This window comes from Rhyacophila brunnea, unplaced genomic scaffold (genome assembly GCF_057557595.1).
Source record: "Rhyacophila brunnea isolate RB1 unplaced genomic scaffold, BYU_Rbru_1.0 scaffold_20, whole genome shotgun sequence".
Classification (NCBI taxonomy): domain Eukaryota; kingdom Metazoa; phylum Arthropoda; class Insecta; order Trichoptera; family Rhyacophilidae; genus Rhyacophila; species Rhyacophila brunnea.
The window spans coordinates 166,450-217,349 of NW_028232860.1; the positions used below are offsets into that span (position 1 = coordinate 166,450).

Sequence of the window (50,900 nt, forward strand, 5' to 3'; positions counted from 1 at the left end):
AATATTGCTGTTGAAGTCGGGTGAATAATAGCCACACAAAGGTAAGAGTAAATAGTGCGTTTTCTGAGAGTTTCCGAACCGAGAAGGGAGTTCGTCAGGGATGTGTTTTATCTCCCCAGTTATTCAATATATATGGAGAGCATATAATGCGAAGAGCCCTAGATCATTGGCAAGGCGGAATAACAATTGGTGGCCAGAAAATAAACAACTTAAGATTCGCAGATGATACCACACTAATCGCTGCTGATGAAAGAGAACTCACAGAGCTGCTACACCTGGTAGAGGAAGAGAGTCGCAAATACGGCCTCCTTATTAATAGGAATAAGACCAAGTTAATGGTTGTTGATCGGGCCAACCTTCTACCAACACCAAGTACACTCCAAAACCTTGAAACAGTCGACGAGTTTGTATATCTGGGATCGACCATCAGTGAAAAGGGCGGATGCGAAGCGGAAATAAGAAGGCGCACACAGATTGAAAAAAATGCGATGACACGCCTTACCAATATAATATGAAAGAATCGGGGAATTTCGATTGCCACAAAAATGCTGTTCTCGATATTTCTATACGGAGACGAGTCGTGGACCCTGAAGGCAAGAGAACGGAAGGCAATTGATGCCTTTGAGATGTGGTGTTGGCGCAGAATGCTTCGCATTTCTTGGATGGAGCACAGGACGAACGAGTCAATCATCCAGAGACTGAAGATAAAGGAACGGCTCTCGACGATGTGTCTGAGAAGAATTCTACAGTTTTTTGGACATATTGTCAGGCGCGGACCGGACAACCTGGAGAGACTGGTAGTTTGGGTAGCCTCCAGGGAAGGCGAAGCAGAGGAAGAGCGTCTGCGCGATGGAGCGACCAAGTGAAATAGCTGACTGGGGGCACCATCCATTCTGCCCTGAGAGAAGCGGAAGATCGAGAAGGATGGAAAGTCTTGGTCGCTCAAAGGATGGCGAAATTTAAATGTGGTCACGATCCTCAGCCATGAGTGCACGACCAAGAAGAAGAAGTCGGGAATATATTTCAGTCCACTCACCGCCATCTTTAGATTAATGAAGCCCGAGCATAACTTTTTGCACAAGCAACGAGTGGTCCACTTTTCAGCTGTCAAAATCAGATAGGTACCAGATTGCTTGAAATATTGATTCGCCCTTTCTCATTTCAAATTGAATTATAAAAAATATCAAATATATTAATTACCTATCAGTGTTATTTATAAATAATATACATTCCTGTTATTCATCAGCTGTCAAAGTCAGAATAGTCCTTCACACAAAAATCGGTGGTAGTATCGATTTCCAAAAAATATGTAGCATTGATCTATTTATTTATCATGTAACTTATCTATTCAAATCAAACCATTTTCTGTGTGAACACGACAGACGCGTCAGTATGAGCACTCTATAGAACAATTATAGTTCATACATAGACAACAATGGGAGGGGCGGAAAAAGTAGTACCAGTCGTTGTGAATGTATCGGCTTTCTAGTTTAGTCGGCAATGATCCAATACAACCCCACCCCTCCCCCCCACCCCTCCCCCCCACCCAGATAAAGTGCAAGATAGGTATGTGCCGCCCCCTTTTCATTTGGTACCATTTGGACATAGGTACCCCTGTCAGCGCTGCAGGCGAAACGCTTCTTTTTCCTGAAATCTACCTTTTCCCAAGATTATTTTTCATGCGTCATTTTGTTATCATTCTATTCTATTATCTTTCCCGCCGCTAACCGATGCATGATCTAAGTACCTATGTCACTGATTAGTTACATTAAGTAAGTATACCTACCTATACTTTTTAAAAACAGCATAATCGGACATAATTTTGGCAAAGGTTAATCTTCTTGAAATGATTATCATAATTATACCTATCATGAATTTAAAGTTTGCTTGAGGTATTTGACCTCTCCTGATATTTATTTCAGCTACTGCAAATGGTGTGATGTGAAATATTGTGTAGTAAGAGATTGTGTATTTTCTATGGGTAGGTACGTATACGTACCTACCTTCAATAATCTGTCAACAAGGCCATGCATCGCTCTTTGAGCTTTGTACAACCACCTTTGAGAAACATAAAAAAACATATTTTTTTGGAACCATTTCCACACAAGCTGCAAACGTTAATATTATTACTCGTGTATTTTTACTAGGCTTGCGTTATTTTTTATCTCTTTCTTTTGACACTTCCAACAAAATCGAGAGTTCGGAATTGTCAAAAATATGCAAAACCGCAGAAGGTGAGGTGATTTAATATTGTTAATGAAAACAAGTTTTGTGTTTATTGAAAGAGATCTCATAGATTTTCCTCATATTCTGTTGCCTTTTGGAATGCATCGATAGTATTCAGTTTCTGCCTTATGTGCGCGCATCTTCTTATCGGGTGTGAGTACTAAATTGTTATATTTTTTAAATTGACTATTTTAAACCTTCTCAATTCACTATGTTAAAAATCGATTTTTTTCGAAATTTTTCAAAAAATCTACATACGTATCAGTACAAAATCCAGATGGTATACTCATCCCGATTACAGTCAACAAAACCGAATTGGATGACTCGTATATTATCTTGCTTTAAAATCAAAATTAAGTTGGTACGGAAACTATTCAGTGAACATACGAGGGTGGGTCAATAATTCCTTAGAAAAAAGCATTAAGACAGTTTTTATTTTTGTATTTTTTTTTTATTTCTCAACATAATCTCCTTGGAGCTCAATACACTTGGTTAGACGTTTCTCAATATTTTTTAAACCGTCAGAAAAATAAGTTTTCGGAAGGTCCTCAAAATAAGCATTTGTCCGATCGATGACTTCTTCATTTGAAAAAAAACGTTGTCCACTTAGCCATTTTTTTAAGTTTGGGAAAAGGAAAAAGTCACTGGGGGCTAAATCTAGCGAATACGGTGGGTGGTCGACCAATTCGAACTTCAATTCTTCAATTTTAGCCATTGATCGTAAACATGTGTGAACACGGGCATTGTCCTGATGAAAGAGGATTTTTTTCCTGTTTAAATGAGGCCGTTTTTCTTCAATTTTGTTTTTTAGCTGGTCCAATAAAGATGCATAATAATCCCCTGTTATTTTTTTTCCTTTTTCCAAATAGTCAACGAAAATAATTTCACGTTCATCCCAAAATACAGTAGCCATAACCTTACCAGCTGATTTTACGGTTTTCGCCTTCTTTGGACATGGTTTGCCTTCGCAATCCACTGCTTTGACTGTTCTTTCGTCTCGGGAGTATAGTGGTGTATCCATGTTTCATCTACAGTCACAAAGCGACGAAAAAATTCATCCGGATTGCGTTGCATGAGCGACAACAGGGCTTTAGAGGCCACCACCCTATTGCGTTTATTGTCGACTGTGAGCAAACGCGGCACCCATCTTGCAGAAATATTTTTCATGCCCAATTTGTCATGTAAAATAGAAATGACGCTACCTTTTGAGATCTCTGTAACCTCAATTATCTCACTCAACTTTAATCTTCGATCACTTAACACCATATCGTGGATTTTATTGATCATTTCTGGTGTAGTCACCTCTACAGGACGTCCTGAGCGTGGTTCATCCTTTGTTGATGTACGACCACGTTTAAATTCATTTAACCAGTTATAAATAGTTGCAAGTGAAGAAGCAGATATGCCGTGAACTAAATCCAACTCATTTTTTATTTCCTTTGCTGTTAACCCTTTTATATTAAAATGTTTAATAACAGTTCTAAACTCAATTTTCTCCATTTTCCATTTTTCCATTTTCCACAAGCAAATTTTTTTTTTAAATGTACGAGAAACACACAACAACCCGACCAATCTGATTGAAACTTCGCAGCATACTGAATCGGTAGTGCCGCTGCATGAAAACAAACCGCTTACAGTACTAGTCGCGCCACCTGTCGGCTTTTCTAAGGACTTATTGACCCACCCTCGTAATATTATTAATATTTCGGATTGTGGAGGTGATTGAATTTTACTTCACGAACTAAAACTGTTTACAAATAAATGAAAAATCGCGTAATTTTATAGTACCTACTCCATAATGTTGATGTTAATGTTGCTAAGATGTTGAGACCAAAATTCTTCTTATTTTTGGGTTACAGTAAGTAGGTTGTGTTAGGTTTTGGTTTGATTTTTGGTCTCAAAAGACGTCGATCACAAAAACGATATGGAGTACTATAAAATTACCAAAAATTAAAAAAAACGCTCACACTTATGTTGTCAATGCAGAAAAGAATTGGAACTCGATCCCATCTGTTATGTGGGGGAGGAAACATCGTTATATTATGACCAGTTGATTTGTAATTTCAATTATCCTATAATCTGAAATTGGTCCTGAAGAGGAGATTCCTCGGTACTGTTCAGTTATACGGAATACAGCGGAAAACGCATTTTGAAAATAGCCGATAAACTAGATTATTTGTTAGTTTGGGTTAGTTTAGGTTAGTGATACACCCCTGTTACAGGCGGGCTTCTCCCGGTGTAAAATAATCATTTAGTAGCTATAAGTCGAAACGTAACCCTGACCTCTAGAAACGGCTTCATAAAACATCTAATCTGATTCCTTGCTCAACCACGTAAGTATTTTTTATTCATAGGTAAAGGCCTTCGTCCGGTGTGTGAAAATCGCATATTGGGCGGAGGTGTAATTAAGATAAATTTAATTTAATTTAAAAAGTAAAAATGATGATGGATGAAAGAGATAATTTTAAGACTAAATATAAGGATTCAAAAATAATAAATTTTGCCGCACTTGCCGGCTACGTCGAAATATCTGCGCGCCTGCGCCGAGGTGGTCCTCGTGATTCGTCAAATCAAAATCATGCGATAAAATTTGACCAATCACGAGAGTCCTTTTTGTAGAATGGCGTGGGTACGCGAAGTTTGAAAAAGAAAAAAAAAAGGTTAGTAAGCCAACCGCTTAATTTTTTTTTTTTTGTGAATCCGGGGTTCGATGGACACTTGAGCTAGCCGCTGGAACCCCGGGTATCTCAAATGGCGCCCAACGTGGGGCGCCATTGAGATACCCGGGGTTCCTGCGGCTAGCTCTGATGTCCATCGAACCCCGGATTCACAAAATAAAGAAGATATAAACGGTTAGAGTGGAAATAAAACTCGGTCTTTCGTGTTCGTGACGTGGTCTTATATTTTCTTATGATTTTTAGTTTCACAAATTTATCTGGGTTTTTACGATTATAGTAAGCGTCCCTTTTCCAATAGGATAGGACCTGCGACTATAATCGTAAAAACCCAGATAAATTTGTGAAACTAAAAATCATAAGAAAATATAAGACCACGTCACGAACACGAAAGACCGAGTTTTATTTCCACTCTAACCGTTTATATCTTCTTTATTTTGTGAATCCAGGGTTCGATGGACATCAGAGCTAGCCGCAGGAACCCCGGGTATCTCATTAGGTTAGGTTGGGTTAGGTTTGGTTAGGTTAGGTTTGGTTAGGTTAACCTAACAAATAATCCACTTTATCGGCTATTTTCAAAATGCGTTTTCCGCTGTTTTCCGTATAACCGAACAGTACCGATTCCTCAAAACGAGTGGACTCAAGTGTTGGGACTGTCTGTGAAGAGACATCTTTCGAGAGCCATTGTTTTCAACTATCTTTTAGGGTGGATATCTCCACTAAAAAATAGGGTACTTATAAAATTTTAAAGGTAATGGTTTAAGACACAAAATATTTACCTGTGCAGTGTGGAGCCATCTTGTTTACAATTTTTATTAGGATCGGTTGTTAGCCTTTCGCTCAAAAAGTGGGTACATCCCCTAATTCAAACACGCTTCAGAAGAAAAATATTGTGGCCACAGTTCTTAGCTAATGCGCCACAACATAAAAGCAGAGTAAAAGTACATAATATAATATTATACAGTATTAAAATAAAAAAAATGTAACATGATTAACAAAATGGATTAAATATGAGTTTGCAAGCAAACAGACAATTAAAAATGTGAATTTGTAGTACCTTTACCTCAATGCTTCCATGCAAATTAAATATTCACAAAAAAATACATCAATCTCAAATCAGTTAACCTCACAATAGACAGCATCATGAAACAGCGCATTCGTGGTAGGATATCTTGATTGGAAAAAAATAGTGAGTCCAATAATTAATACTCTCATGGTTATGTGTATAAATCATATGTGCGTGTGTGTGTGTGTGTGTGTGTGTGTGTGTGTGTGTGTTGTGTTATGTACATAGTTAATTCACTGCAAAGTTATCCCCACAGAACAGATAATAAATAGAATTCTGATAGGCTATATACCAATACAGTAAATTTTGACGCAGGGTTTTGAATGTGTGTGTCCTACGAAAATGAACCATGCATTATAGACGTGCAATAGTGTGTGTAATACACCAATAGAAAATGAGCGTCAATGCATAAACCGAGAGCAGTTGTCAGTATTCGACGTGTGACGTATTCTTGACACGTGTTTAAATTTTTCCCATATTCTTCCTTACTCGAGAACGGCTGCCTGCTTTTCCTTACCCGTTTGGTATTTCAGTTCCCATTATTTCTGAGTTCCTTGGTTATCCCAGTCAATTAATAAATCCGGGATTATGACCACCTAAGTAAAAAAAAATATTTGGGATGCGCGATCCAAGATGTTTACACATTAAAATATGACATGTGAATTTGACCCCCCAATCGTGGGATTCGAACCCGTGACTCATGGATCGAGTAGAGAATATCTATTTAAATGCTCTCATAGCATGCATTTTACTGATAAGAGAGACATACCTACTAGGCGCTTAGTTTTGTTATTGTCGGGATTTGTGATTCATGCGTCAAAGTCATTATCATGAAGCGTGCCAGGCATAAAGTGTTTATCTCGGAATTGATAACAGAATAATGATATTTAATTTCCAAACAAACCAGAGTGGAATGACTCGTATTTATGTTATTTCCTTGTAGTGAGACGAGAAGTGTCTCGGTTGATGTGTTATTGCAGCTTATTCCTATAAATATTATATAAGATACATTGGTGTGAAATAGTTTTGCAATAAATTGGCTAGATCACTCATCTAGATACTGGTGAAGGAAATATTGTAATTTAAAAATGTGATTTTGTGGTGATCAAACAATAAATTTAATGATCGTTAATATACCCTCATTTTTTGTTTTCGAATTACACTTATGTGTCTTGTCTTATGTGAGCCAGATAGCTTGACAGATATTATGTAGATTGCGGTTAACATCCAAAAGTAACCATTTTCTATTTTTTTTTACGTAGAATGTTTGTTATCCATTTGCCCATCTGAACCAATTTCTATACATTCACAATTTATGATATTTATGACAGATTTTTCAATTTTGCGTAAGGCATTCGGGGCCGTCCATATGAATGATGTGGTGTGCAGGCTTTTTATAAAAAAAAATAGCAATACGGCACCTTCTACCCAGCACTACAACTTGGTCTTCTCTAACATCTGCCTCCATCCAGGTCCGTTCGAAGCCGCTTCCCTCAGGAGGTCTTTAAATCCAACTTGACGCTGTCCTTCCAGAATGTCAATTTCTTTGTCGCGTATGACTCATCCATCGTGTCTATGTGGCTCAGCCTCTAAGACGGCCCAATTTTAAGGACTGTATGATGTGCAGGCCCCCGTACAAAACATGTAATTGTATCTTCGTCTCCACCCCGTGTGTCATTTATGGGTCCAAAGATACTTAGCAGCATGCACCGCTCAAATGAGCCCAACACTCTTTCCATACTTTAAGTCATTCACCAGATCTCCGAGCCAGCATGTGTCGGCTCAATCTCTTGGAACGTAGCACCTTCATTAGACCGAAACAACGTTTGTTGCCTAGCGAAATAAAATTCTTCTTTTAATTTCAATTTATAGGCTCCACAGTGTGAAAGTTAGAATAAGTATCAGACTTTTTTTAACGAGGAATGGTTAGTTTGGATCAAACACACATTAAAAAAACAATTTTGTAAGACGAGGTATCAACCCTGCATCTGCAGCTTCATAAATTGGCTCATTAGCAACTATGCCACCACTGGAATTAATTTTGGTCTGTTATCCGTGAAGTTATATAATGCTCATTGATGATAGTGAATGTTTGTGTACACTAAGTTCATTATTATTCCTTTCGTTTATCTCCGCCTGACATGCTTCGTCACTGACTGTTAGAATTCATAAGACTGGAGTAATAGTTAAAATGTCCGCCACTCTGCTTTGTCGTAATATTATGACCTCATGGACTGTTGACTTTCTTGCAGCTTGCTGACAGTGTGATTGAGGCATCGTAAAAATGTCGAAGGACAGGTTACTGGCCCAGTTTAAAGATATCCTAGAGCCGCGGAAAAAAAACAACGATGCAGTGGGGTTTATGACACGGCACTGGGATCCGCAGCCCAGCTACAGACTCGGGAAAGTCCTCCCGCCAGCCCAACTGAAGACTATCACTGCCAACAGTGGCCGAATTGATGGATTCTTGGACGAGGTAAATTGTTATTGTTATTGGACTGTAGTTTACGTGGCATGGCGGTGACAAATATAACAAACCAATGATGCTGAAAAACTGTGTTCTACTTCCATTGTTAGAGCCGAGATCATATAAAAATGCAAGCTTAACTCGCATGATTTAAGATATATTTGATGGGGTGTTACTGATAATATATAAATACCTTGCATTTAGGTAATCCAATCCCGGGATCCCGGACAATTTTCGATACCTATGAATCCCGGGATTATGTTTACTAAACCTTTGGGATTGATTTTTTTATTAATCACAATCAATTAGTATGTGTATAAAATTATGTTAGTGAAGTGTATGTACCTGCACATGTCACAGGGTGAATCGCCGGATGCTCGCGGATAATAAATAACCATTTTTTGTTGTCATACGCAATCGTAACAACATCAGAAAAATAATAAATTCGTTCATTTAACCAGCTAGACGCACCGCCGTTCTGGCACACGAACGGCGTCTAACCGCTAGTGCCATGGACGTGCAGGCAGGCACTTGTTTCTACGCCGAAGTTTATGAATGTTATCTTCCCTTAAATAAATTTTAAAAAAACCGTTTTTGTTTCACATTATCTATATTACAATATTTACTTATTATTACAATATTATTAAACCCATGTATTTCCATGATTGAACGTACAGAATATTAACATTAAATGTCTTCCTAAATAGTATGAATTATACTAGACCTTTTTGACCGATTTTATCAATGCTATTTGTATAAATAAAAAAAAATAAGATTAACTATTGAAAAAACGCTAATCCCGGGATCGTCAAATTGTAATCCCGAAATCCTGGCATCAAAATTTTGGCTCGAGATTGGTTTCCCTACTTGCATTATTGCGAGCCTAAAACAAGATCTTTATTCAATTAACCATCTCTATTTAGATGAACAATGATGGTTCATTGATAAGTCATGTCATTCGGAGACCATCCATTTAAAAATGAAATATGCAATATGCTAACTTGCTTGTTATCAAAGTTATTAAAGAATAATTTTAAATAGTTTTCTTGTACGAAAGTTGAAAAAATATTTTGCATTTCATATTAATATGTAACAAGATTCCTATTTATATGTATTATTATGTATTGGCTGACATGAAATTAGTCTTATCAACTCGCTTTCATATATTTAACTTTTCAGCTATGTCTGGCTTTAAGAAAAACCAAACCGGAGCTGAAGAAAGAAGTGACAGCCATGCTGGAAGAGATCGGCCTTGACAAAAAGATGTACGTCGTGCGCTGGCTTGGAGTCTTTACAACCAAGGTCTTGTGCAGAATGTGCTCCAGTGTTTTTGTCAATGAAATGAACATATTCAATGTGAGTAGTCTTTGTTTTCCACTCATGCGAATTGTGTACATGTTTTGTTGCGGGTTTCAGATAGAACCTACATAAAAACCTTAAATAGTAATCGCTTGAAAAGGCATACAGGATAACTGTGAAAAGATTATGACTCCATTTAGTCGTAGTGCCATTGATGGAAACATGAACAAGAACACCAGTGGCTTTGCCTCCAAGCTCTGTCAGCTTGGCCTAAGAGAATCACCGACTAGCTTTTGTGGCTAATTGCAGGATGCCGATCACAACGTCTGAGAGTGTCCACATATGTCAGTTGAAAGGGTGAAGAGAGTCGGTCTGACCCTCAATCTGTTCGGTCGGCCATCGCAAAATGTACGAGGGAAATTTTCTCAGCTTTAAAAAGTTTATGGCATTTTACGGCGATCGAAGAAGGTTCTTCAAAGAACTTCTCTGACAGTTTTGTTTCATGGCAAAACTAAGTATGTGAATGTGTATTGCTTTACACGCACGTGTATTTAGTTTATTTATCCCTGGATCTCAATATCGGAATGATTTTCAAAAGATGTTTCAAAGATCTACCGAATTAAGAAAGGTGGGGAATCACTGGTCTAGATAAAGTTACCGGTATGCTTGGGTAATGAACTGGATAGTGGTCACTTGTGGATTAGAACAAACAAGCATGGCATTCATAAACTACAAAAGAAGTTCTTTATTATAATGAACGCTGGTAGGTACCTACGGACTTCACAAACCTTGGATTTTTCAACCATATGAGTGGATACTTTTTTATTATTGTCGGCGAAACACCAATTACCCCGGCGGCATCATGTCTGATTGGATTTTATTGCTTAGGGTCGAAGTGTTTTTAAACGATCGACACATTAACAGTATTTTAGCTCGGTATATCCGATAAGTTGCTCGTTATAACAGTGAATAAATGTATGAAGAAAATCATAAACCAAAATGTCAACGAATGTTTCCTCATTAAATCCGAGATCTCGCTATGTCCGAGATCGTAATAACCGAGCTCGACTGTATATTATAAAACAGTTTTTCCTCTTTTACATATATATACCCACTGCTGACCTAGATTTGATTATAAAATACTAAAAAAATAAAAAGTTATCATTTACATAATATTTTGAGAAAAGATTATGTTACCTACTTAACTGTATTTCCATAAAATAGTGTGTAGTAATAATTTATGCATATTGTTTGCTAAATTCTTATGCCATCAGCGTCTTATACTTGATATCAGTAACACTGGTTCAAATATGGACAATTTTATTAATAGTTTGACCTACATTTTTGTATCAAGAAAGTGAAATTCAGTTTCTTACAAAAATGCTAATTCCATTGTGGGACATTTTAAATAAACTCTTCTAATAATCAGTATGATGTTGACTATGAAAATTTACTCAATTATGTATGCAGTCATGATGAAGCAAGGTTTGTTAGTGCGGAAGGTTGTCTTAAGAGGTCAGTACTGAGGCACTCTCAGAACAACTTTGAAGGGTTCCTCACCACAATATGTAAACTTTTTTGTTTGGTGGAACCCTTAGAATGTTTTTTTAAATCTCGCAGAACCCCTAGTCAGATGACACACATTAATGTCAATGGTGACTAAGGATTGCAATACCGAATGAAAATACCAATACCGGTATTTCCAATTAAATACCATTATTAATACCGGTATTCTTGAAAAATATAAAAAAAACAGAAACCAATAAATTTATAGATATAAAAATCTCTTTAAAATAATAATATTTTCTCGCAAAAATATCCAAATACATAAGTACCTACATATTTGTATGTAATAATATAAAAATAGGTAAAGATTATGTAAAGGCAAGATATGGTAGAGATACTGATGTTTACAAATACCTTGAACTATTGGCATTTTCTTCTTCGAATGTTCTTTCAATAAATTTATTTAACGAAGTGTTCTTGGATGTACCCCACTAGTAATTCTACCTAATGTTTTATTACACTTTTTACACTTAACTACTCCTTTACTTTTATACCTATGAAGTAAAACCAAACACAATATTGCTCACTTTTTTGTAAAAAAAAAATATATTTCTCTATTATTGCTATTGACGAAGACGAAGGATGTCAGCTATTCTGTCGACTCAGATATGTCAATGATCAAGGGTTTAATTCGAATGAATTACTAACGTATCATATTGAACGTTGAAAGGTGGAACCGCACAATTGACTATTGCTAATTTTCAGTATAGCAAATACAATGACTTCACAATACAGTATGCATTAAAAATGATGTGTTCTTTTAAACATCGAAAGAACCATTTTTGATGTGCTGATTTTACAAAATTAAGACCAAAAAATCACCAGCGCCATTTTCTCTTTTAAGAGTTTTACGTTTTACGTTTGTGCGAGTGTTAAGAATTTATGTGATATTTTTTTATTTTTTAGTTGAAGTCTACGATGGGCAGCAATCCAGTTGTATTCGTTCCGACTCACCGCAGCTACGCCGACTTTATTTTGATGACTTACGTCAGCTTCTACTACGATATTGACTTACCCGCTGTTGCCGCTGGAATGGGTAAACACATCATAATAATTGATAATATATTCTAAAGAGACAATGTTATCACCGCAAAGTCATATTATTACACCTAAACACTTTTATTGATTATTTTATGTTTTCACTCAGATATATCGATTCTTTTTGATAGTTTAATCATATGTTTAAAGAAATAAATACAGCTGAAGATGTTGCATTTTAAAAATCGGCTTTTCTATGCAACTCGATTTTTTAATAATCAAAAAATTATAATATTGAAGACACGTTTTAAAACTTTAATTTTAAAATATGCACACAGCATTATAGCGCCTGTACACATGCATGGAATTACTGTCGGCAATTGTGCTTATTTTAAACTGTCATGACAATAACTGTTTACACGTAAAAATGCTGACTGTCTCTCCAATTTCATTCTTCAAGAGTAAGCGCGACGCGAGGTTGTCATTTTATACTACTATCTGACAGGTCGTATTGAAAATCGGAGCTCAAAATGGTATTTCGTTTTTTACCGGCATGTTCTCTATCGCTCTACTGCGCAGGCGCAGATCGAAAATAATCTTACTTGCGCGCAATAAATCATCACAATTTGGAATCTTCCAATCTTGTTTGATTTATGCACGCAATCTTGCTAACTGCAGGATAATACATATTTCCCCATATATTTTCTTACTGTGCATAGTACATCCATGCACGTGTAAACGGGGTATTAGTGTGCAATAACCAGTAAAATATGTCATACAATATTGTTTCCTTTGTTTCATTCACAACATTTAAATAAAACATCCAACTGTCAGAATTTCTATAGCAAATTTCAGATGAAATTGAAATACTAATAGCTAAATCCACATCTAATCACTTTCACTTTGACTTTTAAATTCTGGATTTCTACAGAGTAGTTTTGTGCATGTCTCAAACGGAGGCATTTGTCTCACTGTCTTAACATCGTTCATCAAAGTTTTCACTTCATGATACAGTCATAGATAATACATGTAAATGAATTGGTAATAGGTATGATGCGTTTTAACTTCCTTCATTGAAAATATTCGTATTCATCGCATTCGTGCCAGTTTTGATAATTTATTATATCTGTTATGTGTGTAATACAAAGTATCTTCATGTTTCTTTTATTAATTGTGGTAGATTTTCACGCTATGGTTGGCATGGGGCGTGTGATGAGGGACACGTGCGCGTTCTACATGCGGCGCACGTTTGTGTCAGACCGGCTGTACGGTGCAGTGTTTCGGCAGTACGTAAGGACGCTCATCACCTCCAATCATCAACCTGTGGAGTTCTTCATTGAGGGCATGCGCAGCAGAAGCGGGAAGAGCTTGCCACCCAAATACGGTAAATTCATGACAACACAATTCGCTGTCAAAATAATCTCATTTTCATCTGCTACTCTCGCCATGCCGTATATTGATTGTCTCTTGAATGCGCCTAGGGCCTAGTGGAATCCCCCTTTTCGCTTACATTCTCGTCATTCGTTACTTGTTTGACTTAACAAAACTACTCTTTAACTCAGGGGGGGGCAAACTTTTTGGATGGAGGGCCAAATTCAAGAATTCAAAATGAGCGGCGGGCCGCAAGTAAAATACCATTTTTAGATATACACTGTTTATTATCACGAAAAATAAACATTACAAAAAAATGAATGAGAAGAATGAAACTGTTGTACTTTTTTTAAACATTTTTTTAAAATTCAGGTGTTAATTTTGTAGTTGGTATTCTCAAAACTGCTTGTAAATGGGCATCGGAGATATTTGATCGTAAAGAATTTTTATTGAGGTTCATGATCGAAAATGTTTGTTCACATTTATATAGGTTGATCCAAAAATAACGAACATTTTTCTTGCATAATCTTTAAGTTGGTCGAATTTGTCTGAATTAAGGCCATTGTAAAATTTGGAGATTTCTTCACGACGAAGCAATTCTCTTAAATCAGTGTCACACTGCAGATCAATAATCTCAAGTTGTAGCTCTGTCGGTACACCATCAATATCTATTGAAAATGGATCGCGTACTATTGCTAAATAAATTTTAATCTATTGTCAATATTTTTAAAAAAATATATAAAAAAGTTATTCGTAATCAGAAGTACAATTAATGATGGCGGGCCGCAAAAAAATACCCGGCGGGCCACATGCGGCCCGCGTGCCACAGTTTGCCCCCCCCCCTGCTTTAACTAGTCATTAGAACTGCTTTCTACCCCCTCCCCTCCCTTCCCCTACTCTTTGATGTTACAATATGCATTCGCTGTACAATAATTTTGGTCGCAATGAAAGAAATACATTTTTGAGGTATTTGACTTTTGTTTGCAGGATTTATGTCAATGGTATTGGAACCTATGTTTGCGAGTGAAGTACCGGACGTCACATTTGTTCCTATCAACATTAGTTACGATCGAGTCATGGAGGAGAGGCTGTTCGCTTACGAATTACTCGGAGTCCCCAAGCCAAAGGAATCTACATCGGTAAGTCTCATGAGTTGTGTAACAGAATAGATATACAAAGTGAAACTTTTTTTAAACAGATGGTGCAATGAACAAAAGATTTTCTTGATCTTTATAAAATACAAACGATTTCTGAAATTTCCGTAGTCGGCTATTGAATTTTAGCATTTATGTCTGATGAATTTGTTGTATTTTTATTACTGTTGAATATGAAGATATGTATATTATACACTTTTATTATCTTACAAAATGTAAGTTTTCTTGCGATTTCTGTTAACTCAGTCTAAGCACACTCGAGTGTCTGGTGACCTCAACCATGAGTAACTGCTCCTGAGACATTACCGGGCGTAAATAACTGCACATTCACATCAAAACATAAGGCTTCATCGATCGCGGGGTCACCGTCGACCGGTATGGAAGACCTACCTTAGAGTTGTTACTCAGCACCGCATGTATAAAGTAGTTGTAATTGATTGTTCGCTAAAATAAATTATTACTTTTGTCATTGCCTCCGCGGTACAGTGGGCGGAGTCTATAGCCGTTGACATATTGCATACGAATATTTTATAAATACATATTGAAGATGTGTTAAATTTCTTTTTCCAGGCTCTTTTAAAAGCACTGAACATTTTGAATGATAACTATGGCAGTATTTACATAAACATCGGGACGCCGTTCTCCGCGAAAGAATTCTTGGGCGATTCCCTCAAGAGATCCAGGCATGCCATTAAACCGGTACAGTTGCAGACCATCACTCCCGAGGAAAATGAGCACGTCCAGACACTGGCGCACGAAATCATCCACAGGCAGCAGCGAATCGCTATCGTGACGACCTTTCAAATGATTGCCGTATCGCTGACTATGTCCATTCACAAGGCCACACCTCTGAATGAAGAACAACTGTACGAAGATATTATTTGGATGTCAGAATTATTCAAGAGTTTCGGTGGAAACTCGTTTGATTATGACACCATCACGGTCAGGGAAGAAGTAAAGATGGCCATTACCACGCATAATAATTTTGTACGTTTCGACAAAGATAGAAATCTGCGTCTTGTAAATTCGACTCCATTCCTGATGACAGACGAGATCAAAAACAAAATGAAAGGACATCAATTGAGCCAAGAAACAATGTTGATAGTAATACCGGTGGTTATGTTGCAATTATATGTTAATCCTGTCTTGCATTGGTTAGTGCCATCGGCTATCATTTGCCAAGTAGTCCAACAAGGATCGGTAAGCAAGGACGCACTGTGGGAGTCATTCAAAGTGATCCAAACGCTATTGAAGCATGAATTTCCGGTGAACGAGCCAAAAAAGTCAGAGGAGTTTGAAACGTGCCTGCAGCGATTGATTGATATGGAGGCGATACAAATCAACATCAACTACAATGAAGATAGGTTATTATTGGGGGAAAACGCACGCGTGCAGACGCTTCTCGTGAATCTGCTATGGCCGTTTACCAATTGCCTCGACAGAATCATGCAAGTGCTTACCAATGTGAGTTTTCTTTTTGACATTTTAACCCGTCTCTCGAAGTCATATTTACTTCAAATAATACGTAGTCACGAGTCATGGCAGAGTGTCCGACTCTGTACCATCAGGTAGCAGGCATTCTATATATCATCAAGTCGTCAAAGTTGTGATCTCTCTTGCACCCTGTCTTCTGGTCCACCAAAAAAGTACCTAGCACTTCATCAGTGCTGGCAAAATTCACATTTTATTAACCCAATGTCAGGTACACAAAGAGAAGACTTAATATAACCTCCACCCTGACGAGGCCCATATCTTCTGCCTTAAATATTAAACTGCCGAAAATGTTAATTTACCCTCTACCATATGGTTCCTATTTATTTTTATCGCGAAGAGTCTCAAAAACCATAAAAACCAAAGTCAAAAACCATAGTATATGGGCCCAATGGTGATTTATAAATATATTAATTAGTTGTTCAATCAAACTAATTATAATATCATATGTGTTTATGTTTTGTTTTCCAATGTCAAATTAATATTCATTGATTATTTTTAATAATTCATGATATCCCTAATTAAAAAATTTCATGAAGTACATAATAATCATGTCATCTATTCGTAATCAAAATTTATTCTAATCTAAGCCAATACTTGAAACTTATCTAAATATTGTTATGGTTATGTTATGATATCTGTCAGAGTTAATTACATATAAGTATGTAAGATCCTTATCAAAATTTGACTTATGGCTATATTAATATAATACTAGGCGCGTGCCTCAGATAACAAATTAATGGATATAAACAGATTACTAATAATTGTTGGCTTAATATATTTTGCAGACATATCAATAATATCAATCTATAGACTGATTTCCCGTGTTGTAAACAGGAATCTAGTGAATATATTATTGAAATTCGTTAACTCGATTGCGATAAGTAAAAATTGTATCAAATACCGATTATCTACGTAGTAAACAGTGCCCAAAAGAGACCATTGAAATGATTAATTTGCATGCGTTTTGTATGTATATCGGTACATATTTCGGATATATATGTGTGACTAATAAATAGGAAGATTGTCTTATCATTTATTTTCAATATTAAATAAAAAGAATGACCTGTACGCATTGTGTGTATTTATTCAAATAAACTACCGATAAAGCAATCATTAAATTATTTTAAGTTTATCTTAATTCATAAAGTATGTTTTTATTCGACGAATAATCTACAAGATTTAAGAATTTAACATTCTTTATTAAATATACGTACATGGTTAGAGCGCATGGGTGCGAATCCCGCTGGGTGTCATATTTTTTTCAAAAAGATTTTTTCTAGTCTAATAGGTAATTATTCTTTGAGGTATGATCAAATTATGTAGGCATGTTAATTATTCAATTTATATGGTGCAATTTTCATACTGAATTTTGGCTTATTTTTTAAGTTTACAGAAAATCGAAACTTAAAGATGGCCAAATTGTCGGCTACTTTGCATAGAGCTCATAATTAGTTAGTTTAGATTTTGATTTAAGTTCTGTATTATTCCATTTGTCTTTTTTTGCGACCCAGGTTTCACCTTTCGGTATCTTCAAGCACTAACTTTAACATATCGTCGATATCTTTGTATTTAGCCGTAAGCTTAGATCAATTTTACGTTTTTATTAGCTCATATTCTTGTTTGTCCGGTGGTTGTTTGTCCAGTACAAATCTTGCAATCGATTTCTAACTAACTTCCCGTCTAGCTAGACATTTGAAACTTTTAGAATATATCAGAACACGATGCCAATGCATTCTTTTAATACTTTTAGTCATCTTTTAGCAGAATTGAATTAATTTTCAGTTAATTCTGTTTTGTATGGAAAGTTATTTCAGAAAAATCCGTAAAAACTAAAAGACTATTACTGGTTGCTAAGGGGTGGTCCTAGCAACTAAATTAATAATATATACGTGCGTTACTATGGAAATCAAAATGAAATGTCAAAATGACATTTCAGTATTCTACATTTGTTTGTTTTTTATTTACTTCATACCAAGTACAAGTTTGAGCATATTGAGCATAATAATTCAACAGGAAATTTAAAAACGTATATAAAGAGTTCTTTTTATCTTGTAATTATTTGATATTTCATTTGATGGATCAATAATTTGTAAACCACAATAATTTGAAAGATTGAATAATGAGAATTCGACAATCGTTTAAATATATGTCACTACATACTACTAGCCTCGGTATGTGCAGTATTAATTTAAAAGTAAATGATTTAAACTGTATATTCAATCAAGTTTTTATCATCTCACTGAAGCAAGGCTAATCATATTTTTTTTATGTTAATTCCAATAGGAAGAAGGAAAATGGCTTTTTCAATATGTAAATGTCACAATAATTATTATTTAAAGCTGCAATAGATAAGGTCGCCCATAGCAAAGATAAATGTCAAAATAGAAAACAAATAAAGAATGGTAAGGTTATAATTCATAATTGGCTAACTGAAACCATCAACCGCGTCACCATACTGTTGGGTTTTAAGATGGTAGGTTTTTTCTTTTTTTGTGATCCAGGTTTTGTTCTTTCGTCATATTCAGGCATTATGCGCACTCACACATGGCAAATGCTTTAGTGTCTCAGAATACGTATGATTTAATTCATGTTTCTATAATACAGCGATTTCCAAACTGGGATGCGTGGAGTGTTGCAAAGGGAGGCGCGAAAAGTTTAACACAATCATTATTAATGTAGCCACAGGTTTGCATTTTGCAAATGCATAATTTATAAAACGGCCGCTAGTTATAAACTACAAAAAAAAACAGTCGTATAAAAGGTTGTTTGCAAACCTGTCTGAAAATATGAAGACTAATTTTATAATACCTCACTTCAATACTATTGTGAAGCGCCCTGGCTAATTCGTAAAAAATTAAATAAAAAGGTCAAATCATAATGTTGAAAATTGAGGCAAATTTGTTTAGGAACGATAATTTTGTTGTTAAACTATTTGGTTGAAATTTAAAAAAAAATGGGTGAATAAATACATGCAATGACCAGTAATGCATTCACTGATTTAAAAAGACAAAGTGAAGGCATTCATAAAAAAATTGGAGCTTTGGAAATCAAAATTACAAAAAAAATAAGTTCGCCATGTTTCCACTTTTAAATGATTTCTGCGCCAGATATATTGAAACAAACAAAAATCTATTTACTGAGTTCTTGGTTAGTTTGCTAATGCACTTTTCACATTATTTTATTAATAGTAAAAAAAGTCGCCTGCTTTCTTTCAGGGCTATTAAATATTTTAAATATGTGGTTGTGCGTTGCATTTTGATGTGATACCTATATCGTCGCTTAAGAAACAACACCGCGGAAGTCAATTAATTAAAATTTTCAGGGGAAACAAAAAATGTCTCAAAAAATTGAAAATTGATACCTTTTAACTTATTTTTTTTGTGTTTAGTTAAAAAAAAATCATTTTTTCATTCAAAAAGAATTTTTCCATAGAAGGAACACGGTGTAGGATTCAAAACTCAAAACCGCCAAATGGGTACTTACGCGGTGTTGTTTCTTAAAAGACGATATGATGATTGATATACTTAAAAATTTAGGAGACTCTACATTAGAGCACCACACTGCCTTTAACCTCAGCGATAGGTAGGTGGGCCCGCCAAAGATCCTAGCCTGGGGGCCCGCTTCAGGATGTGGGGCCCATGATAGAATCCATTTGTCAATGACCACATTCATCGCATGAAAAACAAATTAATTTAAAAATGAATATAATATACCTAAGTAGTAAAACCTTGTTTATTTTTATAATTTTTTTTTTCATTCTTATATTAGTACATGGGGGGGGGAGGTGCCAAGATTTGATGTTTTTTAAAGGGAGGCGTAGTATCATAAAGTTTGGAAACCATTGCTATACTATATTCATACAATACAAATACCTGAAAACCTTAAATTCAAATTCCATCAGGTACCCCCAATCGATAGTATTAATTTAAATTATAGATGAATAAATTGGGCTATCCGTCTTGTATACTAATGCAGGCGTAAACTCTGGCAAACATTTCTCTTTTATACAAGAAATCCGGACATACTTAACTATTTTGGGATGATGTTTTTCAGTCAGTTGGCCGCTTTTCGGTTGCGATTTCGACATAGCTCTTTTTCACATTGCATGCGACAACCGATGATTTCAATTTACTTAGAGCTCTGAATAACTATTTGATGACGACAATGAAATTCATTGAATAAAATTATGAATGTGCCTATATATAATGTTTATTTATATTGTAATATTTTTAGTTGCATTTACTTGGAATTGGATTTGGATCTTTTTCCCTCCCGTCTCTGAAGATATTGTGGGAAAGTGTTTGTTTAGGTATATGAGGGCGAAAGCGTACATTGCATAGACTGCGTAGAGTAATATATTCCAATTTTTCTTTCTTACAGGAACAATCAGTGGAAGAAAGATCCCTCATGAAGTCTGTCCAGAAATCCCTAGAGTGGCAATTGCTGAACGAAGACGACACCCATCCGTACAGTCTGTCGTTGGATTGCATATTGAACTGCATTCAAGGTCTCGTTTCCGAAGGATCTCTGACGAAGGAGAGGAAAGACAAGATAATTCTGTACCATATCAATTTTTCGCACATGGCTGAAACGTCAAATTGGATGAGCCGGTATTTGCTGAAGATTCGTGCCAAATTCGACCAATCTAATCCTGTGATGATGGAGCAATTGGGTCTTTTATCGAGGCTGTAAACCATTCATATAAAATGTAATGTGAACATTTTTATTTGGAATTTAGTATTCAGTTTTTATAGTCAAATGATTACTTTGAATTTTTATACCTACTTTCGAGTCGATCGAATCAGATTGACAACTCGGCGACTATCTCTTTCCGTATAATAGATTCTTAAGCAATTTCAAATAAATTGTTCAATCTTATAGTATTTGTTGACACCGGTGAAAAAGCCGAAGAGCTATCGACTTTACGTAGAATTATAATTCAAATTAACCATTTCACTAATGTAAAATGGAATTCTACCGAGTGAATGCTAACTCAATTATTTAATAAGAATTCTGTGTAATCTCATTTAAAGAATATCAGGGGTTTAATATATGTTTACAGAATGAAAAAAATGAGAAACTGCCGAATATATTTGAAATATAAAATTTTATTTACCAATATTTTATGATATTTCGAATTTTGTTCTTTACTTTGCATTCTTATGACATAAATACATTTGAAAGATGAGGCTTATTTTTTGGTAATTTCAACCTCAAAAGTATCGTTAGAACTACATAAAAATTATGTACATTACATGTAGTCATTAAATTGAATATGTATGTATGTCTCGGTTCTGAAATCAGCATTAATTATTTTGTTTACCTATTTACTTTTAGATATTCTGTGGCTTTCAAATAATATGCTGCTATCTTTCTTGAAATGTGTGGATCTATGCAAAACAGAACCTAGCAACACGTACATACATAGTATGTATGTATGATTAAATTTATGAGAGGTTTTCGTTTATAATTTGTATTTCTAAAATAATGTATTGTTATTTTCTGCGTGCGTATACCCATATATAGCAAACCGTCATTTTGAAAACTTAAATTTCGTAAAAAAATTATCTGCGATAACAATCTTATATTATTTTGTATTTTAAAATTTTATTTAATAAAGACATAGAATAGGCGGCCGTACAGTTAATTTTCACAACTTAATAATTGATTGATGAAATATAATTTTATGAAGTATTTATTATTTTGCACTATTGTAATAATATTTTTTGTCATTCCTAAATATTAGGTAGTCATCCAGGGAAGGGAGCATGTTTATCACCGTCCGATTATTTTTTCATTATGATTTGAAATTGTTTTGTTTAATAATTATTTGTGATTTTTGTGTTTATTTTAATTCATTAGAATTAGACAAAGTGGACATATTAGTAACATTTGTTTTATATAATAGCAATTAAAGACAACTGAAACATGTACATAATATTTATTACCTGCTTAATTTATATCAAAGACAATGTATAATTATTATCACGAGGCGTATATTTCCAAAACCGATGAGTGACACTCGTACATGGTGAAAATCTAACAAAGAATTCGTACATATTCTAAATATAATTTTATACTTCAGAAACCTGTCAAAAGCATGTATCAATTATGTACTTACAGAAACCAATTAATTAAAATAATATAACCCAGCCTGTATAAATTCAATTTTATTTTGCTTCATATTCTTATACAAATGAACATAGTCTTGTAATTTGAAAATGAAATATGATCCTTGATATTGATACATTCAAACATATGAAACTAAAAAACCATGTTAACCCTTTATAGGGCAAAGCATTTTTTTCTTCATTTTAAACCTATCTCTATCATTTTGCATCAGATATTTAATATCTTAAAACAATTTCAATATAAAAATAAAAAATATCTATCAGAAATTCGGAAAAACTATAATTTATGATGGTTTTTTTATCAACCAGTGCCCATTCAGGTGTTTTTTTTTTTTGATTTTTTGATATATTTTTTTCAAATAAAACAAAAAAATAATGGTTGTACATATTATTTATTTAATCATAAGAGAAGTTACAATTTATTTTTTATTTTTTTACACTTATTTACGTAATACTTTTCAAAACATAGTATGCAAAGCGGTACGTTACATTGCTTACAAAAATAAGATATGCGTTTTGGCTCTTTAGCCGTACTACAATAAGCACATCTACAGCTCTTTTTTTTAGATTTACTCATGAACTGAAACAAAAATAAAACATATTATCGTAACAGTACCTACCGACCTACAACATTACCATATTACGAAATGACCGAGAAAAATGGAGTATGATGGGGGAGGCCTTCATCCAGCAGCGGATAGACCCCAGCTGATGATGATGTTACTTCAACAGTCAAATATAATACAATACAAACCCATGAAAGTTGCGATATTGATAGTAATTTAGTACTGTAGCATTCAATTGATCTCACAACTAACAAAAAAACACCATTTCTTCGCGGATATTTTGAAAACTTTTCCGATCCCAAATATTTTGAGTAAAACTAAAATATATTTATGATAGTATATTATATTTACAATAAAATATAACTATACACAGCTGCCTAAGCTGCTTTTTTATTTTTAAAATAATTCTAGAAGTCAGCCGTACGAATCGCAAATTTGAGGTTATGTACTTCCCGCTTGGCAATAGAATGATGAAACAAGTACTCTATCACAATATATTTGTAAAAAATATAATGTAAATCGATAAATAAATGCATATTAAATACTTATGTACATACCCTTTTTCACAACACATAATATAAATGGCAACAAAATGACTTGCAAAGTCAAGTGTCACTCGCGAATTCGTCGAGTCACGACCGTAAACGCGCAATGGCTGATACATCGACCATTCGTTGAAATAGTGTTTTGCGAGCGATTGACGTACACTTCATATTAGATGGTTTATTTCATAACCAGAGAACGTTCTCGACAACGTCTTGACGCACTAAGGTTGATATTTCCATATTTAGTGTATGACTTATAGCTCTTAAATGAGGTGGTCGATAAATAAACCGTTTTCGACATTTGCCCTATAAAGGGTTAAATATTGAATTGTTGACACATCTGGTTTTAGAAATAGATGCCATGCCACATAGACGGAGTTGACGGAAAGAGAAAATTAAATTAAAAAATATTTTGAAACCTTGCCATCATTATACCATTATTAATTGTACACCACGTGACCATTTTATTATGTTATTATTAGATATACTTGTAGACTGACAAAACATTGTTTTCCTCCATTGGTTACCATTATATTAAAGATAACGCTCAGTCCTCTAGCATAGTACAATATTGCCTTTTACATACATTTATTATCATTTAATTACTTTTAAAAATATACATTTATCTTTATCTCATCAGTCTATTCTATTATATTAAAGTGAATAAATCATATTCTGCGAGTAGAAAGTTATCTGAATTGTTTTTGTCCAGTCGTACAAGGATTTTACTTGGAAATAATTCTTCTAAGGGGTTACTTTCATCTAATATGACTGGACTATTTATTATAATGTATATTGTTGAATCTTTACCACTCAATGTGTGTGTTTTTTTTAATAATTTTATTGTACGTACATATAATTCAGTATTGTTTTGTTTATTTTAATATTTAAACACAAATTCTATTAAATCTTTATTCAATTGAATGCATTTCAATTTCTAGTCTTTGTAACATTTTATTTATTTGCGACTTAATTACATTCTTTTGTATGGAATTGGTTATCTGAATTATCCAGTGTAATATTTTGGTTGTGATCGTATGCATTTTTACTTGTTTTTATAAAATGTCAACTGGATTTGTTGATAATAGAAATCATAAATTTTTGTCTGTTGAAATGGTCTCAACCGATTGGTAATAAAAATGCGGAAATCGTTTAATATATTTTATTTGCATTATTATCTTTGGCCTTCCATCAAGGATTACCGGTGAACATTGATTGAGGTGCTGAGGATTGTATGAATGCAACAACGTATATAATTATTTGATTGTTTTGGCCTGACGCGTCCTCCTTCAAACACCAAAAACCTTAATAAACATTTTTATGTTATCTTGAAAGAATAATAATAATAGATCAATTTACTGAGAACAATAATACCTCATTTACAGAATGTTGAAAACAATTATTTAGAATTAACAATCACATATTAACTTTGAAGACAATTTCAGGACAACTCAACTTTGTCACCTGTGCACTTGTATTCGTTCAATCATCAGTAGAATATTATTGATTTGGCCTGAACAAAAAATATTGAAGAAACCTTTCCTCTTCCAGATATAGACAATAATATAATTATAGTCTTCTATGGTTGCTTACTTACACCATCTCTATTAGATTTATTATTCAAAAATTTTTGGTCTAAATCACATTTTAGTAATCAATACTTCATAAAAAAAAACATACTGACTGACTTGCTGACTGACAAAAATTGTGGTTTTGTTTTAAGTACGATTTTTAATGAAGTTAGATGTAGAAAAACATTTTAAATTATGTAAATTAACACATGTTTTTGTATTTCGCCACAAATGGAAAACATGTGAAAATGCACTGACGAACAAGCAAGTTTGGAAAAGTCGGTGGGAAAATATTTACTCTTCTACTGTCTGATGGAGTGTTGTTTTAATTAAAGTACACAAATTTGTAGTGTGGACTGTCTAAATAAAATTTAATTCGATAATAGTGTTTGTAGTTATGGACATGCATGAGTTTCAAAGAAATAATTGTATAGGTGCAAAACTCTACAAACTTTTCTGTGATTTAGGTCAGGACTAGGCTTTGCATGTGTTTTCCTTGTGTCCAATCATCAAATATTATCATTTCAATGACGGCATTCACAATTTAATTTAATAATAATAATAAACTGATTGAAATCATTTGTTGGAAATCTTTACAAAATGGCATGGGCATTCATGTTTGATATTTGCTCAAATATCACAAATTATTCATTAGGTTTGTGAAACTCTTGGTTTGTAATAATTGCCAGCGTAAGAACAGCAATGCTAAATATATTTTGCCAATATAATAGCATGCAGTGAAGGGCTCAAAAAGCACAATATGAATAAGTCTTCAACCAAATATGCCACAATATAGTATTGCGTGTAGCAGTGGCGAGAGGCTCTTAAGATTCAACATAAATAGTGTATACTTTGTCAGCCAAATGCATTTCGTTTCATTGAATTAGACTACAATGTGTAGATAGTGTTTGTTAGTTTCTTAAATTCATTATGCCCTGCTTACCAAACCATAATCGATAAAAAATATTTTATAGATAAAAGATTATTTTTTGACTATCATCTACTGCTTATGGCTTGGATTAGGCAGGGTTTAATTGAATTTTAAAAACCAACAAACTCACATTGTAGTCTTGGTTCAATGAAAACAAATACATAATATGACTGAAAAAGTTTAATGCTTAACTTATTCCTTGTGTCCTGTTTGTCCCCGAGTATAATCCTTTATATATTTTGTAGTTAAATGCGGTATTAGTAGTGCTATATTAGAAATTATAAATATTTGAGTCTATCATGAGCTACTATTTTAATTTGGAATTGATTATAACTAAATTTCAAAAGCATTTATGTATGGAAATTATTATGGTATGGAAAATGAAATTATTGTTATAAGCTTATTTGTTAGATGGTGCTAAATCCGGAGCGGTTATTATTTTAGTCAATAGCAATAGCGTGTAGTTTGTTAGATTGGATATGGAAGTACAAAGTAGATAAATTTTCTTTATGTGGTGTTGTGTTTTTTATACATTTATATGACTTATCTGCTATTTATATGCAATAAATTATTTAATGAGACATAATGCTGTTTTAATTTATCGTAGGTATTTATCGAATATAGCATAATAGCGCCTGTACACATGCATGGATTTACCGACAGCAATAGTGAGTATTTTAAACTATCGTGCCAATAACTGCTTATACGTAAAAGTGCTGACTGTCTCTCCAATTCATTCTTTAACCTTTTTACTACCGGTAGGTGTATGTATGGCGGTACCTTGCACGCCGTGAATTTTATTTCAAAAATAAAAAATTAAATCAATTACATTTCAAGTGGTAAAAACGAATTCTGTTTCAATTCAATATGTGACGATATTCCCAATATACGTTGTTGTGTGTTCAACATATTTGTATGTTTAAAATAATTGATATACGTTAGTAAAATCCCGTTTGAAGTGGGACGTCCAAAGGTGTCACTTTTGTATGAGCGGCGTTCCGTTCACGGAAAAGTTCGCGTCTCAAGACGTCATTGGCAGCCATCCGGTTAAGAGTGAGCGAGACGCGATGTTGTCATTTTATGGTACTATTTCGTACTTTAAGGTACCTAGTGAAAATCGGTCAACCTGAAAATTCGTTTTTCATTTTTTTGCCGGCAGGTTCGCCACTATCGTTCTACTGCGCAGGAGCAGATCGAAAAAATCCTACTGTCGCATGAAAATTCAGAAGCTTCCAAATTTTTTATTTCATGCATGCAAGTTTGCAACTGCAGGATAATACATGTTTACCCATACATTTTCTTGAAAATTGTCAACAGTAAATCCATGCATGTGTAAACTGGGTATAATATTATGTACCAAAACTGCTTGTTTTTAATTAATTTTATTACGTTATATTAATATTAATGATTACTTCATTTCAACATAATATATTACACATTTATATGGACAATTTATATCTTTACAAAAAAACTTTTTCAGTCATTTTCATGTCTTTCAGTCAAGTCATTTTTTTAAATGTGTATCTATATTTTCGATCAGAAGTGCTTGATATGTTTTTTGTTCGTAAGCTTCGCCAAACTATAGTCATCGTCATCTTGAATACCTTTTTTACTGGCACATCATTCCACTAATGATATAGTTGGCGGGCCAAACTTTTCCTTGCGAAATGACGCTAGAAAGGACTTCAATTTCGATTTTTCTGGCTCTTCTAGATTGCGGACACGGAATGCACTCAACATTGCATTCGGTTTCCTAATACCGTCATCGAACAACTGCTGTATCTACAATATTTTTTGTTGACGCTGCAAGACCTCGAAGACCGTCCGCGTGGTTGTCATGCTCATTAATTGTTTGATACATTGACACCTTTTGACTTTCCGCATGAAATAATAGCTGGGTTCCAGCAGGGCATTCTACTTTTCGGTATGAACCAGCTGTGCAGCGATAACATTCCTTATCCCCTTCAGACGTTTTGTAGCACGCTCACTTGCCCCACGTGTTCAAAGAGACCACGTGGGCTCGAGCCAATGCTGTTGTGTCAAATTCTTGACATTTAATCCACTCACGTTTGATAGCTACTGGCTTTCTTCCATTGAAAACTTGCGGCACTTCAACATCGTCAGAATCACTCTCTGATTTATATTAGATTATACCTAATTCAACTGAACTCCTATGGTGTAAATGTCTAAAATATTAATATAAACATCTCACGATATATAAATGCCGAAGAATGCTTATCATCTAAATTTTTCTTAATCATAAAAATATTATAATGTTCATAGGTTACAGAATATGTGGAGAAAATGACAGATACGGAATAAAATAAAAATTATTTGAGGCGGTCAGAGCAGAAGTGGCGTAACCCACAAAAATGTCTAAACGGGGTTAACCATTGGAAGTCGTTCCTTATTACCATAGACTAATATATGGGTGTTTTTACTGGTTCTCCGCCGTCGCGAGCTGCCATCTGTCAGTGAGCGCAGTGTTGCCAACCGAACTATAATTATAGTACATTTTGGTCCGCGTACTATTTAAAAAGTAACATTTTCGTCCACGTACTATTAAAAAATATAGTACGTCAAAAATACCACAATTTTGAAAAATGGAATTGGTTAGGTTAGGTTCGCCGATTAGCATTTTTCAGTCGTAAGAGTTGTTTAAATAAAGCAGGGCATCGGAATTTCTCGAATTCTTTGTTGTGTATGTGACAAAGAAAAAACTTACATTTTCAACACGTTGATACACCCCTGTTACAGGCGGGCTTCTCCCGGTGTAAAATAATCATTTAGTAGCTATCAAGTCGAAACGTAACCCTGACCTCTAGAAACGGCTTCGTAAAACATCTAATCTGTTTCCTTGCTCAACCACGTAAGTATTTTTTTATTCATAAGTAAAGGCCTTCGTCCGGTGTGTGAAAATCATATACTGGGCGGAGGTGTAATTAAGATAAATTTAATTTGATTTAAAAAGTATAAATGATGATGGATCAAAGAGATAATTTTAAGACTAAATATAAGTATTCAAATATAATAAATTTTGCCGCGCATTGTGCGTGAAATCCTCGCGCGCCGGCGCCAGGGTCAGGCTCGTGATTCGCCGAATCAAAGATCATGCGATCAGATTTGGCCAATCACTAGTCCCTTTTACTAGTTGGCGTGGGTCTGAGGAATTTAAAAAGAGAAAAAAAGTGAGTAAGCGTCCCTTTTCCAATTGGATAGGACCTGCGACTATAATCGTAAAAACCCAGATATAAATTTGTGAAACTAAAAATCATAAGAAAATATAAGACCACGTCACGAACACGAAACACCGAGTTTTATTTATACTCCAACCGTTTTTTTTTTTTTGTGAATCCGGGGTTCGATGGACACCTGAGCTAGCCGCTGGAACCCCGGGTATCTCAACGTCCTATAATTTTTGCCGAAATACATACTATCATTTCTTGGACCGCGTACTATAATTCGATGACAAAAAGATAGCTGAATTCCAAAATGGCGACTGACAGCTAAAGATGGCGGAGGACCAGTCACAACTAGCGGCGGCTTCTCTAACACCATGCATGTGCGCTGCACTCCTTTTTCCTAAACATCTCTCAATGTGCAACAATGCTATTCATAAGTCAACACTCCTTTGTCGCAATTTAATCCATGTCAATTACCAAAAGCATGCACCCATTGAACAGTCATCGAAAACGAGCGCTGTGGTCAGCGCCCTAATACTGATCTTGGTTTGCCGTTCATATTACATTGTGTAATAACAGTTCAACCCGACACGTGAAAACCATAAATATACAAAATTTTATGACCTTTTGGGATGCAGCTCAAAATTCGACACAGAAAAAAAATAGTATAAGCGGAAAAATGTAGTAACTGAGATTTAGCAGGATTGATAAAAAAAAATAGATTTTTTATTTAAATCTCATATAAATTCATTGAAAATAGGCTGATTTTGAATACAAATTGATTATCAACATAAATATTATGGATACGATCCTTAAATCGTTAAATATTTGAATATAATTTATATATTAGTAGGTGAATTAATAACATGATGTCATATTTTTAACAATGCAGGCATTTTGCCGGAGTTTTATTACCTTTTGTAGACTAAGAAACTGACGCTTTGTCGAGAGTCGAAAAATATGTACCTACCTATTCAAAACAATCAATAGTTATACATTTTTTTTTTTATATTTTCTTCAAATATTATTTACTTACATACAATTCAGTATGGTTTCTATCGTTGCGGTCTATAGTCGGCTTTTTTAGGTGTTTTGTCACGTTATTTCGATAATTTTGTTCATAAAAATAAATTTTGAATAAAATATTCATAATAATACATATACTTATTGTTTAATCAGTGAAGTGTATGTGTTTTAAAATGATAAATTTTGAATAAAAGATTCATAATAATACATATAATTATAGTTTAATCAGTGAAGTGTATGTGTTTTAAAATGATCTCGGTAAACGTAGACTTTATCAATAATAATAAGAATTCCTTCGAAGAGTCAGAATTAAAAAAAGGATGGTCCGATGACATCTGTAGAAAGTGAAAAGTGTTTTTCAACCATTAAAAGAATTAAATCGTCTTTAAGAAATACTTACCATGAATCAGGACAGACTTAACTATCTACCTGTGTTAAGCATTGAGAAAAAACTTTTACAAACAGTTGCAGACTTTAATGAGAAGCGATTGAGGTGTTCGCTAAACAGAAACAACGCTGAATTGATATGCTTTTTAAATAAGGTAAGACAATTTTTAGTGCACCCCCAATGAAAGCAATTTTGGAAACCACCGGCCGCCACTGGTCACAACCACCTAATATATTCCTTTGGAACCTCCTCCAATGGTTAACTCCGTTTAGACATTTGTTGGTTACGCCACTTTTGCTCTGACCGCCTCATTTTTAGGTTAGGGCTTGTCTGGGCCGTTATCACTTTGCATATCGTCAGATGTGGTTTGACGTTTCATACCAAACCACTTCGGATAGTCAGAGAATGGTTTGATTTTTGCTGGACAGTGAACCAAGCGTCAAATCACAGTTTCCAGTTTACTCTCTAAGCATGCGCATTGCACCAATTTTTTAAATGTCAAACGATTGGAAACCACTGGAACTCAGTTTGCCAACACTATCATTATTATAGTGCCTATTTGTACTAAGGATTCAACAACAAAAAAAAAACGGAGAAAGTACTATAATTTCGTAATAGAAAAAAAAATGTCGAAATGAAAATAAACGTTCGAAAGAGATTTAAAAAAAAACCCTTGACTTGTAAAATGGAATTTGAATTCGCTGGTAAGCATTTTTTGGTCGGAAGAGCTACATAAATAAAAAAGGGTCTTGAAATTTCTCAAATTCTCTGTTATTTTTTGTGAGAAACATAGGTAGGTACCTTTTCAACAGATGATAACGCGTATATTATTATACCTACCTATAATTTTTTGCGGAAATTGGTGATCAAAAGACGGCAACACCAGTGCTGCTAACCGTACTATAATTTATTATTATGGTGATGACTCTATGTAAAGTTGTTTTCGAAAAATAGCTAGAAAAGTTTATTCATCGGTAAATATATATTCAAAAGTAATGAGAAAAATAAAATAAAAAATTTAAAGTCATCATGGAGTTCCATATTCCAAAAATACCTGTCAAATTCGGTACATTTGTATCGGGTGGCAAGAATGAATGACAGGTCCATTTACCTGGATCACCCAATGTTAAAACTCCAACTTTTTTTGTGTGCATTTGTTTGTGCATCGTTAGTGCACGTTTGTGCACGATTTTTTTTCGTTTGTGCACCTATAATAACCGAAAAATTCCAATTTCAAATTGGGTGTTCCAGCTAAACGTTGGGTCACCCAATGTTGAAATTTCAACTTTTTTTTAGTGCATTCGTTTGTGCATCGTTAGTGCACGTTTGTGCACGCGTTTATTTCGTTTGTGCACGCACATTAAGGGGGTTATTTGCATTTCAATTTGGGTGACCCAGCTAAATGCTGGATACTTGTGTCACTAAACTTATATTTTTTTCAAAATTTAAATTGTAAACACTAGTGCGTTGGTAGTTAACGTTAGTGCACGATTTTTTTTTGTCTTTTCATCTGTATTCAGCGCGCTATTTAATTTTTAAGTTTGTATGCAAAACCTGACTGCGTGGGTTTATAAAAATTTCTTTTAGTAAAATCTCTTGTCGCATAGCTAATGCGCAATCCTGCATACTTTTTTATTTTTTTTCTCATATAGTGCGTGAGTTATTTGATATGAAATATTTGATGAACGTTAAGTAGAACCATCCAACAAACTTTTTTAATTTTTTATTAGGTCATCAATTTGACTATTATTAGCTTACGTTTGTGCACGTGCTTTTTTTGTTTTAGAGATTATATCGTGAGAGATATTAGTTCTCTAAATTCAGTGATCTGATACTTGAACAAATAAATTTGCTTTAAAAAATTTTTGTTAAGTGCATACGATTATGTATATTTATGTAAAATTTTAACACGATTTTTCAAATTTTTATCTTTTATATTAACCTAGAAAATTAATTTTGAGTGGCCGTCAAGTTTTAACACCAAACATTTTTTTTCCACATTTTTTAAATGCATACCTTTGAGTAATTTAATTATATGATTTTTCATATATTTTTTATTGTTTTTCCGTGTAAATTACGCGAAAAATTCGCATTTTTCCATTTTCACTAAGTACCCTGTCAAAATATCCCGAACAAAAACAACCGCATCCGCATGGATGGTCTGGTCAAAAGAGTTTCGCAAAACAGCCAATACGGCTCCTATCTACCTGTTTTCCATTTATACTAATTGATGATAATCAACATCTTCGTGCTTCAATTTGGAAAGCACCTGTATATATTTTTATTGGTGCGTCGTCAAAATATACTTTGCAAAGCCATTCGCAACAGTTATAGCTGTCACCAAAAACTGTTTTCATCACTCCAATGTCACAATATAATAATATTATACTATTTATTGTTATTTATCTTACAAATTATTGATAGCTTTCACTGTATCTTTAGACCTCGTGCGTTCATAAATGTTTCGTTATGCATTAATTTATGACGAGCAAGCTTTATATCCAACGCTAGTTACTTTAAAAATCCCAATTTTATGTACGTTTAATAATAAGACAACCAATAAACAAAATTATAAGTAGTTATTATCCACCTTATCATTTCGATTGACAGCGTATGAATCATGTATAATTAATAGTTATTAAATATTTATATTTTGTCATATATTGTCTATGATTATATGTATACTAAGTTTGTTGTCGTTGCCTATCATACGTCAAAATCTTCTGTCACATGTGATGCGCCTTTCAGGTTTAGGGTACTGGAAATACTATTTAATACAAGTTTATCCGTCTATTTACCACATCCCTGCTCAAGCAGTTATAGTGGATAATTATTGTTCTCCCTAGAATTTTCCCAGCACCTAGTAACTACATTGAAGTATTCTATGGTAACAATGTCACGATAACGTCGATATTTTTTTCATTTCCTAATACCCATCATTTTCTACACACCCAGTGCCGTGGTCAATATTGATGGATGAGCCATAATGCACCAGCACCTATGCCACATACGCTCCTTGAAAATAACTAGGATGCCATCTGAACTGAGAGAATCATACTCTGTTTAACACTGTCATGAGACTTGTAGCTCTATAGCACACCGGTGCGCCGCTAGACGGTAGGTGTGTCGCGGTGCATTGCTTGCAAAAAAACAAATAATTTTGTATATTATACGATAATTACTTAATAACCAAATTTGCGTACATATAAAAATATATGTTCGGTAATATATTTTAGCACCTGCATGAACTTAATAAAACAATGCAAAGTCAGAATGAAAATAATATATTGACGTGCTCTGATAAACTAGGAGTTAAGACAAGGATCTCTACAAATGTATCAAAGGACCTACCAGACCACCATTAAAAACAAGCAATTAATTTTGGATCCGTCTCAAAAACAATTAACTTTGCAGCAAAAGAAATTTCATCATTACATTCATACAATCAATACGACTGGATTCGAAACCCTTTCGCAACCAATGCCGAAAATTCTATAGAAGCGCTTTCGTTGAAGTTGAATTGAGAAACGATGGGACTCTAAAAACTAAATTTTGCAGATGTTCCATTGGCTATTTTCTGGATTTCGGTTAAAAAAGAATATTCTTGGATTTCCGACAAGGAGTAAGATAAACACAAATTACAAATTTGCTCACATATTAAAAATAATTGACTGCAGCGCTATTTTACTACGCTGGTATTAATAATTTAAAACATTCGATTGTAGGTTACAATAATTATTTATTATTATTGTGTCAATATTCGACAAACAAATATTCTTAACCAGACAACTAACCATAATTCAAGTGGATGTATTAATAAATACAAACATTCAATACCATTAATTTTACCTCAAACACCATTTTAAAAACTCTATTTTAGGGTATCACACTGTCTTTAATCTTAGCGATAGGTAGGGGGGGCAAATATCCTAGTCTGGGGTCCCCCTTCAGGATGTGGGGTCCATGTTTTGGTGTATAAATTGTTTAACATGCGGCGTGTCACTGTCTTCTGTGAAGACCTGTGGTGTGTCGTGGAGAAAAGGTTGCGGGGCACTGATTTACATACCGGTGCAAGTCAGTTTACAGAAAGCCAGGCGGGAACCGCGCCAATTTTTATTGCTGATTTTGGCAAAATTCATGAATACAAAAATGAAAACCTAACCTAACAAATAATCCAGTAGGTATATCAGCTATTTTCAAAATTTGTTTGCCGCTGGCTTCCTATAAACCGACAAGAACAATATACCTACCTACTTGCACTGTTTGAAAACACCTCAGAAACATTGGTACTTAAAAAAATATGACACCTGACAGAATTCGAACCTGTATACATTGAATTCTGGCCGATGCGCTTTACCAATTTAGTCACCAGTATTATATCCAATTACGGCATAACTAGCCGTAATGTGACTGAAGCTTTTTACAAATTATGCTAGTATTATTGACCTTTGCGGCTTGGTAAGAATACAATGGGACTCAGCTTCCAGCGGTTCCATTAATCGAGCAGATATGTTTTAAAATTGTGTTTTATGTTCATAAAGAATGTCACCCTCACAAATATTGTGATATAGTATATTCTATAAGATCCCTTTAGAGCAGTGTGGACTCCTCCAAAAGTGCAATTAGTAATATTATCAAGGCCTGAACAAAAACGATGCATGAGTGCGAGTGGGAAAGTATTCGGCACCCTTATAATCTCTGCGACACGCGCTATAGTAAGATAAAAGGTCTACATATGTTTGAGTTAGTTTCCAAAAGTATCGCCGACAAATTGTGGTAAATCGCTTCACGTAGCGTCGTAGCTCGTGTTGCTAAATTGCTATTTTTTGTGTTAAACATAGTCATTGGTAAATATTTTTAGTTATTTAAGCAGGAAAGATGGTTTTATGTGTTGTATTAAAATATGGTAGCCGTACTGATAAGCAAAAAGATGGTATTACGCTTCATAGGTAAGTTGATACATGTTCGTGATAATTTATTTGTATATTATTATAGAAAATTATATTTTAATTCTGAGCGTCTAGTGCGAGCACTACCGAAATGGTCTATGGTCTCGAACATTTGTAGATGAATGCGTTCGCTCACCCACAAACCAAACGCATGGCACGCAGCTTCATTTAGCAATGCAACGGGTGGCGTCTAGATGTATCTATAGTCTATGAATATTATGCTCTCTGCGAATATAATAATATTTTATTACAGCTGAGCAAAGGAAAGGGTGAAAAAATGAAATTCAACATTTATCATAAAACATCAATTATTTATTAAAATACTTTAAACTACCTTTCTATTAACAATCATCAATCCAAGAGGTACTTAACTGGGTGGTCGACTTAAACTTAAAAATGTAAGGAGGTGTAACGTGTAATTTCTTTGCTTGGTCTAAATATATTACAATAAATCATCAATGTTATAAAGGAAAAATCATGAAATTTATGATACAAAAATTAATCAATTTTCTGTGGGTAGGTAGTTACATAGGTAAGTATTGAAAGTAATAAACTTCTGTGACCAATCAAAACGTGGGCGGACATTCTTCTCAGGATGAGCATCATGGTGTAGAGTAGAGAGCCGTTACAAGGCCCAACTCGTCTGGCTCGTAGCAAAGCTATATTGGCTTCCTGGAGTCGATTCGCATACGACACAGCTCGGGCCATGTAAATCAAATCATCCACATTATGGTGAGCGTGGAATTTGTTCAAACAATTCTCATACTGCAAACAAAAAAGCATTGATAAGATTAAGCAAACGTGTACAGAAATAAACAGAATATTACTTAAAGTATTTGCTGTATAAACGTATACTACGTAGTCAACAATTTATTGTTTTTACATTTCATTGCTTGTTTGACCATTAGATGGGTGAGCAGCACATTACATAGAAAGCCTTGGGGCATAGATAGCAGTGGTGAAGGGTGGAGGTAGGCTGTTAAGAACTGCCATAAATAGTGCACATTAAACTTTGTCAGTCATGCATATTTTTTTCATTGAAATAAGACAACTTACAGATGGTGTTGGGTTAGTTTTTAAAATTCAATTAAACCCTGCGAAAACAAGTCTTTTACAGATTAACATCCACATAGACTTTTTTGGAATACACTTTTTTTATCCCAAATTGCTCCATGAGATTTAGTCGATCACCCTTGTCATATAGATACACATATTTCGGACCATGAATTGGATCTACAATATGGCTGCTGCTCGCTATAAAGACGTGCTTGGTGAATTGTGTGAATCTCTAAACTGTTTTACAAGTTTCACAATGCAGATAATAAACACCTCTTCTCTGAACTGTATATTGATCTATCTAGTATCAACGATGAAACAAAGACAGATGACAAAATGACTAAGATGGTTATACATAATTATTATATCTTTAAAAATGAAAGTGTATGTCTTGTATATCGACCCTTAATCGGCAGAACTATAATACAAACCTACCCTAAGTTTGATAATATTTATCACTTTATCACTTTAGCGGTCGATAAATACAGAATAGACCCACTGGTAATAGAAAATGTAATTCTATCAATTCAATGAAAGTTGAATTTTTCATAAAATAAGATAGCATACCCAGTGTTGCCCGGTTCTTATTCTAACCAATCACAGTATAATAATTCCTTGATTTTTTCCCGCTTTGTCAGTCCTGTCCAAAGATTTGTGCATGATTGCTGAGATCTCATTACTGCCACGTTTACCATCAGTTTCACCTCATAAAAAGCAGTATCCATTATTTGTTCCACTTTCGTAGATACTTTCATTATAGTATGCGTATTTCGACTAGGGAGTGTTTAGCACCTTCTCGAGGTCAAAACTTGCGCACAAAACATCATTGTGATTTTTACTTTTGGCCAGATCATTAAAGAACATCTCTTTGCATTTATCCTTTACGGTAAGGGGACATTTGTAAGTATCCGTTTCAATTAGCCGAATTCTCTCGTCACCAGACATATTTGTTACTTTCTCGCAAAAAGAACACTATTATCTTTTTTGGTAGATGAAAACCCAAGTTGAACTTACTGTCTAGTAAATACGTTTCTGAAAACATTCCGAATCACGACATTAGTGGATTCATTCAAAGAATCCAAATTTTCAGTATAAATTTTATACTTATACATTTTTATCATTTCAAAAATCTATAGGAAGATACTATTCTTCGTAGATTATTCCGACAGTAGTGAGATGTAACGGCGGGTAATTATTGTTTAATAAACTCTATTACCAGGTTTATTTTATCTCAGCCAGTTTTACTGGACGGCGCGAGCTTTGCTCCCAAATCGGTTTTCGCACAACTCACTACCAGACGGACCACCGAATAAACCGTACCGTAGCTTACACTATCAAATAACGTCGGTTACGTTGTTTTGCTCTACTTTATAATGCGATACAAGTTAAAACGCTAAAAGGCACAGACCCTAAAAAAATGTCACGCGATTGAGATCGGGCTCTAATATTTTTGTCACTTATGCGCTAGGTTATATTGAACAGTTCTCCATTTAAAACGCAATTTACCAAAAAGTGTCGCTTACGTTGTTCTGCCGATTAAGGGTCGATATTAATAAAAAATGGGATGATATAACTGCAAATCAGACTGCTCTAATTAAATCCAAGCTTCGATGTCATCTGGGAATTGATCAGTGACTTTCTTGAGATGTGCATGAGCTACATCTCGTTAAGATTGAAAGGTAGATTTAGCGTATAGTGATCCAAGAATTTTTATTATCTCGTAGTTCTTTGGTTGAGCCTTTATGACATTTTTGAAACATTGGGAGGCCCAGTGAAGGAATAATTGTTGAATACAATAAAACAACTTAATATATTTATACATTGGCTTTGCATGAATTATTTAAATTCGCCCACCATACAGTATTAACAATAATAATTACAACATTATAATAATATAGACTAGAACATAAATTTCAGTCCTCATACTTGATAAAAAAATAAGAAAAAACTCGGCAATAAAGTTGGATGGCAAAATTAAAAAGTGGTCACGATCCTCAGCCATGAGTGAACGACCAAGAAGAAGGATGTATGTGGCAGTAAAGAATTATGGACCGAGAAAAATGGAGGAAGCTAAGGGAGGCCTTCATCCAACTGTAGATCGACCCCGGCTGATGATGATGACTTGATAAAAAGCTTAGTGCCCATACGCACTTGCGGCAGGCCGCATCGCGGCTAGCCGCATATTGTTTTTTGTATGCCGGCTAGCCGCAGCGGCCTGCCACAAGTGCGTATGGGTGAACAAAACAATTATTGTAAAGCAATTTTCTTAAGTGGTGAATACCAGGTCATATTCTATTATATACAAATTTTGATTCATAGATAGCATAAGGATCTCTTCGAATTTTCGTACTGACATACTAGTACTTTTTAATAGTTTAAATTAAATTATAGATTCTTCAAGATGTTACACAAGATTTAACAATGAAACATTCATCAATCTTCCATACATAACTCGAAACAGGTTCAGAAACAAACCTAATTGATAAAAATGTTAGAACATGACATGGGAATCAACCCTAGATTTATCGCATGCCAGCTGAGTCAGCTTGAGAAGATCCAAGATTTTTCGAATGGGTATTTTACTGAGGCTGTTCCAAGTTAAATATTTTCAATGAAGACTGTTACATTCTTAAATCACGTGTATTATTTAGGAATATCAACTGTTAAGCTGTGGACCCAATAGGTTGAGCAAACGATCAATTATATTTCTTGTAAAAAATATCTGTTTTGAGACCTCTTCATGAGGCAGCCGAGATCCACATCGGATTGTAGGGCCAGTAAAAATATATATTTTTAACTGTACGCCTATACAAATATGATATAAAATATACATACATTCTCTGAATCCCCTCGATAAAATGATATACATCTGCTCGAGGCCAAAGTGCGGCAGGACAAATGCAGAAAGTGCAAACTGCGTAGCCTGGTCGCGGTTTCTCGTGCAAGTTAGTAACAGTTCTCCGCACACAACCCCCGATTCTCTGTGTTGTTATTGGACTTGGATTGTAACCCTGAAAACAAATTACAAGACAACTGAATGAACTGAACTGAGAAAAATTTTCACCCTGCTGAATTAAGCGGATAGACAAGGTTCTTGAATTACTATTATGATTACTAGATAGATGGAGCAATGAGATCTTTTTAAAATTTATGTAGAAAGGATTTTATTCTTTTCGTCATAAATTTCATTTCATACTCATGTGATATATGAAATTTATATCATAATATTTACATTAAGTATGTAATTTTATTAATCAGACATAATTATAGGTTCATATAATTTCTTCATGTTTTCTTTACAGACTTAACGGCCCACATGCTCAGCATAGGTAAAAATGGAGCTTTTATGGTATTCTTTTTCTTTTTTCTTTCGACCATGTCCGATCCTAATAGGATCATATGGGCCTCCACAGAGTAGAGGTTTGTATTGACAGATTTTGTTTTTAGGAAAAATGGATGTCAGCCATTTGCTCAACCTATTAGGTATATTCAGAGCATAATCCTGGACATTCCTTAAACGTTTTAGATAATCTATTTATATAATTTTGAAGCCTTATTATCCTTTATATTTATTTTAAACATTTGATGACTGCATAAAGTATTTTTATTACATAAAATAGTATTTTTTTAAACTTTTCGCTCTAATGTTTTAGAATATAGTCATATTTCGGTACATCCATGTGCAGTGGTATTAATATTTTTTAGATTCATTATTTTTTAAACGCATTTACAAAACCATTAGTAAAATTAATGTTAACATTATATAGTGACATATTTACGATAAAAAATTATATTTAATAATCTTTGTGATCCCAAATTTAACAAAAATTAGGCATTTTATTATTAAAAAATTGGCACGATTAACACATTTGAAGATAATTCTAAAGATACTAATTATAAGCTATGTCTTTGACCATTCAAATGTGATAAACATTCTACGAATAATGTTTGCTTTATAATAATTATTGACCTAAGAATAAGGTACTATTTTTTGAAATACGCCATATTTATTGGCATTTCCCAGTGGTTAAGCTACAACATACGGCCGTAGCTATAAATTGACAAATGATAAATGAAGTAGGGAGTAAGATCATGGTAATGCCCGTGTTTGAACATGTACCGATTTAAAAAAATATTTTTTTTCAGTTAGGTTAGATTATGGTTATGGCTACGGTCGTATGTTGTGGCTTAGCCACTGGGAAATGCCAATAGAAATGGCGTATTTCAAAATAATACTACCTTATTCTTAGGTCAATAATTATTATAAAGCAAACATTATTCGTAGAATGTTTATCAGTTGTGTGATTCATGCGCACTAGAAATCGTATCTGTGGATGATCAGGGTTAAATTATTGTTACACTATAATGGTTTTTCATTGGAAAAAATATTTTAAATATAAAATATTTTTTTTATGAGAAATGGATGTTTAGCCACTTGCATTACCAATTGGATCCAGAGTCATGAGTCATGACTATTTAGAATTTGAATATAAGATAGATAATGCAAAATTGCACTTGGCACATGGCATTCATCCGTAAATCAACAAAACTTAAAAAAACATGAGAATTAATGGATCTTTGATGAAATATGCAAACTCAATTTTGAAAAATTCTAGATATTCATTTTAACTGAATATTTAAAATATTATATTGAACTATTTTAAATGAGAGATGAGTATATTCTCATTTCACAGATTGACGTTTGCTGTGAAAAATATTTAAAACAATGTAAGTATCCCAAACCTTGCTTTATCCTGATTATTTAGCTTCATAAAGCAATGGCCCATGCCGAAACGGAGACGGAGAACAGCCAGGCGGTTGGGGTTGGTTCTCAGAGTTTCCCTGTAGAAGCCGAGAGCGCTGCGGTAGTCTTTTTTATTGAAAGCGATGCACACTTTCCAGAACAGCGAGGGGATGTTGTTGGAAGATTGATTCACCACGAAATTGAATTGCGCATCCACCGTCCACCACTTAATCACCCTCCAACAAGCACAAGTATGCTCGGCCCAAAAGATTCTGCAAAAAAAATAAATACAGATGTACAGCATTTTCGCCGGTAAAGTAAATTCGGCTGTTGTATAATGAAAAATCAGTTGTTTTCATTTTGTTTTTCCAAGTCATGTTGTGAATGGATTGAACTTGTAAATTGTAAAGTTCACTTCATATTATTATATATAAAGAAATTTGAACAAAATTTGACTAGGTTGAATAAAATAGGTAATGAAAGTGGGTAGGTATCGTCTTACATGATCATACATGATGATTTTGTCGGCAGTGGTGTATAGGTTTGCGGCTTTGGTGAACAGATCCCGTTTCATGTTTATATTCTTTTCATGGTTAGCTTCCTGCACGCAGTATGTGGCGAGCATGTCCAGGCACCGCATCTGATCTTTCTCCGAGTTAGAATAATCGATGTTGGCCGCGATGCGGCCCGCATCCAAGATTTTAATGAAGTCATCAGTTCTTTTTGTTTACGTACGGCACCTGTATAGAATACAAACATTTATATGAGAATACGCAATTTGAAAAATTGAAAGGACCCTCGCAAACGATGCTAATAGAAATCAAGATCCGACAGGTCCCATCCATTCATTCAAATATCATTCTCTCTGGACATAAAAATGTGGATAAATGTGGTTGAAAAATTAACCCTGCCTACATCGCAATAAGGGTTATTGTTTTACATTTCTTTCCGAAACGCTAATATATATATTATATTATATTGTAGCAAGTAGTTAAATATTAACTTTACCCACATTGCAAAAAAAGGATTATTCGAGATTTTTGAAAGATGTCTTTGACCTATTCTGCAAAACTTGCCCACTTTAATATTGTGATTTTGTATGAAACGGTGTATTATCATGGTACTTATATCAATGTATACAAACGAGTAAGTTTTAATACCGGCTCGGTTATTGTAACTTGGTTTCTATGGGGCACTATTTCTTTCAAAAAGTTTGAAACGCCATATGATTAGCAAGGTCTTTTTTCATTGAGGCATGACCATAATAGATTAAATTGGATTAGAAATCATGCATTCTTGCACGCCAATCGAGATATCGGGAAGATTCTACAGGTGTCACTCTTAGCACAGCTATGAAAAACGCCCAATGTTCGGTACACCATGGTATACGCTCGACTATGTGTGTCGAGACGTGGTGGTTGGCGATGGAGAAAAGCAAACACCAGAGAGTAATCATTACCCATAAAAATTGATTAAAAAAGTATTCATTTAGTTATTTAGTAAAATATTAATATACCTACTCAAAAGGGTTCGCCATCCAGATTATAATTGATAGTTTTTTTTTCTACACTAGACTGTTTACCCTAGGAAATTGATGGTGACATTCTAACTTCATTACATTCCATGCGTAAAATCTTATAAGTACTTACTACTTACGCCAACATTGACATTGACCCAGATGATAAGTGGGATCTCTCTAGGCGAAGAATACTGAGTATTTTTTTTCATCTCATGCGGTAGGTAATAATTGTTCAGGATCCAACTTCGATCACCTAAAAACAATTTAGATTAGGCAAACGACATTGGTTACGTCACATGTCATAAAATGAAGTAAAATCACATCACAAAACTTTAGCTAGTTCAATGTAATAATTATAACGAAACTATACATTCAAAACACTACATTATTATAAAATAAGTGATGGTTTATCTTTACGATCTTTACACTATTATCAAAAATCAAAATGTTTCGAAGTCGCATGACCAGGCACCTGCAGTAGGTACGAGGAACTAACGAATGACGTCATTACATTTTAAGCTACTAGAGTAAAAAATAATTGCGCTGTACTTACCCGTGTTATGGGAATTCACCGTCTTCGAGCTGCATTAGAAAACTTGGGATGCCCCGTAAGGAATTATTGCTTTGCCGTAATCTATTTTCACATTGCTGCAAAATTCATAATATATTATATTTTCTTATAACGAATAATCGTCAACTTAACCCTTTGTCTATTGTACGGTATAACGATACGCTACGGCCTACGCCAATCGATGTATGAAGCTTCTCTAAGTAACATAGAAAAATAATGAATCATTTCAGCGTATAGGCATGTGGGGCTTATAAAATTTATATCAGAAATACGACTTGGAAGTTAAAGGCTTAAAATAGTATACGATCACTTCGTTATAGTTTTTTAGATCTGCTAACACATAAACAGTAAAAAATAATGATTCATATTATAACACAGCATAATAATTATTAATTACCTATTAATGATTTGCTGTATTTTTTGCCTAACAACGATATTATGGGTCAATGAGAAATGGGACCAGTCTCAGGAAATAAAAACTACAATTGAGATCGCAAGGAGCGCCTTTCTCAAAATGAGACGCCTCCTTAGCAATCGAGATCTTAACCTAGGTCACTGCGTATGGTACGTTGTTATGTGCTCTCAATTCTTTTCTATGGCATGGAAGTATGGACGCTAAACCAAGAGATGTCACGGAGACTTAAAGCTTTCGAGATGTGGCTGTATAGACGCATCCTCAAAATTCCTTGGACTGACCGGGTGACAAATGTTGAAGTTCTCAATCGAATGGGGAAGGACCGAGAAATTCTACGTAGTATCAAAACCAGGAAACTACAATACCTCGACCACATTATGAGAGGACACATATACAGCATTCACCAACTTGTCATTCAAGGAAAGATCAATGGGAAGCGTAGCAAAGGACGGCGCCGCATTTCGTGGCTTAAGAACCTCCGTGATTGGTACGAGTGCAGCTCCACCGAACTGTTCCGGGTAGCAGACGACAAAGATAAGATCGCCTTGATGGTGGTCGACCTCCGCTAGGGGATGGCACAATAAGAAGAAGATAGGTACCTATCTCTATAAGGTTTATAGATTTTTAATAACACAGGTTTTCAATACGCCGTAAAAAATCAAATTATATGTGGGTACTTATAATATAAGTATTATTATAATTTAGGTAACTATTCTATTCATACATATACTGCATTCCTAATCGCTGAAAAGCCTCAATTAAAATAAAGACTCAACTCGGTGTTGTCGGCAAGTTAGGTACCTAGGTACCTATATCTCGCCTTAATGCCCTTAATCAATCTAATATTACGTTCAAAGCTGACTGGAAGAACGAAATAATGAGTTTAATAATTCTGTGAAGATAAAAAAACAGGAAGATCGCCTCTTTTCTAATTATAGCAAGGAATCAATCATTTTGAGGCTGCTGTTGAGAGATGTCCCAAGACTACAAAATGTTATAAAGGTTTTCGCAACGCCATTTTTTCATTGTACCTAGTCACCCAAGCATTTTGAACCTATAAGATACCTAGACGAAATAATATAGCTTGCCAGCGATTATTATTAACCAATGCCCATACAGGTCACATTAAGTGAAAAAAATGTATGATAGGTAGGTACCTACCTACCATTTATTAGTAATCGAGTGGCAATAGTCGTGCATGATTATCATTTTTGAGGTTTTTACGCCGAATATGTATAATATGTAGGTACATATCTATTTCTATGTATTTAATTAATACATAGATATGGTGCTTTTATTTATGAATTGGTCATAGCATAGTAGTTGGCCGTTTCAACTTTTGGTTGATAAAATAAGGTGTCAGTCATTATTTTATTACATCGTCTGTTGATATGTATAGCTTGGTCTCCATTTTCATACAGAAAAACTTGAACCAAAATTATTCCCTGTGATTTTTTAAAAAAAGTTATTGGTGAAGACAAATACAAACACTTCAAAATGATAAACACCAGAAAGGCTGTGAAGACACCCCCAAAAATTATAACTTGTTTCAATATTGTGGAGTTATTTTAAAACATCAGAAAATGAAAAGACCAGAGCAGCATTAAATTTCACTGCCATAAGGTAACAGCTTCTACTATGCAAATATACAATAATATTGATGTACCTACTACCTATGTAGGTATTCAACAGTTTTAAGAACACTAAATGATATAGAACCACAGTCTAATCACGAACCGACAATCATTTACATAATATTATTATCTCGGCAAGATGACATTGAACCATCCACATCTGTTTATTTGATCCACTGTGGTGCAGTTGAAAACTATGTATTCCGTTTAAAAAACCTACTAGAAAATTGAAGAAAAAAATTAAAAACTTTTTTTTGCAATAGTGAAACAACAGTTGTTATTAAAATAGGTACGAGTAGGTAGGTACCTAATTCGGAAAATATTATTCTTTGCAGATGATACATACTAGGAATTATCGATATTAATGGTATTATAATAATTATATAGTACCTATAGCAATTATTATATTTAACACAAAAAATATTACTCCAGTATTGGAAGATAATGACTTGTTTTTGTGTCTGCACTATGTGGTGCCAGATAATATCTCAGATGGTATTTCAGATAAATCCGGCATTCATAAGAGAAACAAGGACGATTCTGAAAGATGGATACAGAGAAATACTAAAACCTGGTTTTTTCAATTATTTTTTTAATGGTTTTTTCATATTATTTTATGTTTGTTTTTGCAAAATCACTTATTTTTCATCAATTTTCTTAGAATTGGGCTCTTATCTTCAAAATTCTAGAAGCTCGTATATTTGTGTATTCCTTCGCTGCAAGGTTCTTTTGTGATTTCACATTATTTTTCGGGTTCTGTAGACCTACTAAATTTAGGTCCCGGACCTGTAGCCCTTTTTGGAAATTCAGCCCTGCTTGTAAGGGTAAATAATTACAAATTTGGAGCACATCTGAAAACCGAACAGCTTATATTATATTGTAGACCTTGTAGGACTAATCGTTAATAAATAACCTAACATATTCTCACGAATCAGTTCTTACAACTTTAAGAACTATATACCTACATGCAATATTATCTCAATAACACGAAACGGAACGCAATTTTCAAAGAATCCACGAGCCGGAACGGTATCTTTTAGAATTTCACTAACAGGAACGGCGCTCCGGTGCGTTCCGGTCTATTTCGAGCCCTGGCTTGGTTGTATATTTAATGATGCCAATGTTTAATTTAGACCAGTGGTCCTCAGAAAGTTTTCTTGTGGTCCGCAATTTTTGGGCGTCCAAATGCTAATGCTAAAATTTTAATAAAACCTGTGCAACTGTAAGTATTTGAGCATTGTGTTTTTGTCCTTAAATATATTAGTGGTTTTACGTGACGAAATTAACTGCTATCATACGTTATTATATAATATGTTTTCCTTATACGTTAGCGGTGCGTAAAACGTTTCTAATAATTTCAGTAATCCACAGCTGTAAAAAAGCTGTTAGAAACACTGATTTCGACCATTTTAAGGGACAAATAAACATTTTAAACATAGTATAGAAGTCTGTCAGAAATTTGAATACCTGAATTGAAAACTATTTCAGTCAAACAAATAATTTAGATGGACTAAAATACCTTGTTCAGCAAGAAAAAAAAAATACCTACGCCAGAAGGGAAAAGGAATCTGACAAAATTACTGAAAAATATGTGTTTACAATAGACAATGCGTTTTGATATATCCAAAATCTAATGTGTCCAGCGCATAATTTAAAACAAAACTTGCCATTCATAATTTTACTCTCTGCAACCAAAAACGATTGATGGTCTTTGCAATGTTTTGATTGAAGTCGAAAGTGGGCTTACTGCAAATTAGCTTTCCAGTGTAATAATATGTCAATAATTTACTCTTCCTCTTCTGCCTCTTTCTACGACGACGACGACGACGACGACTATAAAACCGCTATTATGTATAGTGATGGAGCAGGGAAAAAAACCAGGAAAAAATTTAGTACTCACCAATGCTTTATTAAATTAATATTGCAATGCCACGTAATATCACCAATGTACATTAAAAAAAGGAGAAGGACCACACTCAAATTGAGGTTGAACGATTCGCTCTGTAATTGAAATGAGGTTGAGAAATAAAAAAAAACGTGTTCATGCTGATTATATAACTGCGTTTAAAGAAGCCTGGAAAAACCTAAGCCATACCATGTCACAATCTCCGCCTATAGTAATAGGGAACGACTCTACCTACGCTATGACCGGTCCCAAGCCCGGATAACGGATGAGGGTTCGTCGTAGGGTTAATCACCCAACACGGTAAAAAAAAACCCTGATTACGAACCCCGGACTCCCCATAAACCAACGACCCAAGCAAAGAATTAAGGACAAACGATTATATATACAATGTGGCACATGGAACGTACGCACTATGTTGCAGCCGGGCAAGATGGAGGAGGTTGCAATTGAATTGCATAAGTATAAAATGAGCGTGACTGTATTGCAGGGAATAAGATGGGAGGGCGCAGGTTTCATAAACAAGAGAAACTACACTTTGTATTACAGTGGATCTGCAGGTACGCAGGGTCGCTATGGAACTGGGTTCTTAATCAGCTCTGATATCCGCAGGGCAGTACTAGGATTTGAGCCAATTAGTGAGAGATTATGTAAACTTAAACTGAAAGGTACACTTTTCAATATTACGTTCATCAACGTTTATGCCCCAACTGATGATGCGACCGAGGAAATTAAGGATAGATTCTATGAAGATCTGCAGAGAGCCTGCGAAAAAGTCTTCCCACATGATGCTCTAATTGTCTTTGGAGACTTCAATGCAAAAGTTGGAAAAGATGAAGCATTTAAATAAGTAGCTGGGCAGCACAGTTTGCATCAAACGACAATCGATAATGGTGAACGTCTATGCTTTTTAGCGGCTGCAAATAATTTATTAATTAGTAGTACATGGTTTAAACATAAAAATATCCACAAAGGAACCTGGAAAATACCTGGAAGTAATACATGCAACCAAATAGAATGATCACATTCTTATATCAAAAAGAAGAGCGACAACAGTGGAGGATGTGCGCGTCTGCAGAGAAGTCAATTGCGATTCTGATCACTTCCTGGTGAGAGCAAAATTAAAACAAAAAATCTCCTTAATACTGAAAAAAGTAGGCCAGAGAAGAACTAAATGGAGAGCTGAAAAATTGAGGGATGAAGAAATTTTGGATAAATACCAGGAATCTATAGAAACAAACTTAAAAATGACTTTAATAACCGATGATGTGAATGTGGATTGGGAAAATACAAAAAACTGTGTTATCACGAGTGCCACAGAAATTCTGGGGGAAAACAAAGCAAAAATAGATGCAGGATGGTTTGATGATGATTGCAGGCAAGCACTGTTTGAAAAAAAATGAAGCAAGGAAGAAATGCCTACAAAGGGAAACTCGCCAAAATTACGAAACTTATAAAGAAAAGAGAAAAACTGCAACAAAGCTCTGTCGAGAGAAAAAGCGATTGATGCTCATGAGAATACTTCAAGACATGGAATGTCAAAGAAGAAACAATGATCCCAGAAAATTTTACAAGACTAAATCCTATCAACCCTGATTAAACTCCTGTAAGGATAGTGAAGGACAAATGCTGATCAAAAAGAAGGACATCATGGAAAGATGGAAAGGCTATTTCACAACACTTTTAAATCAGGCTTATAATAATGGTCATGAGGAAACGGAAGAAGTATTGTACCACACTGCTGAGGAATTTATTGATGAGCCTACTCTACCTGAAGTAAGAAGAGCATTAAGAACGCTGAAAAACAATAAAGCACCTGGAACCGACAGGATAACAGCCGAGCTGATAAAGACTGGTGGCCCTACACTGGAAGCAAATATCCACAAGATAATTCTCAATATTTGGAAAAAAGAAATTCTACCTGAGGAATGGAAGATGGGTATAATAATCGTGCCCATTCTGAAAAAGGGAGACAAAACAATCTGCGATAACTACAGAGGGATCACAATTCTAAACACAGCTTATAAAGTTTTCTCATCTGTACTGTATAGCAGGTTAATGATCTATGGTGAGGAAATCCTGGGAGAATACCAATGCGGCTTCCGACCAAATAGATCCACCATAGATCACATCCATCTCATGAGGCAAACTATGGAGAAAGCGCACGAATACAACCTGACACTCCACCACCTGCTTATTGATTTTAAACAAGCTTTCGCCAGTGTGAATAGGGATAAGATGCTGCAAAGCTTAAAAATACTGGGAATTCCCTTAAAACTAGTAAGGCTTATAAAGACCACACTGACGGATACTAATTACAAGCAGATCCAAACAGAGGATGATCGACCATGGTGGCACTATGAAAATAAAAGCAGAAAACGCTGGGCTGGAAATAAGCCAGTCAAAAACTAAGTATATGGTCAGCACACGCGATCAGGTACCGCTGCAGAATATAGTCATAGGACAGCATGCATATGAAGGGGTGGACAAGTTCACGTATCTCGGATCCAGCCTAAATACCCAAAATAAGACAGCAGAGGAGATAAAAATCCGCCTTATCTCCGGGAATAAATGCTGGCATGCCTGCAAGCGACTGGTGGGGTCGAAAATTCTAGGCCGAAGAAGTAAACTTCTAATTTATAAAACGATTATAAGGCCAGTGGTCACTTATGGCTGTGAGACTTGGTGCTTGACTCAAAACGAAGAAAACAAATTAGCTGTCTTCGAGCGTCCGCAAAATCTTTGGACCCACGTTGTAAAATGGGAACTACAGAATTAAAATGAACCACGAGTTGGAAGAGCTGATTGAACAGCAAACAATCATAAGACACTGTAAGTTCCAAAGACTTCGATTGGGCGGGGCATGTGGAGAGAATGCCTGAAGTTAGAGCGCCAAGGATCATGACGAAGTGGCTACCCCAACGGAAGAGACCCAGAGGCCGTCCAAGAAAGAGATGGGCTGACGCCGTAGAAATTGACTGGCTTCATATAGGAAGATCCGGTAACTGGATAAGTGTGGCGAGAGACCGGAGTGAGTGGAGAGCGGTTGTGAAGGAGGCCAAATCCCACCCCGGGATGTAGCAGCGTGGAAGAAGAAGAATATACCATGTTACATATTTATGCCATCATTTTAATAAAAAAATATTGGTGTTAGATTTTACAAATCCATAGGTACGACCAGGAGGAAAACTTATGACTTATATTCGAGCACTGCAATATAATGGATCTAATAAATGGAAATATTAAGTTAAACTGCGTTTTGGTGAAGAATAGCAAGAGCTCCCTCCAATCTCTTTGTCCCTGTACGAATAAATTAAAGTACTATTATGCAACCAAAATTCTTTGCAGCCTTCCTCAACTATATCAAGAAAGGCATGAAATAAAATAACTAAGAATACCTTCAGTTCTTGAAAACAAGTATGGTGGCTGATTATCACTAATTTTATAATAATCTGTCATTTGAAAGCTAACTC

General features: G+C 34.7%; 2 protein-coding genes across 3 annotated transcripts; one reads left to right on the plus strand and one right to left on the minus strand.

Moving 5' to 3' along the window:
- The first annotated feature begins 2,171 nt into the window (after positions 1–2,171).
- Positions 2,172–26,620, plus strand: Gnpat (dihydroxyacetone phosphate acyltransferase). Its single transcript, XM_085948421.1, has 9 exons — positions 2,172–2,379; positions 8,220–8,443; positions 9,614–9,790; positions 12,206–12,335; positions 13,458–13,661; positions 14,636–14,787; positions 15,373–16,266; positions 20,677–22,572; positions 23,853–26,620. Exons 2-8 carry the CDS (start codon positions 8,252–8,254, stop codon positions 20,986–20,988), a joined length of 2,061 nt encoding a protein of 686 aa, XP_085804547.1. The 5' UTR covers positions 2,172–2,379; positions 8,220–8,251; the 3' UTR covers positions 20,989–22,572; positions 23,853–26,620.
- Positions 26,621–35,875: 9,255 nt separating this feature from the next.
- LOC147071021 (RNA polymerase-associated protein CTR9 homolog) lies at positions 35,876–45,140 on the minus strand. Of its 2 annotated transcripts, XM_085948232.1 has the most exons (7): positions 45,056–45,140; positions 43,458–43,552; positions 43,035–43,157; positions 41,888–42,125; positions 41,385–41,657; positions 39,477–39,652; positions 35,876–36,350 (listed from the first exon to the last, which is right to left on the minus strand). In XM_085948232.1, the coding sequence occupies exons 4-6, from the start codon at positions 41,893–41,895 to the stop codon at positions 39,631–39,633; spliced, it is 303 nt and encodes a 100-aa protein (XP_085804358.1). In that variant the 5' UTR covers positions 41,896–42,125; positions 43,035–43,157; positions 43,458–43,552; positions 45,056–45,140; the 3' UTR covers positions 35,876–36,350; positions 39,477–39,630. The 2 variants fall into 2 exon arrangements, with proteins under 2 accessions (XP_085804358.1, XP_085804359.1); XM_085948233.1 differs by lacking the exons at positions 43,458–43,552; positions 45,056–45,140 and having other exon boundaries at positions 43,035–43,371.
- Positions 45,141–50,900: the final 5,760 nt, after the last annotated feature.

Excerpts from the sequence above, each read along its gene's own strand:
- LOC147071021 (XM_085948232.1), bottom strand. Across the intron at positions 39,653-41,384 it reads AATAATCAGGATAAAGCAAG|GGTTACAATCCAAGTCCAAT; the intron begins GTTTGGGATACT and ends ATTTGTTTTCAG.
- Gnpat (XM_085948421.1), top strand. The coding sequence starts at position 8,252 with ATGTCGAAGGACAGGTTACTGGCCCAGTTTAAAGATATCCTAGAGCCG. Across the intron at positions 9,791-12,205 it reads ATGAAATGAACATATTCAAT|TTGAAGTCTACGATGGGCAG; the intron begins GTGAGTAGTCTT and ends TTTATTTTTTAG. Across the intron at positions 13,662-14,635 it reads GAGCTTGCCACCCAAATACG|GATTTATGTCAATGGTATTG; the intron begins GTAAATTCATGA and ends TTTTGTTTGCAG.